Source organism: Phaethon aethereus (genome assembly GCF_964289735.1).
Source record: "Phaethon aethereus genome assembly, chromosome: 1".
Lineage (NCBI taxonomy): Eukaryota > Metazoa > Chordata > Aves > Phaethontiformes > Phaethontidae > Phaethon > Phaethon aethereus.
The window spans coordinates 207905416-207966363 of NC_138575.1; the positions used below are offsets into that span (position 1 = coordinate 207905416).

General features: G+C 39.5%; 1 protein-coding gene across 1 annotated transcript; it reads left to right on the top strand.

Moving 5' to 3' along the window:
• Window positions 1-18742: 18742 nt before the first annotated feature.
• Window positions 18743-59135, top strand: PGR (progesterone receptor; the record flags this gene model as incomplete). The annotated part of the gene is made up of 8 exons (XM_082014225.1): window positions 18743-19932; window positions 21202-21353; window positions 34822-34938; window positions 45783-46085; window positions 47459-47603; window positions 50924-51054; window positions 56335-56492; window positions 58980-59135. 8 exons carry the CDS (start codon window positions 18743-18745, stop codon window positions 59133-59135), a joined length of 2352 nt encoding a protein of 783 aa, XP_081870351.1.
• Window positions 59136-60948: the final 1813 nt, after the last annotated feature.

The following is a 60948-nucleotide window of genomic DNA, read 5'->3' on the forward strand; positions in this document are numbered from 1 at the left end:
AAGATGTATACAATATTTCTTCAATTTGGGAAGTAACTTATAAATAACAAATGAAAGATGCAATAATCATTAACAATGTCAGAGAACCTATTTCTGCAGAAGTTTTATTATTTAGCAGTACTGTTATATCCTTTGCCCAATATTCTATTTCTCAATCTAATCTCTCAATCAAATATTTAAGAGACCTTTTTAATGGTTCGCTCTTGGAATTGTCTTTAAATTTACTTGTCTGTAAACTTACTTTTTAAAAAGGAAAACAATAATGAAATATTAATATGAGGAAGAACACCCAGTATGATTTATAGTCATAAATAATTCTGCAAACGCCAAGGTTCATCAATCACTATTGTTGTTATTTAATTTGGTGTCTCAGTTCTTCCCAGGACCTTAATTACTGAATTTTAATTTCTTATTTTCCCAGTGCTTTTCCATTCTGGAAAAGGGAAGAGGTATGAACTTTTCTCCCAGTCCATATCAAAGGTTGCTGAGCCTTTTATTATTCAACAAGACAGTAGAAAACAGCTCCGCTAATATTATCATTTGGCCTAATTCTCCCAGAACAAGCATCTTCAACATCTGGGTGGCTCACAGATTCTGAACAATACAGAGTGAAACCAGACCATTTGGTTTCACCTGAATAACCAGATACAGCCAGCAGAACTTAACTAAGCACCATTCATTTTGATGTCAGAAAGAATGGGATCTTTCTGGTTATACATTGATAGATCTCTTTCCTTTTGACATCTTGAGTTCTAACTTCCCTCTCCTTTGTGTTCCTCTGTTAGATATACCTCTACGCTTACATTTTGTTTCTGGACAGAAAATAGAATATTGCATTTTCTAGCAAAACATATACAACATGTATTGTTGAAAATGGATTTCTAATTCCATTTTTTACTTGGAGATGTTTTTAAAATCAAGAGAAGCACTTGGTATTTCTTACTTTTTCAGGGATGAGAGAATGAAAGGAGCTGGCTCTTATGGCCACTGGCTAGCTTCAGAGACACAAAAGCAAATAATAATTTAGCACCTACAAATGTATCTAAATGCTGTGGCACATTTTGGAGAGATAATTAGGTGAGAATCATTGAGTATAGATTCAATGAAGGATGCACTAGGATAATTCAGGACAGACAGAATGACAAATAATAAGGCTGGACCAGCAGATGTTAATGTGAAAATATTGGGAATAGTTTCCTATGTTAGAACTCTGCCCCATTATTAAATCTAACATAAGCACCCTAATAAAACTTCAAAGTGAAATAAAGTTTCCGGGGTTATTTTCCATCTTCTCACAATTTCCTTCAGTCCCAAAATCACCAGGAAACCCAGGCATGACTTTAGTCATGGAAGTCTGTTAATGCTGTCTTAGACCGGGCCGTTCTGCCACTTGTACCCAGGTTCCCTGCACTGTACCAAAACTGCAGGGCAGATGTGTGCCACGGTACGGCTCCCAGCCCTAGAGTCTGAATCGTACTGTGGCTCCCTCTCTGCTCACATTCCTGTTTCTTTCCAGCAGAAAAAAGGTGAGTCGTGGTACATGGTCTCATCCTGACATGAACTCAGGATGTCTCTAGGGTGCACAAAAGAAGCTGGAAGATTATTCTGGACCCCACAGGTTAGGTGTATCTTGGTTAATCAGCTGATCAACCTCTCACCAGAGCCTGATCCACCTCACTCTATCTGGTAACTGGGATGCTATGCTATCTATGCTGTGGACTTGACACAGAAATCCTTCAGGTGAAATGACAGACATATGGCGGCATTAGACTCATTTTACATAGTGAAGAGCAAGAAATTCTCCATCAGAGTGGCAATTGCTTTTGTAATGTATTGCAATTCTACCTATCCTAGAATATATATCTGTAGCCTAAATATATGTATTATATGCTCATATATATAAACTGTGTAAATATGCTATAAATATACACAGTATAATCTCTTTAAATAAACACAAGCTTTAATTTCTCTCCATTCAAGTGTTTCTAGTAGCCATTCCCACCCATTAGGTGCTAGGTCAGTCACAGAACCACAGAATCATAGAATAATTTAGGTTGGAAGGCACATCTGGAAATCACCTAATCCAAGCCCCTCAACTTTTCCAGTTGAGTTTTGAACAACTCAAGGACGGGGATCCTACAGCCTCTCAGAGCAAACTATTCCGGTATTTAAAAATTAAAAAGACTAACTGGAGTACCCACGTTCTAGTTTGTGTCTGTAGCCACTCTTTCTATTGTCATACACTTCCAAGAAGAGTGTGACTCTGTCTTCTTGATATCCTCTGATCAGGCAATTGTAGACAGCAATAAGGTTTCCCCTTTGCTTTCTCTTTTCCAGGCTGAACAATCACAGCTTGCTCAGTTTCTTCTTGTATGTTCTGTGCTCCAGCCCCCTGATAAGGTTGGTGGCCTCCACTGGACTCATTCCAGCACATCAATGTCCTACTTGTCTTGGGGAGCCCAGAATGGGACACAGCACTCCAGATGTATCCCACCAGGGCAGGGGAAAGGATGACTTCTCTATACCTGCTGGCTACACTCTCATACAGCCCAAGATGATGTTGGCCTTCTTTGCTTTAAGGGCACATTGCTGGCTCCTGTTGAATTTATTGTTCAGCAGGACCCCAGGTCCTTTTTGCAGAGCTCCTTCCCAGACAGACAGCCCCCAGGCTGACTTGTTGCATGGGGTTATTCCTCACAAGGTCAGGTCCATGTCAGGACCTGTCCCATATTTTCCCGTCGGTTAGGGGACACCTTCTTGTGCACACCTTGATCTGATTCTGGCTGGACTGCTTGTGTGTCTGTGTGAGCATATGTTCTTTTTGTTTTCTACTCATCCTGAAATTAAAGATTCATCAAAATACAAACCCTTAAGGCAGGGCATCCTTATGATGTCTCCCATGAGGACAGTGCCATTCACAATTCTTTTAATGAGGTAGCCTTGTTTTTCATTTTAATTAATCAATGCATCTTCCTGGCTTTTTATCAAATATTTATCCCAGCCCAGGTGAAATGAAATTACACACGAGTTCTGATGAGGCATTCATCTTTTCTGATGAAGAGAGCTGTATTAGGTTTTCATGGCAAGGTTTTGGTAGCCGGGGGGTGCAGGGGTGGCTTCTGAGAGAAGCTGCTAGAAGCTTCCCCTGTGTCTGACAGAGCCAATGCAGCCGGCTACAAGATGGACCCACCACTGGCCAAGGCCGAGACCATCAGGGACAGTGGCAGCACCTCTGGGGTAATGGAGTGCAGGACGGGAAAAAACCCCAGCACACAGTAACTGCAGTCAGAAGAGAGGAGTGAGAACATGCGAGAGGAGCAGCCCTGCAGCCCCCAGCCCGGAGCAGGAGGGGCAGGAGGGCTCCAAGCGCTGGAGCAGAGGTTTCCCGGCAGCCCCTGGGGAAGCCCACGGGAGGCCGGCTGTGCCCCTGCGGCCATGGAGCTCCACGGGGGAGCAGATCTGCACCCGCCCCCGGGGAGGGCCCCACGCCGGAGCAGGGGAAGCCCGAAAGAGGCCGTGACCCCGTGGGCAGCCCGCGCTGGGGCCGGCTCCTGGCAGGGCCTGTGGCCCCGTGGGGAGAGAGAGGAGCCCCGGCTGGAGCAGGTTTGCTGGCAGGACCTGGGACCCCGCAGGGGCCAGGCTGGAGCAGCCTGTTCCTGAAGGACGGCACCCGTGGGGGACCCAGGCTGGAGCAGCTTGTTCCTGAAGGACGGCACCCGTGGGGGGACCCAGGCTGGAGCAGCTCATGAAGAACTGCAGCCTGTGGGAAGGACCCACATTGGAGAAGTCTGTGGAGGACTGTCTGCCGTGGGAGGGACCCCAGGCTGGAGCAGGGCAGAGGGTGAGGAGTCCTCCCCCTGAGGAGGAAGGAGCGGCAGAGACCAGGTGTGATGAACTGACCACAACCCCCATTCCCCGTCCCCCTGCGCCGCTCGGGGGGAGGAGGGAGAGAAATGGGGAGTGAAGTTCAGCCCGGGAAGAAGGGAGGGGTGGGGGGAAGGGGTTTTAAGAGTTGGTTTTAGTTCTCACTACCCTACTCTGATTTGATTATCAGTAAATTAATTTCCCCAAGTCGAGTCTGTTTTGCCCCTGACAGTAACTGGTGACTGATCTCTCCCTGCCCTTATCTCAACCCACGAGCTTCTCATTACATTTTCTCTCCCCTGCCCAGCTGAGGAGGGCAGTGACAGAGCGGCTTTGGTGGACACCTGGCATAATAGTCAAGGTCAACCCACCACAACAGCAAAGACATTTAGAAAATTCTCCAGTTTGTTCAGGACATTGGCAAAAAAAGGAAACAAAGAGAATACACTTCTACTTATTTCAGCAAATATATCTTACTTAATGAATATTCCTGGTTCTGTGATTTGTGAAGGAGTTTCCTGGAGCTCAGTCTGCATCCTCAGCACGCAGTATGCTTTTCTAAAACATTCCAGACCTGCTACAAGTTTGGATAGATCTCCTTTTTCTTTTCTTCTCTTTTCTTTCTTTTCTTCTCTTTTCTTTCTTTTCTTCTCTTTTCTTTTTCTGATCAATAAAACTTACATACTCTTTAAGACAGTAATCCACCCAGGCAGACAATCAAAAAGGAAGAAACATCACTTACATTACAGTACATGTATTATTTGAACATGTATTGTGATCCCTGCCGCATCATCATTGCTCTATGAGTTCCATGAACAGCAGGCTGCTTTCCCACACCTCAAAGTGGGTGAGATGTAACAAAGGCTTTACACCACAAACCATTTAAAACAAAGAAGGAAAGTATGGCATCCAACAAAGGTTTGGGTGGTTGTGTTCAGATCAACCTTGAGCAATCATCTTCAATGAGAAAGTGCAGTTTCTAGTCAGATCAATTTCTCGTCTTTTTAAAATAACAAGGTCAGCCTAAGGAAAAACTCTTGTCACTTCGCAATTGCCACAAACTGTCACAAATTCAAAACACAGACCATGGTCTGAACTACCACTAGACTGAAAGGAAAACAAGGAAAAACTTCTAGTCTGCTCTCTTTGCTACATTTCCTTGCTGTTATGATAGACTAAATTACCTCTTGATTACTTGCTCCTCGTCCTCATAATTCTGCATTCTTGCTTGTACATGGCCTGACAGTGATAAATATATGAAAAAACAACTTCAAGCCTTAATTATTATTTTCAATTTTCTCCTTAAAAATTATTTTTCATTCTCCTGTCCAACTCCCTCCTGCACAGTGCACATATCTACTGAGTCATATCTTTAATATCAGTCACCATTTAAAAAAACCCAACAACTACTGCTTTTGCATGGGTCAGGACAGCAGTTCTAGTGCTGTGACCTGGTTCTTGTTTGGGTAATTGCATTCTGTACTATTTGAAAGCTTTTTAACATTCTGATGAAATGGAACATCCTTCATACCCTTTCTGGACAACTGCTAATGCTTTGGAACATTTACTAACTGAGGTTTATACCAGAGATAGAAACCTTTTCTGACGGGCAAAGCCCCGCATTAGTAACAGAGAGCACGCTAAACCTATCAGTGTGTGAGAGGCATCTTAATATATCATTTTCTGTTTTAAAACTGATTTTATATTTATGCTTTGTTTTCTCAAAAACTGCTTTTGCTTTGATTTCATAATGATGACCAAAGCACAGAGCTGTGGCTCTAATTCAGATTTCCTTTTGGATCAGACATGGAGACTTTGGTCATGTTCATTTTTTCCCTTATGCTTGTAAAAGGATGAATATAACTAGCCACATGACAAATAAAGAGTTTTGCAAACAAAATCATATATTATCCTGGAAATCCCAGTAGTTCATTTTCCAGAATATAGATGCCTTTCAGGTAACTGTCATATCGAACACATCAGCTTCTCATTATACTTTTTATTTTCCACCTGTTGTGATTGAGCACCTTCACACAAATACAGTGTTGACCACTCTTCATTGCTTAAAGATCAGGACTGATCATTGTGTTTTGAAAGACCAGAGAAAAAGGAGCGAGCTCAGAAAGTAAACATGCTAAAAAGATTGGGAAAATTAACTCATGACAGAATGGTCATGCAACGTATTTGGTCTTGGGTTAAAGACTAAAGGACAAGATGCCATTTACTCATAAGAAAAATGTACAAATATAAGAACAGATCTGAAGTAAAAAAATAAAAGCTTGGTTTATATTTTTTAACCTTAAGTGTTCCCTGTTTTGCTAGTAGATTTTAAGGTACCCAGCTGGTGTATATTGCTCATGTATTTTGAATTTGGGATTTGGGACTAGGAGGGATGTTTTCTCCTAGCTCAGAGAGGAATGATACAGTTTGGACATTATTGGGTAGAGTCAGGGTAGTAATAGCATTCCTTAAATCCAAAATAATAATTTGGGGGAGTTAATACAGTTATGTAATTTACATAAAATTACATATTATATAAGACACACCTTTATATAATTCCTAAAATAATATAAAATTTAAGGAAATTTTAATATTAAAATTATTTATCCCCCTCCACTTTTTTCTGGTGACTTCCAATAGTGCAGAACAAGTGTCCTATTCATTTATTGATTTGTATTCTCTTAGGAATTGAGCTTACATCCTATGTCAGACAGAATTAATATCTAATTTGTTTTTTCGGATTCATATACTAAAATTAGCACATATTTGGTGGACTATTTATTGGAAATGTTGCAGAAATCTAGCCGTTCTGGCTTAATGTGAGATTTATTGTGAATTAAGTGATGAAGAAGAATAGGACAAATAGACTAAGACAAAGCAAAGCCAGCCAGGCTTCTGTCTCTGCAGCAGAGCCTCCCACTGGTGCCCAGAATGTAATCATGGCATTGGTGCCACTGCCAGGCCTTCTCCTTTCTATTCATTGCCTCCTTTATCCCTCCGGCCACCCACTGCCACCAGTCCGGAGATACCTCAGGTCACCTAGCTCCTACCTCATTAATCTATTTTTCCACGACCAGCGATAAACTTTTTTAAATTTTATGGCAAAGAGCACCACAGATAGCACCTCACTAAGCAATTCTTTGTCATTACATTTCCCTGTGAGTGCACTCAAAGTGAAAATGTAGCTATTATTTTTTAGCCTAAGGCAGCAACAAGATGGCAGAAGAAGCCATGAGAAAATCACAGCCTCCAATATCCCTGTAAAGATGCTTTATGGCTGGAATTTCAAAGCCAGCATATCTGGAGATTAATTTCAGGGCAGAGTGATTAACAGCTGTAGCAGGCTTCTGGGGCTGTGATTAAATGAACATCTTCCTCATGTGTATCTACATTTCTACAACAAACTACACCATCATCTTAACATTTAACCCACATCCAACTTAGTGCCTAGCAGGCTTGTGGCTTAACTCTGGCTCATTTTTAATTGAATAGTGAGTAATAAATTAAAATCTCCTGAGGTTTAAATTGAATGTTTGCATGGCAAATCTCCACTTCTGGGTTCCTTGACCATCTTTTTGTTGCTCTCAATTCGGAGTCATGGTCCCTTTCCTAAGAATTTGGAATAACTTAGCCCTTTTTGATCAGCCAAATGTGAAACTGTTTTTTTCCAACACCTTGAGAGCAGTTTACTATTGAGACAAGTATCCAGACCCAAAGGTACAAATGTGAGAGTCTTCTGGGCTTCTTGGGAAACAATGACCTGGCATTTATTTTAAATAAATAAAATAAAAATAAATAAATAAATAAAAAATATAAAAACCTGACAGTTTTTAAGTTGAATTCCTTCACTGGATCTAATGCAGCCATGCTGACTTATGGAATCCAAGTATCTGATGCAAAATGCAGAGTCCAGTATTTCAGTTCGTTAATGCTTGGCCAATTCATGGCCACCAAAACTGCTACCATGGACTCCCAGAGGGCAGACTTTGGCCTGTTCAGGTCACTGGTTGAGAGAGTCCCTTGGGAGACAGTCCTGAAGGACAAAGGGGTCCAGGAAGGCTGGACAGTTTTCAAGAAGGAAATCTTAAAGGCGCAGGAGCAGGCGGTCCCCATGTGCCGTAAGAAGAGCTGGCGGGGAAGGCGACCGGTCTGGCTGAACAGGGAGATTTTGCTGGGACTCAGAGAAAAGAGGAGAGTTTATGACCTCTGGAAGAAAGGGCGGGCAACTCAAGAAGAGTACAAGGATATCGTTAGGTCAAGCAGGGACAAAATTAGAAAGGCAAAAGCCGAGCTAGAGCTCAATCTGGCCACGGTTGTAAGGGATAACAAAAAATGCTTCTACAAATATATTAACAACAAAAAGAGAGCCAAGGAGAACCTCCATCCCTTACTGGATATGGTGGGGAACATTGTCTCCAAGGATGACGACAAGGCTGAGGAACTTAATGCCTTCTTTGCCTCAGTCTTTAATAGCCAGTCCAGGTATCCTCAGGGTATTCAGCCCCCTGAGCTGGAAGATGGGGATGGAGAACACAATAACCTGCCCATAATCAAGGAGGAAGCAGTTAAGGACCTGTTAAGTCACCTGGACACCCACAAGTCTATGGGGCCTGATGGGATCCACCCAAGAGTACTGAGGGAGCTGGTGGAGGACCTTGCCAAGGCCCCCTCCATCAATATCTTTATTGATGATCTGGATGAGGGGATCAAGTGCTCCCTCAGTAAGTCTGCAGATGACACCAAGTTGGGTGGGAGTGTTGATCTGCTGGAGGGTAGGAGGGCTCTGCAGAGGGATCTGGACAGGCTGGATCGATGGGCAGAGGCCAACTGTATAAGGTTTAATAAGGCCAACTGCAGGGTCGTGCACTTTGGCCACAACAACCCCATGCAACGCTACACACTTGGGGAGGAGTGGCTGGAGAGCTACTCGGGAGAAAAGGACCTGGGCGTGTTGGTTGACAGCCAGCTGAACATGAGCCGGCAGTGTGCCCAGGTGGCCAAGAAGGCCAACAGCGTCCTGGCCTGTATCAGAAATAGTGTGGCCAGCAGGAGTAGGGAAGTGATTGTGCCCCTGTACTCGGCACTGGTGAGGCCGCACCTTGAATACTGCGTTCAGTTTTGGGCCCCTCACTACAAGAAGGATGTTGAGGTTCTCGAGTGTGTCCAAAGAAGGGCAACAAAACTGGTGAGGGGTCTGGAGCACAAGTCTTATGGGGAGCGGCTGAGGGAACTGGGGTTGTTTAGTCTGGAGAAGGGGAGGCTGAGGGGAGACCTTATCGCTCTCTACAACTACCTGAAAGGGGGTTGTGGCAATGAGGGTGTTGGCCTCTTCTCCCAAGTAACTAGTGATAGGACAAGAGGAAATGGCCTCAAGTTATGCCAGGGGAGGTTTAGATTGGATATCAGGAAAAAATTCTTCACCGAGAGGGTGGTCAAGCATTGGAACAGGCTGCCCAGGGAGGTGGTGGAGTCGCCATCTCTGGAAGTGTTCAAAAAACATGTGGATGTGGCGTTTCAAGGCATGGTTTAGGGAACATGGTGGCGCTGGATTAATGGTTGGACTTGAGGATCTTGAAGGTCCTTTCCAACCTTAGTGATTCTGTAATTCTGTGATTTATCAGCAGTCCTGGTTAACAGGGGAGGTCCCAGAAGACTGGAGGCTTGCCAATGTGACACCCATCTACAAGAAAGGCCGGAAGGAGGATCCTGGGAACTACAGGCCTGTCAGCCTGACCTCCGTACCGGGGAAGATTATGGAGCGGTTGGTCTTGAGAGTGCTCACAGGGCATCTGCAGGACAACCAAGTGATCAGGCCCAGCCAGCATGGGTTCATGAAAGGCAGGTCCTGCTTGACCAACCTGATCTCCTTCTATGACCAGGTGACTCGCTTAGTGGATGAGGGGAAGGCTGTGGATGTTGTCTACCTGGACTTTAGTAAAGCCTTTGACAGCGTCTCCCACAGCATTCTCCTGGAGAAACTGGCAGCTTGTGGTTTGGGTGAGGAACTGGCTGGGTGGCCGAGCCCAGAGAGTTGTGGTGAATGGCGTTAAATCTGGCTGGCGGCCAGTCACAAGTGGTGTTCCCCAGGGCTCGGTTCTGGGGCCGGTCTTGTTCAATATATTCAATATAGGGTGGTCAGGCATTGGAACAGGCTGTTCAGGGAGGTGGTGGAGTCATCATCTCTAGAAGTGTTCAAAAAATGTGTGGATGTGGCGCTTCAGGGCATGGTTTAGGGGACATGGTGGCATTGGGTTAATGGTTGGACTTGATGATCTTGAAGGTCCTTTCCAACCTTAGTGATTCTGTGATTCTGTGATTCTGTGAATTCAGAAACAACTGGCAATACTTTGATTATGTAGCAATACTAATTTTATTGTTATACACCGTCTAGATTGAACTGCACCTTTCAAAAGGTGAAGGACTTCTGCCGTGCTCTTTGCTTAATTTTAATATTGCTGGCCACCGTCCTTCGCATCTTAGCATTTCTAGGGCAGAACTGCCTAACTCACGGACACTGTCACAGCTAATCCTCATACATTGCACCCCATTCTTCACCACACAGCTAAATTTGTCACACACACATCTGTCTTATTCTCTACAAATTACGGAAAAATGCTGCCTTGCCACACCATGAGATGGTAGTTTGCTTTTAATTTAACCAAGTAACTCAGCCATTTTCAACAGTACACTTTCCAAGACCTCCTGCCTTGCTCCTTAGATTCCCCTTATATCACACTCCCAGTGACGAAGATTGAGGAGGTTTAACCATGAACAAACAAACTTAATTTCTGGAAACATTAATTGAAGACAAACATTGTTTTGCCTAAAATTCTTAAAATTAGAAAACAGGCAAACTAAATCTTCTTCTTGATAACTGTTTTCCTCAAATGGCACTGTATAAATCAAAAGTTATTACTTAAAAGAATCTTATCCAGTGAGAAAATTAAATATCCATTAAATATAAAGACAAAGAACACTGTAAGACATGATCTGCAAAGCTCAGCCAAGAATGTCAACACACAGCAGAGGGAAAGATAAGAGTTGTTTCAACACTGACAAAAAATTGAAGAACTATTTTGCTACAGCACCCTATTTTATGATGACACAAAAAGACCAAAAGGACGTTTAGATGAAAGCCTGATCACAATGTAAAGTTATATATATGGTTGAAACTAGAAAATTACTATCCACCCATAAAAGGTTCCATATTTGCACATGCAGTTTTTTATAATTGTTTAAGAAAATGGATTTTTCACAGACATACATGTTTTCAACAAGCAAATTGTTCATGCATAGATAAGATATTAACTGTTACACAATACAAATTCCTTATATTCTATCTTAACTAATTTAAGTTCTCATAGTAATGAGTATAGCACAATTTGATTTAGCTGCTGTTTGATTCCCTGTACTTTAACCAACTGAATTGGTGAATTCATCAAAGAAAATACTGTGAGAAATCAACACCTGTTTGTGAAGGAGACATGGAGAAAAACTGGGTAATTTCTGATGTTAAAGAATTGAATGATGATGAATAATTCTGTAAGATTTAAGAGTTTTTCTTTAGATTCTGGGCTCAAATTTAAGATAACAATATGTCCTAGAAAAAGCAAATAAAAGTTAAGTGGACATTAGTGTTACAACAGGAAGTTTAAATAAGCACCATATTGATATCTGATGTGTGCTAAGGAGAGCCTATATAGGCAGCAAGTATGGCAGATACAATGCAGAGTCCAGAGCCTAACTCCTGTTGTTGATGTAGCCCCATGTTCTCACAGCAGAAGTTTAATTAATGCAGCTCATTCATGTACAGAAAGTAGCTTGGTCTGACCTTTAAGTAGGCAGGACGACAAACAAAAATCCCTAATTCTTTAAACTAAGCAATTTTGATGTAGAAGCTGTTAAAGATGAGCAGACATGGAAAATATTTATGCCATTTTAAAATTTACATATTCGTGTGGAACCTTTTTCTCATTTAGGAGACTGAGCAGACTCTCATCTAATGCAACAAAACTTCACAGCTGAGGTATAATATGGTGTAACTTATCAGACGAAGAATGCCTGGAAGGAAACATTTGCACATCTCTCTTTCCCAGATTATATGACAGACTATTATTTTGTTACAAAATTGGATTTTGCAGAATGCTAGAGCAATTTTTGAGATTTATTCTATTACATTGATTGTGTAGGTTATACCATGTCAAAGGGACATATGTATTTTGGAAAAGTAAAGTTACATATTGGAAGCTTTGAATAATTTTATTGCTGAGCTCTAATCAGGAAATAAAATTATAAACGACATAATTAAAAGAAGAACCCAAGAACTTTCTTATTCAAACAAAAACAAAAGAAAGAGAAGGAAGACTTGGAACTCAGGTGACATCAGTGCAAAGCACTGCCCTTTTTTCCTGTAAGTAGTATTACGGTTATTGACTTCACATGATTTGTGTAATACAAAAGTTTAACACAGCTTTTGGTTTTGAACCCTCTTTTGTCACCTGAGTAATTTAACTGAAGTCAGTTCATCTGCAGAAATGTGAAAAAAACAACGTGCCCACACCTGGGCACCCAGACCACTTAAATTCCAGCTAAGGCTGAATCTGGCAAATGTTGGCACTCAAATCTCCGCAAGTGCTTTGACCAGCCCACTATACTATAGGAGTGTAACCTACCCCTGCCTGTGCCACTCTTTTCCGACAGAAAGTTTATTATTCCCTGCCTCCTGCTGCACAAACGCTTGTGCAAGAAGCACGCAGCTCGGTTCGGGTACATTGGGCTTCTCTGCTTTCCTAGAGTACATCTGCAGAAAGCTGCACGGTTTGTCAGGCAGACATAGACAGAGCTGGACCCAGAACAACCCAAAACTCTCTGGAAATTTGTTATGCAGCAGATGGAGTTTTAAGCAATGTTGTAGTCTTTATCTAGCAATGATGGGACACAGTGAGATAATAAACTCAGATTTTTTACATGCTTGATATGATGCTATTTAGCCATTTCAAATTAATTTCGTGATAGTTAAGTATGATGCAACTTATTAATACTGTATTCCATACACAAATGAATCTATGCCTTTAACCTGAGATTATGAAAGGAAACTGGTAATTCAGAGAAGTTTGTGAATACTCTAAGGCTGAAGAGTCAACTTTGAGACTTCATGGGACAACCAAGTCCCTGGTGGGAAATTAGACTGTGAAAAGAAACAGGAAGAAAAACTTGGGAAATATAATAAGTAGATGCAAGATTAACCCTTGCTAAGACAATTTGAATTTGCATAGGAAGGATGTCTCTTATGAAATTAAAGTTGGCAGCAAAGGCTACACAAAAGTAGAAGAAAATCATGCCTACTTCCACTTACGGTGCAGCTCAACTCCAAGGTCAGCTCTACTTCATCCAGCTTATGAACTCTTAAGTGTCATAGTTAGGTTCAACCCTTGTTTTATCTTTGTGTTGAATAGTATTTTCACATCAATTTGGATCTCCGAATTTACTTATAAATCTCCTGAGGTTATATCCAGTTTTTCTGTGATTATTTAGGACTCACAATTTAATCAGAATATTAGTTTTAATACTTCTGAAGAATTATTGACTACTACTTTCTGAATTTCAGAGATGCTAACATCTGTTTAGTACCACTGGTTGCAACTTTCTACTCTTCAGCCAGCAAACAAGACTTGTTGCAATAAATTCACTATGATGAATGTTGAACTGCTGGGAGTCATCTGATTCCACCTAGCAGCACTGGGTTCAATTGTCTGTATACAGCCACTTTACATATTTATATGAAATATGTGTTTCATATACACAGATAATTTAATACCATATTTTATACAAAGCAACCTTTATTTCTTTGTCCTGAGGCTAGACAATATGGCAACAAAGCCACCTTGAGGTAGATGGTGGGTTTGGGTAAAGGTCTCCTAGCTAGGCCTCCAGGGACGCATAGCGTATGCCCTTTGACACCTCGAGGTGATGCATTCACTGAAAGCCACAGGACAAAATGTTCAAGAAAGTCTTTGAGGATGTCATTCAGCAAGCAATGACATTCTCTGTAGAGCATAAAACCAGAAAGCATCTCTCTTCTCCTCTTTTTTTCTCACTTCTTATGCTCCTGCTTATTTTCTCAGCTCCAAGCATATTCTGTTCTGCAGTTCAGTAAGCATTACCAAAGTATAAACAGACAAAGAACAATAAAGAAAATATACGACTTCTGACCCAGGAGCCGCTATCACTTTCATGAATATAACTCCATACCCTTCTATTTCCCCGCTTTGGACAATTTATAAAAATAAAAGTGTCTCAGAGCCCACTTCACCTCCTGTATCAATATTATCCCTGTTGCAACTTTAGCACCTGAGAGCAAGAAATAATGTAATGTGCACTGTGATTAGTTTCCTTTCCCTCATCTCCTTTTATAACTCTATTGCTTACTTTCTTTGTCACATACCTTGCTGTTTGCAGATCTCTTTTGCATTTACATTTGTTTCAAGACACCCTTGTATTTAGTAAGCCAACAATTTTGACAGCTTTTTTTTTAATCTGATGGTTTAACTCAAGTTAACAAAACATCTGATAACAGAGCACAGAGATTAACTATGCTGTGGCATACTCTTGCTTATGGAAAAAGAAAGTGTGCTTGCAGTGCAGTTTCCAAAACTATGATTCTAAGAATATTTTAATCATTGTTGTAGAGTACATTGAAACTGCATTTTAAAGATTTAGGACCCTATTCAGACCTCTACTTTAGGCATTGATCTTAGACATTGCACTGCCAAAAAAATCATGGCTTTTTAATCAGAGTGCTTCAGATCACAGAACCCCTTTGTATCTCTAATAAGACGACATTAAGTGTCTGAAGAGCTCCAGAAGGCGAATTGAACCATCTCCACAGATATCTATGACTCTTAACCTGACTATAGAAGCCTAATCACCTGGCTCAGATGTGAACATTTATGAACAGACCACGTCCCTAGTGTTCAGCCTTTTCATGACTTAGCTTTGACTCACTTTAAAGTGATGATGTCTGAGAAATGCAAATTTAATGTCTGCTGGCATCCTAATTTAAATGAAATTTAGCATATTAACTAGAAGTCTAAATATTTATGGAATAGGGATGCAACCACAGAAGTACATATGAAGAAAGGCTGGGATAGTTGGGGTTCTTCAGCCTGGAGCAGAGAAGCCTCCAGGGAAACCTTATTGCAGCCTTCCAGTACTTAAAGGGGGCTTTTAAGAAAGATGGGGACAGGTTTTTAGCAGGGCCTGTAGCGATAGCACAAGGGGTAATGGTTTTAAACTAAAAGAGGGTAGATTCAGGCTAGATAAAAGGAAGAAATTTTTCCCAATGAGGGTGGCGAAAGACTGTCACAGGTTGCCCAGAGAGGTGGTAGATGCCCCATCCCTGGCAACATCCAAGGTCAGGTTGGACTGGGCTCTGAGCAACCTGACCTAGTTGAAGATGCTCATTGCAGGGGGGTTGGACTACCTGACCTTCAAAAGTCCCTTCCAACCCAAACTGTTCTATGATTCTATATTTCTTATATTTCTATTATATCTTAAAATAATTTTGAAGCATGGCTTTAAGAAAAGGTGGTTAGAGAAAAGGTTTGTGATTTTAATATTTGTAATGTTTGAGGAGGCTCAACTTGTCTTGCTTCTCATACAGTATTTTTTCTTTTTATTTAAATCAATAACATTAGAAATATTTTGAAGGGTCTACCAAAAATTTTTACTGCTTAGAGGTGTACAGCTGAATCTTTGAATGGTCAAACAAATGTTCAGGAACTGCTTAAAAAATTAGATGTAAAACTTCAGTATACAATGAGAGTTCTCAATACAATTCTATTACTATTCCTCTTGACATTTTATACAGGACTTGTGCTGCAAAGAAAGACAGATGAGAAGTTGTGTTAAGCTTTTATTCATCCACAGTTTTTGAATAGAGCAAGGAAATGGACACAAAAATATTCTGAGCTCTCAAATAAAATTTGCAAGTTCTGGTTGAATTTCAAAAAATGCAATAGTGACACTCCAGTACTCCAATATTTTACTGCTTCATTCAAAATAGGTCTATTCTGAAGTACAAATCTATTTATACTGATTGCTTTTTGAAATTTTTATATTTGGTAAAAGCTTACTGAATGTCATTTTTAAATCTGAGTTGAAAATGTCACTTCCAATTTTAATGGCTTGTAAATTAAATTTAGCTGGGGAAATACCCTAAGAAAACCTGTTTTTCTGTAATAGTGATTACCACAACAACAAAAGGAATAAATGACAACAACACTCGAATGTCAATAAATTTGATAGGGCATACTTTGAAGTGTTCTTATTGAAAAAACTTGTGATACCATAGCAGTATCAGGGAAAGCATCCAAATGATGTGAGAAAATCCAACAGCAAAAGCAAACGAATGGATCACAGAATTGTAGAATAGTTTGGGTTGGAAAAGACCTTTAAAGATCACCTAGTCCAACCCCCCCTGCTGTGGGTAGGGACATCTTACACCAGATTAGGTTGCTCAAAGCCCCATCCAACCTGTCCTTGAACACTTCTAGGGATGGAGCATGAAGGTTATGGACAGAATAACATGAAGAAAATAATAAAAGTTTCCAGTGAAAGTTCATAGAAATTATGTGAAGCCAATGTAAGTCAAAGTCCAGTAAATGTCCTAAAGAAGCCAAAATGTTTTCCTTAAACAATGACAATTCAGCATAATTATCGTTGCCATTAAAGAACTGAGTATATTTGGAAGGTCATAAAAATAAAATTAGGAAGGGCAATAGAAAACCTGGACAATATTTAACTGCTAACATTTAGACAAATAATGCAAGTAGTGAATATTTATATTTCTGGTGAATTTTCAGGTATTTACAGTCACATGGCCTCACCAGTGTAGAATTTTAGCAGACAAGTCATTTGCAGCAGAGAGTTGGTCTTGTGGAAAGTACTTGGTACTGCTCTCCTTTCAGGAGCCCCTTATTCCTGCCATCTGTGGCTCTTGACCTCTCCTAGTCCTGATGCAGTAGTAAGGAGGAGAGTCACTGTAAGGGAACAAGTCTTTGGAGCACATTTCTGTAAAGATGCAGGCCATAAATGTTGCGTGCATTTGGGGAAGTGGAAATGAGAAAGCAAGACAGTGGCAAGAAACAGGCATGACAAGTAGCTGACTAAGCATGAAAACATCAGGGGAAAACCAGAACGAGCATGGAGATGAACGGTGCTGGAGATGAACTTCTGTCTCTTCTGAGAAAAGGAAGACTTGGAAAAAGAGAGAAATACTGTAGCGTGAAAAACAGAAACTTGGTAGCCAGCGAAGCACTTCAAATTACTTGTTTTAATGTCATGTCATAGGAGAACTGTATAGCACCTTTTGAAAGCATTCTTTTAACACTGATAGGTTTTGCGAAAACATCTTCTGTTCTTGCCACTTGCTGTTCAAACAGTTCTTTCTCCCGCAATATTAACAGTCTGAGACACTGCTGTTCAAGAAATATTCCTATACGTAACAAGTCTACGTTGGTGTGTATCATTCTGTTGAACCTCCTGAAGGTATACAGAGGTGCCTACGTGACATGTAAGTTTTAAAAAGTTAGCTATTGTCACAACACCATAATTCTGTTTTTAAAAAATGAAAAAATAAAGATGTTCTCCTATTTCTTGAAGGAATAAAAGGCTGACTCCCAAAGCAGTCTATAATCCAGTAGTATTTTGCCAAGAATAGCATAGAAAGTACACAACACATCGAATAAGGTTTATGTGAAGCCACTGCTTCTATAAACTTGCCCTGTATGATATCTGATGTTAGCTTTCAGTACACTGAAATAATTGAAAAAAAGTTATGTTTTTCTCCCTGAGAAGCTGTCTTTTTCAGTCTAAAATCTTTTGAAAGTAAAATAACAAAAGCAACTATTTCATGGTAACCAGAGTTTTTTCAAAAAGTTGTGTTTTCTGAAAAGTGCCTTATACTTACAGAGCATAAACAAGCATGTAACAGAGCATATTTCTTTATGAATCAAAAATACACCGATTCTACTCAAAGTCATGAAGACTACTCCTACGCTAATTTATTCTTTGTATCTTTCAACACAAGTTTCTTTTCTGAGACTGTTGTATAATTGCCAATTATATTAAGGGCTGGTTTTTTCCCCCCCAATTATGTGTATCTAGTCACTGCGAAGAAGCAAAGCTTGGCTTGCTCTCTGCGCTCCAGAACAGCGACCTACCCAACCTGCTCGTAGCCTCTGCCCAGTCCAGAGCTGCACTTCTCGGACGGTGACGTGTGAGGCCGGGGCACCCGCACCGGAGCGGGAGAAAGGGATGAGAGGGCAGCAGAGCCGGGCGGCGGGGGTGGGCGGGCGGGCGGCGCCGACCGGAGGCACGGGGAGGCGGGGGCCGAGGGAGAGGGATGCGGACACGGCGAGCGATGGGAGGGCCGGGCCGGGCGGAGCGGAGGAGGAGCCGGTGGAAAAGCTGCCGGGGGAGCCGCGGAGCCCAGGACCGGCTGCCCCGCGGAGGCAGAGCGGAGCGGCGGCAGGCGGAGAGCGGGGGGGGGAGCCAGGAGGCGCGAGCTCGTGCCCCGCAGCGGCAGCGCAGCCCCTCGGTAAGGGCACGGAGCGGCGGGCGAGGGGGCGTGGAGCCGGCGGCCCGCGAGCCCGGGCCGAGCGGGGACGGCGGGAAGCAGCCGAGGGAAGAGCGGAGCCGGGGGGGCAGCGAGCTCAGCCGCCCTCGCGAAGGCAGCGCCATGTGAGCGGGACCCGCGCCGCCGCCTCAGCGGGCACGTCCAGGATGTGAAGAGCCGCCCGGCCGCCTGCGCCCCGCCGCTGCCCGGCCGCCCCCCGTCCCGGAGACTCACCGGCGTCCAGCCCTGCCCCGGGCCAGCATGACCGAGGTGAAGGCCAAGGAGCCCCGAGCGCCTCCGCCTGCCAGAGACGGGGCGGTCCTGCTGCAGGGCCAGCCCGGCCGAGAGCCTTTCGGCAGGGAAGCGGAGGCCATCGACATCTCCCTGGACGGGCTGCTCTACCCCAAGAGCAGCGACGAGGAGGAGGACGAGGAGGAGGAGGAGGAAGAGCCGCAGCAGCAGCCGGGGGAGGAGGACCGGGACTCCGTCTCCTGCCGGCCGGGGAGCGACTCCCTCTCGGACAAGGACTCCCTGGACACCGTCCTGGACACCCTCCTGGCGCCCACGGCTCATGCCAGCTTCGCCGTGGCCGCGGCGCCCTGGTCCTTCTTCGGGGCGGAAGCGGCGGAGGCGCCCGCCGCCCCGATGAGCCGCTGTCCCCCGCAGAAGGCGGGCGAAGCCGCCCCGGGGGCGCCCGGCCCCTCGCAGCCCCCGCCGCGGCCGGGCCCGCTCTGGCCGGCCGGCGACGCCCTGACCGCCGCCGCTAAACCGCGGCCGGCGGGCTCGGGGGGCGGCGCGGAGGGTCCGGCCGCGGGCCCCAAGGGCGAGGCCCCCGGGCCGGCGGCGCTGCCCGGCGGGGAGCGCGGCTTGGCCGGCGGCGGGGGCCGGCCGGGGGCGGGGGTGGCGGGGCAGGAGTGCCTGCACGTGCCCCTGCTGCCGCTCAACTCTGCCTACCTGGCCTCGCGCACGCGGCAGCTGCTGGACGTGGCGGAGTACGAGGGCGGCGGCGGCGCGGGGCCGCGCCCCTCGCCCCCCACCCCGGACCTGGCGGGCTACGTGTACCCGCCGGCGGAGGCCAAGGAGGGGCACTTCGCCTACGGCGACTTCCAGCCCGCTCTGAAGATCAAGGAGGAGGGTCTCGGCCTCCCCACCCCTTTCCCAGGCGGCAGGGCCACCCCCGCGGCGGGCTGCGCCGACTACCCGCAGCCCCCGCGGGCCGGGCAGGAGCCCCCGCTGGAGTGCGTCCTTTACAAGACGGAGCCCACCCTCCTGGCCGGGGCCTACGGCCCGCCGGCGGCGGCGGCGCCCGACAGCCTGCCCTCCACCTCGGCCGCGCCGCCGGGCCTCTACCCGCCCCTGGGTCTCAACGGGCACCAGCCCCTGGGCTTCCCGGCGGCCGTGCTGAAGGAGGGCTTGCCCCAGCTGTGCCCGCCCTACCTCGGCTACGTTCGGTAAGGGAGGGCGGTGGGAGGCGGCGGGCCCGTTGCCACGGGTGCCCGCGCTGAGGGGACGGGCCGAGGGGTCGCGCTGCTCGACGGAGAGCTCCGCGCCGTCTCCTGTGCCGCGGGGTGGGGGGCTGGCACCCCACGGGGCTCTGGGGAGGTGCCGGGGGAAAGGCGGGCCAGGTTCACTCGGCGAAGCCCCGTTTGAGTGCTCAGACAGTAACCGCAGCCGCGTTTCCAGTTTTCTGTGTGGTCTGTGCACGCCGGTGTGTCCCGGCTGCCGGCGGGACCAGCACAGCGCTACCTCTGCGGCTGGCGCCCCGCGGATCTGCCTGGCACGGTAACGCCCGGGGGGGAGTGAACGTTCTGGCCGCTACGGTGGGTCAGTGCCGTCTGAGGTCTGAGCAAGTGGCCGGCTCCGGAGCGGGGAAGCGGGTGTTCTCCAGCCCGGCCTCACTTGACAGCGAGCCAACATCCATAAATACCTACGTATTCTCCAAAGCGTTATCCCCGATTTGGAGAAAAAAACGAGTTAATTTCACACAAAAAAGCAAAACTGAAACACTTGTGTATCGATTTGTTAGAGTGGAATGGCTTACTATGATGCCAAGATGTTGTGTATTACCTAGAAATGTATGCAAAAATACGTACATACGATGTTACAGTTTCAACGGAAATCCTTGGGTTTTGCAAACATAATGATTAAGCAGCTTAGCCTGCTTTGTTTATTGGAGAGAAGTTGGGAAGTACTTTCCTCAGTGTGCCCATCATAGTTAGTTATTGATGAGAATGCCGCAGCTGAATGGGAGGAGACATACATTAAACACTTCTAGCTGAGATGAAACTTTGTTATTTCCCGTGTGAAAGGGACTTTTGAAGTTCAGTTGGTTTCTATTTGATTCTGTCTCCGTACCAGAAAAAAGGGTATGTATGGGAAAAAAGGGCATCCATTAGGGTGACCTTACTCGCAAGAGTTGCTGATCTGAGGAAGAGTTCCTAGATTGTACCTTTTTTAGCTAAAACGCATTAAAATACTACTTTTTGCCCCCACTTTTCTCTTTAATGACTAGGCAGATGTTACAAATGTGCCTTTTGCCCTAGTATAGAAAACCCCCTGAGCAGAAAGGCAGTCATTCCTTATTTTTTTCTTGCCCTTCTGTAGCTTGATTACAAATGTAAAAAGAAAGTTTATAGCATAAACCCAATTAATACAGGTAAGTAGTTAATTGTGGCAAAACCTGGGTATTTCATTTGTCTTAATCCTGTTTTCTTTTGAAGGCCAGATACAGAAACCAGCCAAAGTTCTCAGTATGGTTTTGAATCGCTACCCCAGAAGATTTGTCTCATCTGCGGTGATGAGGCTTCTGGTTGCCACTATGGAGTACTTACCTGTGGAAGTTGTAAAGTCTTCTTTAAAAGAGCAATGGAAGGTACTATATGATGCCATTGTTCTTAGTTAACTGAGATACATCTTTTTAGGAACTGCTAAGGACATACCTTTTATTTATTGCTGATGTTTAAAAATGTTATGACTGTCATAATGTTTTTTTGTTTTGGCAACTTCATTTAAATATTCCAGCGAATACTAACTAAATTCTTTCTTAATTGATTTTGCTAGTATTGTTTGTGTTACTTTCATTATTTGCTATTTATTATTTACTGTTTATCAGTTAGTCTTTCCGAGTAGGTAGAGCTTCATAAGTATCTTGTGTATTACAGAATTTGTTTTAAAAAGTATAAATGCAATGCAAAGTAAGATTTTGTGGGTATGAACTAATGATAGGAAGATAAGAATTTATTTTGGCTTAATTTTGTTTTTGAAGTCATGGAATTTTTCTTGCTTGCAAGATGCAGATTTTGGCTTCCTGAGATTTATGGAAGTATTTCAAGTTTCACTGAACTATTTCAAATCATAATAATAATAAATGGATTTGACTTTTGTTCCAAATAGCCACTAAATTACAAAGTCAAGCTGCAGGCTTAATAAATCAGTAGCAATGCCAACATTTATTTTTTCCTTTTGGATTATATTATATGCTTTGTCCATAAATACCCACTGAGATTTTAAATATGAATACAAGAGCAGATTGCTTTATATAGTTCAACTGATGAAGACGTAAAACAAATTGTTCTACATTTTACATTTTGTCTCCTTTTCTGATTTTTATCTGAGCCTGTCAGAACTGGGATATTCAAATTTCTACTCCATATACTTTAAAAAATTATTTTTTGATATATAGGATTCCTTAAAATAAAAAAAAAATTGCATCATGTATTTTCTTGTGATACATAGTTTATTCAACTTTATAGAGTTTATTGCTCTTCAGATGAAAAGGGAAATATTGGAAAATTAAAAGCTTAGCAAAATAATGTAGTTAGATTTTTTGTTTCAGTGTGCTGTTACTTTCTACTTTAAGTGTATGCTCTTGCTCTTCCTTTAACATACTAGGTACTTGCAAAGTGATAACACTAGACTAGGTGGGCTAGATGAACTCTGGAGCTAGTGCCTCATTTTCTCTCATACATTTAATGGCATTCATGAGGAAGCCATTAGAAACGTATGTGTTACATTGCAAGGAAAACACTTAGAGGAATACATTTAAGTTTCACCGATTGTGTTAACTGGTCTCTTGGTTTGGCTTCACATTTTTTGCTTTGGTTGTTTTGGTAAATTAGCCATATAATTTTAAAAAAGACAGGGAGCTGAATTTTTAAGAAGGAATGTAGTGTATTTATAAGTGTTATTATTCACATTTCACCTATTCAGTAGTATTGTAATTTTTTATTTGAAATTGATTCCATCACATTTGAATTTAATCTCTTTTCTAAACTAGTATACAGTTGTGTTTGTGCAGTAGGTGAACCTGCTCAGAAACATCTTATTACTGTTCAGCATAAATATTTTAATGGTAAATGTTAAGAAGGCGTATACATTGGTAGTAGGAATATCTTAAGGTTGTTTTTACTGGCTATTTAATCAATTTCTGTATTTGCAGAATCTTATCAGGTTAAGAATATAGATGTACAGATAAAGAAGAGGTCAACACAGTTACATAGACAAAATGCTTATGTTTTACATTGCAACTTCATATTTTCAATTTTTGATGTGTCAGTCCCCAAAGACTGAGAGTATGGTGCGGAAGTGTGTTTAGGTTTTTTAGCAAGAGTGTTCAAAGACTGGACAGCTACCTCAGACTACCTGTCTGTAATAAGAAAAAATAGAGGTTATTGAGTCTTATGGGGAAGAACGACAGCCATGAGCAGTGTGGGCATGAGCAAGATGAACAAATACAGCTACCTGCTTTTGTGTAGGAAGTGCAAGTCTCCAGAGAGTTCCCTAAAGAGATGGACTTCTTATTTTAATGGAGGCGTAGGATATAATTAAAAGCATTGAAATAATCCCATTTATGGGTAGATAATTGATTTCATTTAGGCTTGAAATACTTTTTTGTTTATTCTTATCAGAAATAAAGGTGACAAATTACTGTAAGAAGAAATAGAATATTTTTGTTGTAAATGCAGTAGAAAATAGTGTTTAAAAATTCACAGTGGCAACTGTATAAATTTGAGACATTTTTCTTATGTAAAATGTCCCCCTGCCCATGATTTCTTGTAAGTAGGAATGCATTATTTACCTTTTTAAATTTTTAGTACTACTACAGATGTGGGTTTTTAAAAAATAATAATTCATGCAGTTAAGATCTTAAACTTTGTGAGTGCGAATTCACAATCAAAACTCTAGTTTTCTTATACTTTCTGTAAAGTACTGATCAATATGAGAAATTAAGACATGATTGGAAATAGATGGCTTTTGCTACTTCTTGGATTTTCTGTATTTTGAGATCTTTTTTGTATGTTATGAGATTTTCAAGCATGTAGATAACAAGGTACATAATATAGTGGTATTAAATCTGTTGGAAAATGTCAGTTTTCTATTTTAATTATTTCTGTAGTCTCAGATATGTTGACTGTTTCAAATGTAATAGCCTATGCAATTTTTTTCACAGAAATTGTCCTATTCATACACCATTTATTTCACTCTCCCCTATTGCATAGAAAATACTGTATTAGTTAAATGCTTCATTTGGGATAAAATGGACCATTATGTTATCCAGAAAACTCAGTTTTTCATCTCTAATATTTTTAAAATAAAACCAGAGCTTATTTAAAATACTCAAGCCAAACAATCATTTAAAACTGTATAGGTAAACCTAGAAATGTTTCTATACTAAGTATGTTTTAATCACACATTTGAATATAACTAGCAGATACAGAACAGCTTAACAGAACCGTATGAGGATCACTAAGATGAAAGTGTAGATTTAGAATTAAATTATTTTAGAGTGTATGGTGGCAATGAATTCTTAAATATATATGATTTGGTAGGTATTTTGTGTCTTTTGGGTTTCTTGGCTCCCCATGTGTGCCGATATATGTAAAGAAATTGATGGTGTTAATACAATGTTTTACTTCTGGTTAACCAAAAATGCAAGTATTTTTTGGGGGGATCTATAGTATAGCAGATACTAAAAAACTTAGTGCTGGAAGTAGGGAGGAGAAAATGTAGCTAAGGGACAAAAATACTGATTTTTTTTTTTTTTTTTAGAAAGATTTATTTGCATTTAGTGGTTGTATATTTTCTGTTCGTCCCTCACAAAGAACTGATTGACTAGTCTGTTGATTCACTTACTGTACAAACAAATTACAAGGCTTTTTAAAAATGCTTTAAAGATCTCCTTTGGGTATAATGAAAATAACAAAAGTTACTGTTACTTCTATTTGGTTAAGAAAATTGGATTCAGTATATGCTCATGCGGTAGTACCGTTCCTGCAGTAAGCTCAGAGTGACGGGCAGTTTAGTGTTACCAATAAAAAACATTTCAGAAATAATATTAAAATGCTTTCAAATATGTAGAATTACTACATTTGCCAAGTAATTTGCTGTTGATGATCAAGCGGTTTTTAACTGCTACCGATATATCTAGTTGATGGTAACAAAAATTAGGTGTAATATTTCTGATGGGACTTTAGGAGAATGAAGATTAAGAAATGAACTCTTACTTTTTTTAGCACTAAATTGTCAAAATGGTCATTAATGATGTCTTATAAAGATACCATCATGTAAAACAATGCAGGACCTGTATACAGGTCCCACTTCTAATTTTTGTTCTATATTTATATAAAGCATTTATCTTCCTTTGCACTTGTTTGTATTATTGACATCTAATGAAAAGTAGTTGCCCAAACCTGAAGAGTTTTAGGCCAACATAAATACATGATATTACAGCAGATGGGTCAGAAACTAATTCTTGGTTTGTTTTAATACCTGGGACCCTATTGCAAAATTGATTTAATGATTATATAGCAGATTTGTCTAGTTTTAATATGAGCTTCAAGCTGAGAGTAACAGCGCCGTGTGGGAAGTAGCATCAGAGAACAAGCTCAACCCTATGTAGTAACTGACACTTAACTGACAAAGTGTGAACTTCTCTCTGTGACCTGAATTTGGCAAACTTGACCTGACAGAAAGTAGGGTTTCCACAAGTTAAGTGTATTTCCAAATTCAAATGTACAAAGTTACTTCATCGAGGGCCCTAAAACTAAAGTTTCCCAAAATGCCACTTTTGTGAGAACAAAGAGTTTGCATCACGGAAAGGGAATGAGGAAAGTCTGTACCGATACATAATTGTATATCTTCATCATGTTTCTGACTTCAAAAGTATTTGCTGTTCAGCCATTTGACAAACACTAATTTGATGAATTGATTTGCATGAGGCACAACAACTGAGTGAGCTAAGATTGCATTCGCTCCGGTACTTTGGCTGTTGTGCTAATGCTGGGCTTCCTACTGCTCTCATATTACTGGTTTCCTGATAGACGTGGCTTAGAACATAATCGTCTTCAGAAATGTGAATTACTAAAATTTTTGGCTTAACTTTATAAAGTATTTTAGAAACAGTATCGAATATTATGTTAAACATCTTTCAAGTGTAATAGAAGCTATTTCAGGTAGTGTAAAACTGCATGCTTTAAAGAGCACCAGCAACTGACTGCCCCATGTTGCTGGGTACTCCTCTTCTAACTTTAGATGTGCACAACGTGAGCAACCTAAGCTGCTCATGTGAAGTTCACTTTACAGTGAATGGAGAGAAACAGCAACTTCTCTGAAGTAATTCACTGACTTATTTTAGATATCTACTTGGGGTGAAAATAACAGTACTCTAACAGTAACTATTTCTCAGCACTGATTATAAAGGAGTGTCAGGTGAGGATGTACACTCCATTTGGTGGTATGAATCCCACCTATATCACCAAGGGAGCTAATACATTTCTGTAGCATATAAAATAAATATAATAAGTATGCAAAATACTTATTTCATATTATTTAAGTATTATTTAAAAATAATATATAAAAGTAATATATATATAAATAATACCTATTGTAAGTATGAAAATACTTAGAGATTATGTAACATAAGTATATGCAATTTAAGTATTTATAGTCAAAGTGTAATCTGCTAAAAATAGATATATAAAATCATAGAATAGTTTGGGTTGGAAGGGACCTTTAAAGGTCATCTAGTCCAACCCCCCTGCAGTGAGCAGGGACACCTTCAGCTAGACCAGGTTGATTTGATGGTGTCAATCTCCTTAAGCTGTGTATCTGTTCCACAGAAGTGATGGTGTACTAGTAAGAGGTGGTTCTTCAGGAACTGCTGAATGGAAAGACTTAACAAACAGTCATTTGTATGTTACAGTCTGCCATTATGTGTAGTGTTATATCTCTGCACTGCAGAGTTTTTCTGATTAATACCTAGTCACAACTCCTGCATTTTCACAAGTGGCTGTTGCTTAATATCAGTCAACATCTGAGCGCATTTTAACAACCTGGAGTCTTTTGTACTTACAACGTAGGAAGAGTTACATGCAGGCATTGAGATCCAGGAGAATATTACCCTATTCTTGTCCAATTGTTATCTTTCCTTATCCTCAAAGACAATATTTTATGTGTCACTTGTTGCACCACGCTGTAGGCATTTACAATGTGGACATCCATATTTCGGCCAATTACTTTAGATGTGCAGTAGGCTATTAAAGAACCAAAATGCAGACGTCTACTCAAGATAAATTACATCCTAAAGTGCCTGGTTTTCTCTCATGCCTAAGAAGGGAGTTACGTTACTTAGTTTGCTGGATGTCCACACTTTAGAATCGAGTTGGTGAAATGAATCCCTTCTTTATGTTTTTTTAGCAGTTTGTTGTCCATTGGGTGTTTTGATCAACAGGCAGCCCATTGCCTTTTTCTGCTACTAATATTTCTGTTTTTTCTACTCTTTATTACTCTTAGAGTGAATGAGGGACCCTTTCCCACCAGTTCAGTTGTAGGACAAGTGAAAGAATAAGAACAAAATATATATGAAAAGACTTACCATAGCAATGTGACATAACAGTTTCACTAAAATCAGAATGGTGGGATGACTGAACTACAAATATAATGCTGCTTATGTTGGTAGAAGAATACAGCACTCGGGGATAAGGAAAAGAATAAATGGTACTTTAATTACGTATACCTGTGAAATATTTGGAGTGCTTAACAGCAAGTTTTGTGTTCAAATCCCATCTTCTATAAGAAATAGACTCCCTACTGACAAAAAAGCTGACAGTTCCACCATTTTACATATTTATACCACTGATGTAGTTAATTACTTTAAAGTGGTGACCAAGGAGCAACTGTGACACAGTGCCATAAAAAGAACTGGAAATGCTGAGTTCTGGAAGCCAGCATCTCCTTCTGGAAGGTACTAGCTGTGGAAATTTTTTACTGCTGTCAGTTCCCTTATTTAGACTCAAAGACTTTATGCCTTTCAAGATGTTGCAGAGGTAAATAATCTAAGCAAACCAACTGAAAATCAATATGAAATAGTAATCCCAATTTTGCAGTTCATGATAGTTTCTGTAAAATAGGACTTAATTTTTCTTCATTTTGTTTTTCTGTTTGTTTGGTCTTTTTCTCATTGGAAATGATGGAACAGATAGGGAAATTAAAAGTTACACGATTGTAACTTTTAGCTCTGTCCAGAAATGAATGAAGAAAGAATAGCTACATTTGATTGTTCTGTTTTGTAGATATCATAAAAACAATGTGCTCAGGTTGCTGGCTGGGGAAGTGATTTTGGAAGGAAAAAGACAATGGTGTTGCAGGATTCACAGTAAAAAGGCAGGAAGATTTTGAGATCAGGATACAAGAGAAGGAAGCAGTTGAGTCGAGGATGTTGCAAACATTGGAAGTGGTTTGTTGAAGAGAAGGAAAGCAGTGCAAGATATATAGAATCATAGAATCATTAAGGCTGGGAAAGACCTTTAAGATCATCAAGTTCAACCACTAGCCCAACACCATCATGCTCACTAAACCGTGGTTTGAAAATGCTGCTTCCCTTCTAGAGAAACCAATTTTCTTTGGTACACTTGACAGAGGACTGTAAGATTGCATGCTTACAACTAGCAGACAATGGAGTGAAGGAATACCAAAAGTTTGTTGTAAGTAGAATTATGTCAAAAATTACTTGTAAATCTGTTGACCAAAGCAAAATGCACTATAAAAAAATATTAGTTTTGACTTAGGAATGGACATTTTATGGATTTATATTCTTTTTAAACAAAACATTTTTACTGAACCCTTTTTTTTTATCACATGTAATTAAGGCAAAGGAATGAAAGACTAGCTTCACAAAGATGAAGGAATTACTAGTACCTGTTGTAAGCACAAACCCCATCAGTGAGTACATAGACAAGGTAAGGCAATCACCCAGGATACGAGAGCTATGCTCATGATCTCCAATGTGTGAAGGGAGTCAAACACACCTTTCCCTCCTCGCAGCCATGATCACCAGGATGTTGGATGATTTGGGATTCAGTCATTCTTTGTTGTTTTCACTTTGAACTATATTACTATGAAGAAAGGAATTCCACGTTATTTCAGCTAGAAGAAGATTCCAGGATGGAACATATTCGCAGGTTACTCTGCTATCCACTATTTGTCCTCTTTGGTCCATTGAATCTTAAATTTTTTGCTGTGAGTCAAATTTGCAGCAGTAGCAGGTCTTTATACCAGTATAGACTACAGAGTAGTAGTCAGGACACCTTCTTAAGAGTTGGGAAATGAGAATTTTATTTCAATGGGAAAAGAGGGAAAATGAAAGCGAGTCCTCCACTAGCTACTAGGCTTCTTATAAAAAGATTATATATGGTAAGATCAGTGGGGGATGTGTTTTTTTGCTGAGTGGTTAGAGTCTTAAATCTCACTTCATGGACTTTTTTATTTTTAGAGAAAATGTTAGCACAGAAATGAAATCGGTATTAAATAATTAAAAAACATTTGAGTTGTGTGGAATCTCGGAGATTGTAATGGCCTGTAATGGCAAACAGGGCCACGAAGGGCGTGTTTTCAGTATTACAAACTGTGTGCTACAGTTTCCTAGTTCTCCAAGACTGAAGCTCATAAAGCCACATAACGAGAATATTAAAATTCATAAATGTGCTGTTTGGCACATTGAAACAGTGTAAACAGAAGAGTGGTTGATTTAGATCAAAGCAAAAGTCAAGTTAGCTGTGTTTCCCATTTCTGATGATGAACTAGGCTAGACTGTTTTCCTAGTTATGGAAAACCCGTCAGAGCAAGTACGGAGTAATCCTTACCCTAGTATATTGTCGTAGCTTTCAGAACTCAGAGTTTTACTCAAAAGCTACATCTGCACCATTACGTTTAGTATAGGCATACAGGTGAACCTATTTTCCATTTTGTTTCTTTTGAAACCATGTTTATTACCACCTCCCACAAGAACCCCTGACAAGGAGTTCCAAATGTAGTTATGCTAAAAGAGTAATTCCTTTTGTTTTTTAAATGTATTGTTTTAACTGGTGCTTTTGAAAAATATTAGAAGAGGTAAAGCATATTGGTAGTAAATTACTGAGCAAAACTTGGAGGCTAGCTCTCAGGCAGCAAAACGTTGACATTGTGAGACATTTGGTAATAAAATAATTTACAAAGAGATGCAATAGATATCTGCAGTTTTTAGACAGAAATCTAAAACTAGACTAAATAAAACAGTGTGATGTGTTTTGCAAGTAACAATCCTCCAGTGGTGGGCAGAGAATGATTTTACAAGAAATCATTGCCAGTTAAGAGTGATACAGGGAGGCAGAATCACGTATAGGAGAGAGAAAAAAGATTGGAAAAAATACTTTTATTTGCAGACAGGAGGAACTGGGAGTTTGCAAACAACTGCTTTGCTTTTGCGCAGTGTGGCAGTAGTTCAGCGCAGATGCACTTACACAAATAATGGATCGCTGGCATCTGATACCCCTGGTGCAGATAAAACCTTATGTTTTCCATATTTTGCACATCTGCAAAATCTCTGCAACTCATTAGTTTACTCGAGTGATTTTAGGTGACTTACAGCATGTCAGTGAGTTAATAGTGCAGTTTTTAAAGACATCGTGCATGCTACTTCCAGAAGTATTTAGATTAAAATTTCTGAGTGCTGGAGTATGACCTGTGCAGCTTTACTGATAGCAAAACCTGTGATCGTATTTGTGTGTGTGCCGTTGGCATTTTGATCACTTTCTGATATAAACCTGCCACTATAGCAATAGTCATTACAGTACTTAAAATTGTAGTTGCCTGTTTGCATTAGGACTGCCACCTTTGCTAACACAAATGGACTTTGATGGAGGTTGAGAAAAATACTATCCTATGAGAATCTGGAACATATGAGTAAGAGATGAAATAATCTCTGTATTTTCTCCATATTCTCAACCAAATCTAGGTCACAAGCTGATATGTTGATATGTTAAGAGAGAGTTACAATGTGCACTTTCACAAAGGAGTGAAAAGTAAACATATATAGGGAACTTAACATTGGGTGAAGACTTCCGAGAAAGTGGCGGTTGCCAGAAAGTTGCCAGATTCATATTTTTGTAAGAAACACAAATATCAATCTTTACTCTCTGTTCTAGTGGTTAGACGACTATCCATTTTTTCTGTTTTGTTTTGGTTTTTTTTTTGGTGGTTATAGTGACAGTAGTCATATAAAAGATACTGAATGACAAGCTACCAACTAAACAGGAATTTTATTTTGACAGTGTTCTTTGATTACTTCATTACTACATGCATTTAACATAACTGCAATGCTCACATACTGAAGGCAACCAGTGAAAATATAGATGATCCTAAAGACTCAGGTACAATAAATGTATTTTCAAATAAATGTTTTAGCATTGCATGAAAACATTCCAAGCAGCTTCATCTAACTAAATATTGTCCTGTAATTCTGAAATTTACCAAATATCTGGCATGTTGTCCATTTGTGACACAACCTGTCCATCACATGGTTGCTGCTACTTATATATTAATGTCAAGCAAGTAGCAGTGTCTCAGAACCCAGCTCTGCACAACGATAGGAATGATTTCGGATGAGAACATTGACTCATATTTATCTATAGATCTGAGATCCAGTCAGATTATTGAGATGATAAAAAAAATTCCTGACAGATGAGACTATGAAAAATACTATATAATTGAACCTTATGTGTTTTCCAAATAAGTTGCAGCTGAATCAGAATGAATGGAATATACTTTGGGACGGGAGGTGTTGAGGAGAGATTGGATAGAGGTGAGCGGAGTGAAAAACTCACATGAAGGTGCAATTCAAGCTCAGGATATGACTGTGGCTTTTTTGTGATCTTGAAAACAAGGAAGTGGTTGACAGTTAGACTCAAGAAGTGCCTGAGATTTTATCACCATAATCTCATGGGAGGGTTGGGTTGGCAGGGTTTTGGCTTTTTCTTCCTTTTTTTTTATGCTAGTATTGTGGAGGCTTTATGGAAGAAATAAACTAGGCGAAGATATAATAAAGATTAGGTCATCGGTCATTATTTGAATTTTAAATAGAATTTATGAAATAAATAGGAATTAAATAATATTCACTTTTTGAAGATGAAAGCAAATTCTTACTGTGCCTAGATTCCAATAACAGACTTAATTTCTTTCATGGTGTGCACTGGACAGAGACATTATTTAATCCTGTCTAATCTTAAACTCTAGAACATGTGAACATTGAAGAGTAGTTTTCATAATTGTGATTAATTTACAGTTTGTTTTGCAAATGTGAAAAATTTTGTTCAATCTTGGATTTATAATCAGTTTGTGAGTTTTTATGTAATTGAAGTGGAAGTTGGATCTTCTGATAACTGCTAAGTTATGAAGAGGTTTTTAAGAGCTGTAGCTAAACTTAAATGTGTTAACTGTAAATTTAAAATTTTACAGTGTGTTGCACCCTTGATTTGTAATGCTTAATCTTAGATGCATGATATATAAGCAGTTTTATAGAAATAATACAGGCTAATTAAATGTTTATCAGTAAAAATCAAGTGATTAACTTCAGTTTTTCCAGATAATTTCCTGTTCAGCAGGAACAGTGTTGCCATTGCTGCTTGTACCCAAACTCCTTAGCCTCCTTTAGCAGTTAGAGCACTCACTTGGGTGTTGAGTATTCAAATCACATATTGATATCAAGAGCAAATGCTAAATACTGACATCATTCAGTGTTCTCTGGGTGCTTGAAGGCTAATATTTCACAATATGGCATTGGCTTTAGTAGATCAGCATTTTTTTGTCATTATAGGGGAAAAGTACAAATTGAATGCCTATAGCAATGTGAGCTGCTTGTGAGCATTTACTGCCATACTGGAAATATATAGCCTGTTTTTTGGTCTTGCAATGGATGTGGATTATATGGACTCAGACCATGTTTCGTAGACTCAGAGGATCCCCTAGAAAAGAGGTCCAGAAGAGATGCCTTTTAGGGGACCAAAAAACCTCAAAACCGAGACACCTACAAATAAAACTTAACCTATGCTTAAGCCTTCCCTTGTAAATTAACTACACGTTAAAGTATCAGAATGCCACGGTGCAGAGAGAATCTGGTGCTTCGTAGATTTTATTTAAACTAACAGTTTTAAAACTGTTGTTGCTTATCAAAAGACTGAATGCATTTGTAGCTAATAAAGGCAAAGCAAGACGAGGAAAAACTGCAAGCTATCCCAAAGAAGATGTGTTAAAAATAAGTGTTTTTCTTCCTGGTCTGCTGCCAAAAGCAAGGAAGATTTTTACTCATTCAGCTACTTTTGGTAACGTTTCCTGTAAGAAGGAATCCAGGGTTAGAATTAAGAAAAATAAAATTAGAAAGTAAATGTGACTTTCTTCTGAGGTACTGCATTACTAAATACTTACAAAATGCCAGGCAATATGTGAGACAACTGTTTTTATTTACCTGTTGTTTTCTTAAAAAAAGCAACTGTTATAAAAATGAATTTCAGACAATCAGGTTTCTTTCACTAAAAGCAAACAAGTTGTTCTTAAAAGTATGGGTAAGAAGTAAGTTAATTATCTAAAAAAATGTTACCATAAATGCGTTGTTTCACACGGTCTAGCCCTAGCTCTTTTCTTTTGGTAGAATAGAATGTTCTTCTTTCTCCTGCATTTTTGTCTGAGGATTCGTTTTCTGTTTGCCTGTCTTCTGTGGAGAAAAGTTATTTGTGAACAGTTGCTCATTTTACCATGTGCAGAGAAAGGACAGAATAGTGTTATAAAGAAAGCTGAATAACAGCATCTGAGTAGAATAATCATCTCAGCTTTGTTTGCTGCTGGTGACATCAGATGGCTAACAGAGTAATACTGATCTAGAAATCAGTGAAAACTTTAAAATTTAAAAATATAAAATGTCTCTTATGTTTGGAGGTCCACATCCACAATATTCCATGAAGGAAGTATCCATGATATCGGTACTTCTGTAGTTTGTCCATACTTTTTTGATCCGTTTTGTTGCTCTCGAAAATTTTTTTTGTTTTGTTTTCATGCTTTCATGCTAGGTATTGGTAAGAAACTGAAAATACAGAAATCAATGGAAGATGATGTGCAGAAACAGTCAGGATTTTAAAGTTAAACCTTATAGTGTAAAGCTGGGTTTAAATTGAAAGGATATGTGAAAATTAGCTTTCATTTCTTCTTACTTATGTACTTACTTAGCTGTATTTATTCAGAATTAAAATAAATCACAGAAATTATCACTATTATACTAAAGCATAGAAGTATAATTTTTTCATTCTGTTCAAGTGAAATTTGGAAATATCACTGAAGTTTGTGTTCAAAAGAATGTCAGGATATCAACTGAATTTAATTTTTTGCGCTGCTGGAAGAAAATTTCATTAAAAACATTCTATTTTAATGCAGTAATGAGGCTTTTCCTAACTGACTCCTTCAGAATTAAACAATAAGACGTAACCTAAACCAAAAAGTTACAGCTGCCTTCTGTTAGTCCTTTTTGTCTGTGTTGGCTGCGTCTGTTCATCTGGTCTAGTACAAAACTGCTTCTCCATCAGAGGTAATTTACTCTGCTTGTAGGACTCTTTTTTGCACTGACCCAACTACTTCATTCAGTTTTCTGTTGGAAACTCCACATCAATCCAAGCAAATTTACTTAGGTTGTTTAAAATCAGCAACAATAACTTAAAAAGAAGTTTGAAAGAAACAAATCAGTCTGTCCTCATGCTTGGTTTACTTAAGAAATGTTGATAGCACAATGATTTAAGCAGTTCATACTGTCTGCTAATTATTTTGGAATTTTGTAGATGGGGAGTTTCACTCTTAAACAGGCCAAATAAACTATTATATTTATATAGTAAAATGATTATTTGAAAGTTAGCATAAAATGAAGGAGTCCTTTAATGGTTCAAATGTACTTTTTTGAATCCTCTGTTGATTTGGGAACATTTATACACAGAAATAATTTTTTCATGTTAGAAAACATGGTATTAATCCCATTTTTCTCTTGTCTACAGGGCAGCACAACTATTTATGTGCTGGAAGAAATGACTGCATAGTCGATAAAATTCGTAGGAAGAACTGTCCAGCCTGTCGCTTGAGGAAGTGTTGTCAAGCCGGTATGGTCCTTGGAGGTGAGCTGCTTTTCAAATCTGATTCAGAAAAATAGGCAGTCAAGAACACTATGTTCTATTTGTCGAGTTTAAGCAACATTACTTTGATACTGTAAAGGAAAGAACCACATTAAAATGTTCTTTTTGGAAAAATTACCTGATGTTTTAAAATGCCTTCTAATTTTTTTTTAATGAGTCTGGAAATCCTGAAACAAAAATTTTCTGTAGGAATCTCTCTTTCCTACTGTGTATCCTTACACTCATTTTCTTATAAGGGCAGGAATTGTGTCTTTGGTGTGTAGTTATTAATAATTTGGGATCAGAAAATTTGATTTAGGTAAGAAGAAAATGCAGATTGACACTAAAATCAGGAATTAGTATTATCCCCTTCTCTTTTCTGTTGTGCTCTCCATCATCACTTTGAGTACGTCAACAAAATTATATCCTTCTGTTCCACCGAAGAGGGCCAGGCAGTGGTTGCATCAACACTACAGAATTCGCATACTAGATGCTGGGAGTATTCCCATCTTTCTATTAGTACTTGCTGTAACAGATTTGATTTTTTTTTATGTAACATTAATAAAAATTGAGAACTATGCCTTTGAAAACCTACAGGGAGACAATGGTGTAGGATCAGGTAGTCACATGGCAAGTTTTGCTATGCTAACGTGAAGGAATGATGCATATTTTTCCTGTAATTTTTTCATATTTTTCATGAGAACTTTAGCTCTACAAAATTTTGGATCAGCACAAAGCTTGAAAATACATGGGTAAGACTATAAGAAAATGGCTATATAAAGATGAAAAAAAGAATATATTCTCAAAGGGAATTAAAAAAAAGGAAGGACAAAATCCTGATTTCTTTCTAATATAATTTATTTTAGTGCATCAAACATCCTCTCCCTGCATTTTATGTATTGCTTTTTATCCCTGAAGGAAGAACTGGCATTATATACTGTGCGTAGTTTCGTTAGCTTGCTAATCTGTGTTCAATCATAAGTTAAAATGTGTGTATGTAGTTTTCAGACTGACATTTTGATTGCACATCTGTATGCTTGCAGCTCCTGCAATGCTGTATGGAGTTGGAGTATTCTGCACACCTGGCCATTGTGTCATTCATACATTTTATGCTTGTATCGGTGATATAAACCAGCAGTTCCCAGCCGGTGAGGAGCTGTTGGTGGCTCTCGGCACTTCATCTTGCATGAGCAGCAGCGCTGCAGCCCCAGGGAACAGCCAGCGGGGTGAGAGGAGGGAGAGGCGATGCTGCCGTGTGGGCTGTGCGCTGCGTTGTACCCCTCAGCCTCCATAGACCTTCAGCGCCACCTCTCCCTTGAGTCGTCTTCTCCGAACTGCATCTCCCTCACCCCACAGCACTGGAGGTAGAGTAACGAGGGCCATCAGTCTGGCTGGCGTTACTGTCCCTCCCTCCCGCACCTTGGCCAGTCAGCGCTGCCTCTCGTAAAAAATGGAGCTGACAAGCATGTTGGTGGCAGTGGACTGGGTAAGAAGGACGAAATGAAGAGAACGTGTACTTTGGACCCTTCTCAGAGAGAAGCAGTGTTTTGGAGCAGGGGTAGGAACGCATTAGAGAAATAATATTACTACAGAGACACGCTTTGAACCTGAAGGATTGTTTGCCCAGGTGACAGAAGAGTCCCCCAGGTTTGGAAGGGGAGAAAGCCAAGGAGGCAGGGGTCCCGAGTGGTCTGTGGAAAATGTGTGGTAAGAATGGAGACTCGGGAAAGGAGGAGGTGGCAGATACAATGTCTCTCTTGTAAAGTTTGGGACAACTTGTAAGGTTGTCTTGTGAGGTTTGAGCAACTTGATGTATGAAAGATGCCCTTGCCCATGGCAGTGGGGTTGGACTAGGTGAATTTTAAAGCTCCCTTCCAACTGAAACCATTCTATGATTCTAACTGGTGTAAATTAATATGTTAAAAATTCATTCCTGGCTATGAGTTTTGCACAGCCAAGAGTTTGATGATGATCTAACCTGACTTTTCATGTATGACAGCCTGGATAACACCAATAACTAAACCCCAGGTATTTTAACAGCACAAGCAGCACTGTTTAAACAAGCAGAAGAGTGTGTGATGACTCACTAGCATCATCTAGCCCTTTTGCTTCAGCATTGCTCTGCATAGTAACTCTACATAGGAAAAGCAGCCACAACACTTGACTACGTTCTACATTTTGCATACATTTATGAATGCTAGTTTTCCTAGTGTCCCTTAATATATACATTTTGCTCTGGGTGTAGGTACCTAAAACGGAAAAAGTTGGATGCTTTTGCTAGCAGCATTTATGAGACGGTATGTCCTCATTATAGTATGTCCTCGTATGAGGATGTTATGTCCTCATACTTGAAACCAAAACCTGAGTTTAAAGCTGTCGACTCTTAGTTCTTTACCTTCATGTATGAAGACAGTAAAAACCTTCTCTGGATCATCTTTTTTCTCAGCTAGAACGAAGCAAGTGTGAATAGTTTCTTTGTATTTAGACTGTTCTGGTCTGGCTCCTCTACCTCTCACAGGGGCATGGGATTTCATCAGATCTCTGCCCTGATACATACCTCATCTTCTGGAAAGAAGTGATCTGGCAGGAAATAGGAAGAAGAAGAAAACATTGAGGCAATGGAAAAAAGGAAGTGGCATCACTCATTTTTTCTTAGCTGCATCAGGTTGAGTGTAGTATTGCAGGTGCTCTTAGTGATGTCAACAGTTCTAGGAGGGGGTATTAGGAAGCTAATTATTCTTTGCAGATTGAAATGGAGTGCTTAATACTGAAATGGGAAGAAAAGACAAATGTAGGCAAAAAGAAGAGGAAAACTTGAGATTGTATTATTTGTAAATAGGGATTTAAAATTCAAAACAACAAAAAGACTCAAGATAGACTGTTTAATCACAATGCTTTCTGCTGTTATTGTCATCTTTCTTACTTTTGCTCTTCTGCCTTTTCTTATACTTCCTTTATTGCATCACATGAGCAACATTTCCTACCCATGACTTGCCGCGCTGATAACACAGTATGATTCATATATGGGGTGCTACCGAGCTTAGATAATTCTCCCCAGGACTTAAGTGTCCGTAAGCAAATTTCCAAATTGAGAAACAAATTGCATACTTGGATACATCCTTGAATATTTTTAACAAATGAGAATTGTCAATGCGCTAAATCTTTTCCTATGTATTTTAAGACTTTTTGTGCATTTTCTGGTTTCTGACATTCAGAACTTATATAGACATACTTTTGTTCTTTTATTCCTGCTACTTAGTTCCTTAATGCTAGCCTTCAGTTACTAAACTCAGACCTCCAATATTGCTTAATCAAGGTGAGAAAGATTAAGATTTTAAGGATATTAACTATAAATTATACAGACTCTTATTGCAGAAATTAAATTAAGCTTAACTGCTGGGAGAAGTACAGTTATCTTCCACTGAATGTTACGAAGTGGCAACCATATAGACAGAGAATAATATTACATTACATATACAACAGTTCCATTTTCTGACCCTAATTTCAAAGCAATTAAATGAACCTGAATTGTTTTAAAATAAATTGTAGTCAGTGGTAAGTAAATTATAGGATAGCAACAAATAGCTTTAGTAACTGATTTTACTATATGGATTGTTTCTTCTTTCTTAATATATACAAAGAAAGTATCAATGAAGACATATATTTCATAATTCCTTAATTATCATTCTCTGTGGAAGTGTTAAATGTCTTTGAGTTTTATCATCTCATAACTGGACACATTAATTCTAATCTTCTAGTTAATAGGATAGCAGGTAGCTGTGTCACATCCTGGAATAAACACATACCTAGTTTTTTTATTTCCCATCAGTGAATCTAATTTTCCCAGGCTGATTATCACAGGTTCCTTATTCTGCTGTATTGGTAAATTATCACTTTCTTCGTTGTTTCAGTCAGCTTTCAGTCCATATTGCAATGATTATATGGAGACAAATTTGAATTAATTTTCCAGGTAATATTTTTCTGAGGTAGCATCAAAGGGTTTATTAAATCAAGATGTATGCTTTGCTGCTTTGTTCCTTTATTTTGTATATGCGCTCCTAAGTTGTACATAGCTTGTTCTCCTACACAAACATAAGAGCATAGTGACCTTAAAGTCGGAGCCATAGTGCTCTGTCAAAAACAGTAAATCATTGACATTTTTCATCTGATTACAGGGTATGGAGAAGGATAGTGAAATGTTAGACTTTTAGTAGAAACCCAGCCATTTTAATATGAAATGCCTACCATCAGTAATGTCTGATTTGCAGTATTATGAGACTAAATAGATTTAATTTTAAAAATTTCTGTATATTTTCTGGGTATGGGTAGTACACAAACACTATACACATGCTATTTATAGTAATAGAGGGTAAGGAAGGGAACTGTGAGTACTAAGAAACTGCTTGAGTGCTTGGCTATCCTAAAACAAATTAATGAAAATGTTACGAAGTAAAAGGTGTGCTGTCTACGTATGCACAGATGGGTTTTAATATTAAGGTGAATAGTTACCAGAGCGGATCAGTATTCTTTACACATCATAGGACTATGTGGAGACATGTGTTTATCTTACAGCAGGAAATTATCTGGATATTTCTGTAAGCAGAAATTGAAAAACTAAGCTATTGTCACATCTCTCTTGTTTTCCATGTCTTTAAGAGTTTTCAGTAATTCCACATGGTGTCTTTGTGGTAGATGGGAAAGTTTACCGTGAGATAGTAGCAGTCGCCTCTCCAGTAGATGGGTAACAGGTGGAGTTGCTTTACTGGTGGCTGTTAAGCAACATAATTAGAAATAAACACATGAGCAATTCTGCAAGCCAGTGTGACATTAATTCTGATACATTTAATCACTTGGAAACATGGGTACTTATTAACTACTAACATTTCCATGTGATAAACATTCTGTTTGGTTTCTTTCTTTACTTGTTCTCTGAACTGTGAAAGTATCTGAAGCCATTATTTCAGAAAATACCTGAAATCATTATTTATGAACTATCAAATGCATTGTTCCTTCTTTTCCTTCAAGCCTAAACAATAGTCAGCGGGAAATTCCCAGCATGTTTAGGACTATGTATAGCTTTGTTGTGATAGAAATTGGCCCTAGTTTTCTTGTCATAATATATCGTCTATTCTTTTGGGGGTTTTTTTTGTTCACCTTCAGTAGGTGTAAGTTTGTGTTTCGTTCTTTACTAAGGAGTCGCTAATCAGAAATATTTGTATTCTTACAACAAGTGATAAAATGAGCATAAGATTGTTGGGGCACTTAAGTTACTGGGAGTATGACCCCTGACCTCACTGGATGATGAGTGTTACTGAAGAGCCCATCACTCATATTTATACTATCAATAAAGTGTGTTTCTTGAAATTTTGTTTTTAGTATATTCCCATTGGATTTTAAATACTTTTTAATTTTAATTTGAAGTTTTGCAGTTTTGTGTACAACTTACTTTTTTGTCTGTGAAATGCGTAAACATGCATATTTAAGATGGGATAACAATTTTTTTTTTTCAAAAGCAGATTTTGGCTTTTTAGGTTGTGTTCATCTGCTCAATCCTGTCTGGTTCACAAACAGTATTGATTCTGCCTCCAGTTATGCCAGTGTACATCAAGAATAATTAATTTAAGTAACAGAATATATTTTGTATAAAATACTTAGAAATAACATAAGAAATCTTTCCATGTTTGATATATTAATCTCGCTAGAAGTTCTACTACCCATATACTAATTGAGGTTTTGAAAAGGGCAATTTAATTCTCTGAAGTGTACATCCTAGGTCTCCCAAAATGGAGACACTGGATTTTCATAAAATTTGCTATCCTCTATGATAAAGGAGCACTTGAAGAAAATGGAATAGGCATGTTCCTAAGTAAAGCCATTTTTGTCAAACCTTTCTGTTTTAGTGTGTAATTTGGAAGACAGGGACTTTCCGAGGAAGAAAGTAATAGATGAGTCTATGCTAGCATCTCTCGATTCCTTCCATTAATAGTTGAGAAAGGATTCAGAGCATGTGCTGCAATTTAGGTGTGCCTCTTTGGTGCACTGGTTGCAGTCTGACAGCACGGCACTACTTTTATCTTGAATAAAAAGAAGGCACTAAAAGACAAAGAAGTCTTTGTCTCCTTCCTTTGGGATGTCATAAGTTCCCTTGTCTAACCTTTCACTTGTAAATAAAAGTACCGTTTTTCAAAAGACAATTTGATATGCATGTTATAAACTGTATTTTAATTCAGTGAAATAGATGCGTAATGTTATGCTTCTATTGCCTTTCACCTCCTGTACTTGCAGAGTGGTTTTTGCATGTTGCAGTTTGTAATTCTGTGTCTCAGTGGTTCAGCAATCTGATAAGCATGGTTTTTTTTTTCATCCAGTGACATTTGGTGCATCTCTTTTTCTGTTATGGTTAAAGTGTGCAACTCCTCAACAACTAAAAATATTTATGTGATTTCTGTGGTTTTTTTGGAGTAGAACCTTCTTACTGTTTCCTTTAGGGTTGAAACATGTAAACTTTTTATATTTATTTGCTGGCAGAATGATTTGCCCTTTGTTTGCAGTCACACTGCATCTCTCTTACTGTCCCACTGTCATCTAAATCAGACCATAAATACCAATATCTGTATTGTATTTTTTATTTGTTATGACACCTTTTTTTCGCTGAGCAAAACTTGTTTGGCAGAACTGAGGAACTTGAAGATCCAACAAGGTTTTCATCACCTTTGAGGGTCTATTTATAGTGCATGTGTTCCATGCAGCCACCTCTACATGGATTTGCCTTTTTATTGAAGTGTGTAATATGGTCAGATGTTACTTGAGGGTTATTGTCTTTCAGCCTCTGAAGGTTTGATTTTCTGTGTCTATATGGTGCACCTCCAGACTGTTTCTATGAGAGAAATTTGAAGACTTGCTACCCAGAGCTCTGTATGCTTACATGGCCATACCAGATGTAGTATCTGTGCTTATTTTGGGAAGGCAGTTCAGCTAATTTTTTTTTTTTTAATGTTCTTCAAACCACTGCAGTAGGGAAATAAGAACTGCAAATACTGAGAAAGAGAAATTATTCTCTAGAAAGTGAAGAGTTTTGTAACTGTTGACATGTGGTTTTACAGTATTTATTGGCTTTTCATTCATGAATTTTGTTTTCTTTCTGGTAAACAGAAGGAAAATATTACATTACAGATCATCAAAATAGAATTTAGCCATGAGACTGAAATGCCTTTGTGGAACTGGAGGAAAAGAATTTCTGTGTGTAGTAATTAATTACTAGCATTTTTGTTTCTATTCTATAACTTGAATATTAAGGCAAAAAAGAAACAGTATCCTTAATTAACATTGAATAGAAACTGGATTGAACAGCCAGCTGGCTTAGCTGACGGCATATGATAGAACAGTGGGAACTGAACCAGAAAACACTTTATGAGGTTGCTGTAACCTAGAATTCATAGCAATAATTTTAATGGGTGGGTGCCATTCATCTTTTGGTGAAGGGAGGAGGATATGGAGGAAGAAGTATTAATACATGGTTCCGTGGCTGGTGTTACCACCACAGTTTTGGGTTTTTCGATAATGGGGTGGCCTTCCCAGCACCTGGCTTGCTGGTGTCAGGTGGGCTTCACCTTTCTTAAAGGGAGAGGAGGGTCTTTTCTCACAAGCTAGTGGGGCTTATTCACAGGGCTTTAAACTAGACTTGAAGGGGGAGGGTGATAATACAAGGCTTGCTCATAACAACCTGTGGGATGACACATCAAGGTTAGAGGGACGCGGTGCTAGCAAGGGCGCTCAGCCTGTTGCTCTGAGACGTGCTGGCACACAAGTCTTACAGAGATGAGCCAGGGGCTCCTGAGGTAATAGGAGCCAACAGGGAAACACCAGTGAAATACCCCAAAGGAATTAAAGAATGTTTCTCTAAGAAGGTGACACGGCCAACAGCCCAGCTGAAGTGCCTCTACACCAATGCACACAGCATGGGCAACAAACAGGAGGAGTTGGAAGCCACTGTGCTGCTAGAAAACTATGACCTAGTTGCCACTACTGAAATTTGGTGGGATGAATCCCATGGCTGGAGTGCAGCTATCAATGGCTACACGGTGTTCAGAAGGGACAGGTGGGGAAGGAAGGGCAGAGATACTGTCCTCTACATCAAGGAATGGATAGAGTGTGAAGAGCTGTCTCTGAAGAACAGCCACCAGCAGGTCAAAAGCTTATGGGTAAGAATCAAAGACGGAGGCAACAGAGGGAAACTTGTGATTGGTGTCTACTACAGGCCGCCTTATCAAGGGGAGCCTATTGATGAAGCCCTCTTACTCCAGCTACAGGAGGCATCGTGCTTGCAGGCATCTTGTCCTGCCGGGGGACTTCAGCCACCCTGACATCTGCTGGAAAAGTAGCACAGCGAGCTGTAGGCAATCCAGAAGACTCCTAGAGTGCATGGAGGATAACTTCCTATGCCAGGTGATAGACAGCCCTACCAGAGGGGATGTGATACTGGACTGTGATACTGTTGGTGACCAACGCATGTGAGCTACTTTGTGATGTCAAGATTGGAGGCAGCCTGGGCTGCAGTGACCATGCACTGGTGGTGTTTGCGGTCCTGAGGGTATGGGGCAGGCAAAGAGTAAAGTCAGGACCCTGAATTTTAGGAAAGCAAACTTCGAGCTCTTCAAGGAATTAGCCAGTAAGACTCCCTGGGAAACTGCCCTCGGGGACAAGGGAGCAGAACAGAGCTGGCAGATCTTTAAGGACGTTTTCCATAGACCACAAGAACTCTTGATCCCCAAGTGTAAGAAATCAGGAAAGGAAGACAAGAGGCCAGCATGGCTGAGTCAAAACCTGATGGTCAAACTAAAGGGCAAGAAGGAAATGCACAGGCAGTGGAAGCAGGGACAGGTATCCTGGGAAGAGTACAGGGACATTGCTTGGTTGTGTAGGGATGGGGTCAGGAGGGCCAAGGCATGGCTGGAGGTGAACTTGGCAAGGGATGCAAAGAATAATAAGGGCTTCTATAGGTACATCAGCCAGAAAACGAAGGTCAAAGCCCATCAACCACTCCTTGATGAGCAAGACTGGCAGACTGGTAACAATGGATGAGGAGAAGACTGAGATACTCAACAACTTCTTTGCCTCAGTCTTCACTGGCACACACCTCTCGAAGGGACGGACTGCAAGACAGGGACTGGAAGAGCAAAGTTCCTCCCACTGCAAGAGAAGATCAGGTTCGAGACTACCTGAGGAAGCTGAACATGCACGAGTCTATGGGACCTGACGAGATGCATCCCAGAGTCCTGAGGGAACTGGATGATGTAGTTGCCAAGCCACTCTCCGTGATATTTGAAAAGTCCTGGCAGTCAGGTGAAGTCCCTGGAGACTGGAAAAAGAGAAACATTGCACCCATTTTTAAAAGGGTAGCAAGGAGGACCCTGGGAACTACTGACCTATCAGCATTACCTCTGTGCCGGGGAAGATCATGGAACAGATCCTCCCAGAAGCTATGCTAAGGTACATGGAGGACAGGGAGGTGATTTGAGACAGCCATCATGGCTTCACCAAAGGCAACTCCTGCCTGACCAGCCTAGCGGCCTTCTGTGATGAAGTGACCACATCAGTGGACAAGGGAAGAGCTAGGGATGTCATCTATCTGGACTTCTGTAGGGCCTTTGACAAGGTCCCCCACAACATCCTTCTCTCTAAATTGGAGAGATAGGGATTTGATGGGGAGACTGCTGGGTGGATGAGCAACTGGTTGGATGGTGGCCTCCAGAGGGTAGTGGTCAAGGGCTCAATGTCCAGATGGAGATCAGTGATGAGTGGTGTCCCTCAGGGGTCCATACTGGGACCAGTACTCTTTAATGTCTTCATCAATGACATAGTGGGATTGAGTGCACCCTCAGCAAGTTTCCAGATGACACCAAGCTGAGTGGTGGGCTTGACACACCAGACGGATGGGATGCCATCCAGAGGGACCTGGACAAACTCAAGGAATGGGCCTCTGTGAACCTCATGAGGTTCAACAAGGCCAAGTGCAGGGTCCTGCACCTGGCTTAGGGCAACCTCTGGTATCAGTACAGGCTGAGGGATGAAGGGATTGAGAGGTACTGAGGACCAGCAGGTCGAGGGAGGTGATTCTGCCCCTTTACTCAGCTCTGGTGAGATCCCACCTGGAGCCATGCGTCCAGCTCTGGAGCCCTCAGCACAGGCAAGACACGGACCTGCTGGAGTATGTCTAGAGGAGGGCCACCAAAATGATGAGAGGGCTGGAGCACCTCTCCTGTGAGGACAGGCTGAGAGAGTTGGAGTTGTTCAGTCTGGAGAAGAGAAGGCTCCAGGGACACCTTACTGTGTCCTTCCAGTACTTAAAGGGGGCTTTTAAGAAAGATGGGGATAGGCTTTTTGGGAGGGCCTGTAGCAACAGAACAGGGGGTAATGGTTTTAACTGAAAGAGGGTAGATTTAGACTAGATCTAGGGAAGAAATTTTTGCCAATGAGGGTGGTGAACCACTGGCCCAGGTTGCCCAGAGAGGTGGTAGATGCCCTATCCCTGGAAACATTCCAGGTCAGGTTGGACGGGGCTCTGAGAAACTTGATTTAGTTGATGATGTCCCTGCTCATGGAAGGGGATTTGGACTAGATGACCTTTAAAGGTCCCTTCCAACCCAAACTATTCTATGATTCTATGAGAAACTGCTAAGAATTTTCTGTTATAGTTTCTTAATTATATAAATGGTCAAAAATAGAAAACTTACTCTGAAGGCAGTTCTAATTTCCTTTTATAGATTAAACATTTAATCCTGCAGTACTGGAAAGTATTAATGTTTCTGGTTAATTCTTTTTAACAGTTTAACAATTTTCTTTTTCAGGTCGAAAGTTAAAAAAACTGAACAAAATTAAGGTTGTGAGAACATTAGATGTCGCACTCCAGCAGCCAGCAAGCCTTCAAGATGAAAGCCAATCTCTAACCCAAAGGCTGTCCTTTTCTCCAAATCAAGAAATACAGTTTGTTCCCCCAATGATAAGTGTTCTACGAGGCATTGAGCCAGAAGTTGTCTATGCTGGTTATGACAATACAAAACCTGAAACACCAAGTTCCTTGCTGACCAGTCTAAATCATCTTTGTGAGAGGCAACTTCTTTGTGTAGTCAAGTGGTCAAAATTGTTACCAGGTAATAGCACTTCTTATATGTAGTGAATTCTAGGCTAGCAATTATGTCATGGGATGAGCAGTCAAAAGAGAATATTCTTGTCTGCCTGTTAATTAATTCTTAACAAATTCTAAAATTATTAGCCTTCCACTTCATGCACCAATCAAGTACATTTTAATAGGCGGACGCTCTTAAAGGAATGCGTCTAAATACTTAGACTCACTCCAAAAAACAACAGAAGCCCAGAGAGTTCATTATAGCAGCCTTTCCACCCTAACCTCTCCTACTCTATTATTCATTCTTTTGCTATGAAAAACCGTTTCTATTTCTGTGTATCCCTTTATTCTTATTAAAAAGAATTTTTGAAAGGAACAGAGAAAAATTGTAATAAATATTACCAGTTAGGACTAAGCAGCTCACAAATAGACTGGTAATGAGAAGTAACTGAATTTATGAAGATCTGAGACAGGGTTAAAAAAAAAAATCCATGTTATGTATGTACATGTGCTGTATGGTCATAGGAGCCCAATCCTGGGATATATAAAAATCAATATATAGACCAGAAATCCTGGAAATACAGTTTCATGAGAGCTCAATTTGACATTTCACTGCTGCAGGAAAGGGTAGTCCCTGTCACTGCTCTTTCCCATTGCTGCTTGCACTTGTCAGACCTCTTGGTTGAACAGATTCATCTCATTAAGTGAGAAGGAAACAACCCTTTGGTTTTTTACCCTCTGTAGTTTTCTGTTGGCTTCATGAGGTGAACCAGTTCACTGAGGGGTGGCATGAATCCCAGAGCTTGCCTGAAGGAGGTAACAGGACCATGTAATGAATAACAGGACCACTGCTTTCAGTGACAGGAAGCTGTTAGATTGACTCAAATACTTCCTAGCAAACTTCAAAGTTATCAAAGAGCAAAAGTTATCGAAGGCAAACACACCACTGAATACACTCCTCGTTAGTAAAATGCAAGAAAGTTACTCATATGTGGATGTTTATTGTATTGCAAATGTATCTCTTGTTAAGACTAAAGTCCAAGCTAGCTATGTTAAATAAGAGGTGGTTACAGTGATCATGTTACAAACTGTCATATTTTTACCAAAGGAAAATGAGATGCATTCCTATTTCCTGGAATAGTCACTTCTGACTGCTAAAGTTAACTTTGGTTTGATTGTTTCAAAATATTGGATCAGAACAAAAAGACAAGAGGTTAACTGTCAAAGTGAGATAGCCAGTTATTATGCAAACTTCACAAAGAGAGCTACATCCCCAAAAGCACTTGTCTTTCTAGGTGTTCTCAGTTTCATAGCTCACAGTCGTAATCTCAGAACACCGACTGAGCTGTTGTCTAAATGAGAATTATAAAGTATTTTAACTTTTAATTTCATTTCCAGGATTTCGGAATTTACATATTGATGATCAGATAACCCTCATCCAGTATTCCTGGATGAGTCTAATGGTTTTTGCAATGGGATGGAGATCATACAAACATGTCAGTGGTCAGATGTTATATTTTGCACCAGATCTGATTCTAAATGAGTAAGTAGACTGCTGTTGCATAATATGAATGACATTTTGAATTTATTTGTGTCAATGAAAAAGTTACTTCATTGAGGCCAAAATTTCATTCATTATTTGTTCTGTTTCAAAATTAACAGCATATGAAAGTCCTCTGCTCATATTAAAGATCGCTAACTTTGGGAAGGGTTTAGTGGGAATCCCAAATATTCTGTTGACATGGCCAAACAAAAGGAGTTCAAATAATATTTTAATTATCTAAGAGAAAAATAAAGGAAAAGAATGATGCTGTCAGAAGATTTGCCTGAATTCATCTGAGTAAGACATGAGTTAATGCTTAATAAATGGAACTAAGTAGGATTTTCTTTGATCATTGTTGTTTGGGTGGTTTTTGCAAACAGTTTATCTCTATTAGTATATAGTTTTGACACTTTCTGATAAAACTCTGCTTTTCTAAAGTACATTTATTGTTAGAAAATTGTAATAATTTAGCAAGAAGGAATTTTAATATCAAGGATAAAATATGAGAGACTGCTATTTTCTGGTTGGGGGGAGGATTGTTGACTTAGATTTTCCTTCACTATGCTGATGAATTCAGATAATCTTCATTTCAGTCTTTGTCAGTTTTTCAGCTCTGCAAATTAATATTATCAAAGTGATAATTTTAGATACTTTGGTAATAATACATAAGTGGCTTCCAAGGAACAGTAAAACATAATTTAATCTCCCTATTTATTTTTCCTTAACACATTTTTCTTAGTTATTTTTGCTCAAAATCCTAAAAGAACTACTATGAAGTGAGATGAAAGTTAAACAGGTTATCTTGTAAGACGTATCTATTTAAGGATTAAGAGGTGGATTTGCAGAAGATCTAGGCACCTGAATTTAAAATCTATAGACATGCAGGTTCTTGCCAGTGAAGTTCTCTACAGAAGATATTCTGTGGAGCTGGCCTTGTATCTCCTGACCTTTTCTCTTCCAGATGACTGTAAATCACTGTGAGATCATAGAGTAATGAATTCTTTCCTCTCCCATGTGTATTAATTATGCTGTACAAATTTAAATACTTTGCAGGGATGAGTTTGAGACAACTTCTGACTGTATTCTTTCCCACCATAGTCTGTGATATATCTTATGGTTACATTCAGAAGAAACAGAGTGAGATGGCTTTAGGCAGTAATGTCATGTCTTGGGGTTTACCATGTATGTGGACCACTGCTGCCACCTTCTGAAGAGGACTTTCTTCAAGAATAGGGTTGAGATTTATGAATCCTGATTATAATCAGGAGAGACAGCTTCTTGTTTGTAGCGTAAGACCTTCTACATTGAGAAAGAGGTAGACTGACAACATACCCTTCTCTTGGTTGTAGAAGATCTCAGGGTCATGTTAGAAACTTTATAAACAAAGAGTTAGACATGAAAATTTATTGGCACACTAAATCATCTGCAACTATTTATTGGGAAATAAGTCAGCTTTTAGATGAGTAAAATGTCTACAATGACGTCTAAGATTGTACTTTCATGATCACTTTAAGCAAAGATAAGTGCTGAACAGAGACAAAAAAGTCAACTCCAGCTGCCCCCCTGCCCTGGCCATGCATCCCCAGGCTTTCACTTAAACTGGATCAAACGCTATCTGGCTGCACTGTCAAATGGATAAGGAAATTATATGCTTGAGAAATACCCCAGCAAAAGGCATTAATTAGCAGATGGAGGTGATCCCTGATGTGACTCACCATGTGGACATGCAGGCACCGATGCCAGAACAGCAGGAGTGCACGCCTAGGGGTGGAAAAAGATAATGGAAATTCCTTCTACAGGGGCAACACACACTTGAGTTGTTTCAAAATGACCATGAAACCACAATCAAAAGATTGTTTAACAGCTAACCTGTCATCTAGTGAACTGAGTTGTAGTGCTCCTTGGGAATGACTTGTTGGTAGCATCAATTTCAGACCAATAAAACCAGAAGTGTTAATTTGACAATGATTTCATGAATTACAATTAAAACCCTACAAAGACTTACTGTTATACTTTGCAGTGTCTGAAAACATGACTAAGAAAAATATTTAAGCGTACCCTGAAAGCTGCTGTCACCCTTCATAGTTACCACATAGGAACAGAGACTAACAGAAAGGAACAGGCAGGGAGACTTAAAGTGGCTATAGGAAGTAACCAGTTCTTTCATATCTAACACATTAAGTTTCTATGTTTAAGTCACTTAAGAGCTGGTGTGAGATACCAGATGTTGAACAAAGCTGAAATAATTCTCATTTAAAATAACAGTAACACTTTAAATAACAGAAGAAAAAAACCTCAGTGCATTGAGAAAAGTCCTTTGTTCACAAAAAATATCTTCTGTTTTCATTGTTGATGGTACTATTTGCAGTCAGATTGGAACACTGATCTGAACGTTGTAAAGGGTATGGGCACAATTTAATCTTCTTGTTGTTGTACCTAATTCATCTGGATCTGGATGCAGCTTTGTAAAATAAGTCCATGATGCTGGATCTGCACATTAATGTACAATGAATTCAGTTTAGTTTACAATCTTTGAAATGCTATTGTTGCAGTAATTTCAGTTGAAAATTGCCTTCCCAATAAATACATGCAATAAAATATACTCAGTATACCAAAGTCTCAAAGGGAAAAGTAAGATTGAAGTGCTCCAAAAAACCACACAGTTTTATATATTTCCTTGTGTGATTTGACCTATTTACTTCTGCAGGAGTTTACATAAGGCTGTATTAATGTCTATGTTTGCTTAAATACTTTTTGTATATATTTATATTTAACATTTTTGACTGTTTCTTTAATGGCATAAAATGCAACAAAATAGTATCTTGGCTGCTAGCTGTACAGCATTAGACTTGCAACAAGGTATTGTGATGCAGACCTTTTTGGCAAACCTAAGAACAAGCTTTCTAAACTTCCAAGTTCATCTTCAATTTTATGCCTTGAAATCTGTTCAGAGAATGTAAAAAACTATCAACCTCTAAAAGAAAAAGAAAGTACTTCACATTAATTATTAGGGTGTTTATGGTTAATAAAAAAACTTTTTTTTCTGTGGTTAGCATTCAGCTTTGATAGTCTCCAGGTCTTTCTTCTGGGCAGCAGTAACAGATTCAACATCCAAAATAATAGCACACTCATTACGATTAAAAAACTAGTGTATGTACAAAAAATTCAGAAAATTGTTTATGTGTATAACCTCTTTCTTTGATTTCTGTAATGTGGTAGTTAAACTGCTAACAAGGCTGTTCCTTCAAGCAAGTAGTACTGGATCTCTTCTTTATTTTCATGTCTTTTTATTTTTTTTTTTTACCTTTTCTGGGTGTAAGACAGAGGATGAAAGAATCATCATTCTATTCCCTGTGTCTATCCATGTGGCAACTCCCACAGGAATTTGTCAGACTTCAAGTTAGCCAAGAAGAGTTCCTATGCATGAAAGCACTGTTACTTCTCAACACAAGTAGGTTCTTTTATTTCTTTGTAACATATCACTAGTAAAAGGGTTTTGAGCCATGTTGTTTAACTTGACAATTGCTAAGCTGTCTGGCTTAACAAATGGAAACTTCTTTAGGAGGAATGTTAGTATTCCAAGACCTAAAAATATTTTTTCTAGTGTTTATAAGGAACAAACACTTTGTGATTCATGGTTGGTTTTATTCTGTAAAAAGGCACTGGGGAAATGTTGGATCCCTTTTGATATATAGCTATACTGTATTACACATCTTCAAATCAAGTGTGCAGTATTTCTGCCTGGAAGCTCTTCAGCTTAAATGACTCTACACAGATGAAAAAAGATGTACAAGCATTAGAATTATATTTTAAAATATTTAATAAATTGTCAGGACTGAGGGCTTTATCTTGGCCAAGAACTTAAAGCATGCTTACTCAAAAGAATTAGGGAGGTGGACATGGCAAACAATACTAACATTTATTCAACTTTTTATAGTTATAGTATGGATATAAACAAATGGAAGTGTTTTTCTTTGGTTTGTTTTTCTAGAACAAAATTCGTGGTCACTTTTAGTCATATGCATCTTTTAAAGAATCCAGCATACAGCTGCATTCCACTTTAAATGGGAAGTGTGGTAGTTGATGAAGTTATCTTCCAAAAACTTTTCTAAAATACTAAAACGTACATCTGTTGAGGCCATAATTGTTAGTTATGAATCCACAAATAGAAAGTTTTTAAATGGTACAGGTGCTATTAGAAATGAGAATAAGCATCTCCGAGAAATGTAATTGGAAGAATGTTGAAGTTTGATTCTCTGCACACTTACAGAGTCAGAGGAGAGATGTGCAAATCCTGTATAACCCGCTTGTTGGTTGTACAAACTTTCAGTAAAAGACAAGGAACTAAAATTTATTCCCTCTTAAGCTGTACTTGGCTGGTATTTGCATAAGTTCATGCTTAAAAAAAACTTGGTCTCAGCAAAGCATAAGCAGTAAAGACTGAATTTAGCTCATATCAACATAAAAATTGCTAACCTGATAGCAAAATGCCATACAATCTGCTAAAGCAATGAAAATAATGTGGACTAAAATCCCTCTCTGATACGACTCTGGTTGTTTTGTTGGAATTTGAATGCGATTGAATTCATCAAATGAATGTCGATTTTAAATGTTTTCCACCTCATTTTAATCACAAAATGAACTCCCTTGTATATCTGAACCTTAGAGGGAAGTTTTACATTTCAGTGAAATTTAGATACATCTGTGATATTGCAGCTCTCCATAGATGTCCCATGAAGTTCAAATCAAATTCAAACAAACATTGCAATGGTCCAATCCCTCTCATTTACGAGTGCATCAGTTTAACAGTATTCATCAGGCTACCATTCTTTATCAACTGCATTGCCCTCAGAAACCCATTTTTAAGATGGCATGTTTATATATATGCAAAAAATTAGTTTAAAAAAAAAAGTAAGTATTTCTACCTGTGATGATGAGTTTTGCTTTTTGTTCTCTCCTACACTTATTGTCTTATAGGAAAAAACAATTTGTCAGATCTTTGGGAAAAGGAACACACCTAACCGTTGTTGCTGAGACATTTAGTAAATGTTTGGTACTGTATAAATATAATTCCACAAAACTATTTTCAAAAAACCATATAACCTTATTGTAGCTATAAAGTATTTTTTAAGACTACTTTTATTTTAGTCATGATATCATCTTAATCCTCTTCAAATGTGAAAGTATGGCCATTTGAAACTTTCATGTACTAACAGTAAATCAAGTCTGAGTTCAGTCTTTCAGGTTAGTCTCTCATTCTGTCTTCTGTTTGACCTATTATTTAGACGAACGGTTTTTTACTTTCAATATCATTTCAAAGAAACAGTAATTTGCATTAAACATGTCAGTCTCAATACATTTCTAATTCTGAATGGAAACCCCAGCCTAAGTTTTAACGTCATTTTTGATTTTATAGTTTTTCCATTGAGTTTGCTGTCACTTAGATGTTTTCTTTATATTGTACTTGTGACAGTTTTAAAGCTGTCTTGAAAGCAGAATGAGTTTTTGCAAAAAGTGGACCAACATTTTTATTTTCTGCAATTATTTCCATTTTACAGGTCCTTATTTACGATATGTTGTGTTGTAGTAATGCCTCAGAAGTTCAAAATAGGTCTTCATCTTGCAGAGGCTGCATATATGTAGGAAGTAATACTATGAATAGTTCAGAAAGACTATGATTTAAGAAATTATACCTATGTCAAAAAAGAGAGAAATAAGCATACAGCAAGTTCAGTTCTAGCTCTAACACTTTCCAGACTTTTGATTTAGAGCAATTGCAAAATCTTGTTGCATAAGATTTTGGCTGGGTTCTTGTGACTGAATAAAAGCATCCGCATTCTTTACATACGTTCAGGGGAAGGAACATTTGAGCTACCTGTGTTTAAATTGTATTTGTGCATGTAAGACATTGCAATTCTTCACTCAAATAAATAGCTTAGTGGAACTTTTTGTGATTAGACGGGAACGTGACTGCTTTTGCAGAATTCTGAGAAACAGGCCATGCATTGCTGGAAGAGATCTTTTTACTTAATTCCCAAGAGAAATGTAAGGACTTAACTGCTGTTTTAGAGACGTAAGTCAAAGAAAGCACCCACCTAACCCTAAGTTCCATCAGAATGTCACTTTATATGAAAAAGATTTCACAGGTGGCTGTAATTCTGCTGTTAGACATACCAAGAACCATCCCGTCTGAAAATTTAGCAATTCTTTTTCCATGACATAACTTCTCCCCACTGTATTACTCCTAAGCACATTGCATTCTGCACAAAAAACCAGAATCATTAAGGTTGGAAAAGACCTTTAAGATCATCAAGTCCAACCATCAACCCAACACCACCATGCCCACTAAACCATGTCCTGAAGTGCCACGTCCACACGTTTTTTGAACGCTTCCAGTGATGGTGACTCCACCACCTCCCTGGGCAGCCTGTTCCGATGTTTGACCACTCTCTCAGTAAAGAAATTTTCCCTCATATCTAGTCTAAACAGAACTCTTCTGTTCCATTCAGACCCTTGACGAGATGTGACAGGCACACGTTTAGATATCTGCTTTGTCTGGACTTGAGAGGCTGTATTGAGTCAAACCAGAAGTCCACCTCATCCAGCATTTTATCTCCATCAGCTGCCAAAGAAATCTAACATGGCATCCCTAAAAGCTGGACTATTATTAAATATGGTGTTACAAACGTACTTTCTGTGGAAGTGAATTCTGGTTTAGTTAAGAGTCAGACCCTGACTTCTATAGCCATCTCAGTGCTTAGACACTTGTCTTTAAAGTTAACTTGCTGTTTTCTGTATGTGAGTTTCCCTCCTTCCCCCAGACATTCAGTTGTCTGAGGAGACAGAGACCACACACACGTCCTTGGCAAACTGGATCCTTTCCTCTCTTGGACAGTCTCCTATGAAATAGGAGACTTCTGCTTAGCTCAAGTAGAGCAGAGATTTGAACTTCTGCTTTGTTATCTCTCTGTGGGCTGGAGGTGAGGGACATTTAATCTGTTTACCTGCAGTGTCTCCTTCCCCCTTACCTTATTCTAAAGAACCAGGCATTGCTTAGGCTTAGACTTCAGAACAGGGTTTATGATTTCCAAGTGGAGAGCAGTGCTTCTCTCAGTGCAGGCTTTGATACCTAATTCTCTTTTAGGGCATGGGTTTAGGTCCAACCCCTGTGCAGCCATCTGCTTTTTAGCTGGCTTCTATTTTAAGAATTCCATTCTTAGGTATCTAGCAATACAGTGCATTGTACAGAGAGACAGCACATGCATATATTTATGTTTTAATTCCAGAAAGTGACAAATCACTTGGAAGTTAGGTGTTAGAGTGTCTAATAAGTTAATGTCATTATGAACCAAGATTGATTTTTTTTTTTTTTTATAAAGAAATGCAAATGAAATCTGTTGTGGCCTGATACTAGTTGTGGTCTGATACCAGACTGAAGATGTACTAGATGATACCTAGATAACTAGCATGCTACTTATTTAACTATGTGAGCTAGTCCCCATGACATTCTTTTAGAGTCCGTGGAGACAAATAAACATCTCTGCAGCGTAATTTATCTCTTTCTAAAGCTACTTCTAAAATGGTGAACATGCCTTGTGCCCAAGACTTGCCTGATTTTTCCCACTAAAACTACAGCAAGCTGTGGTAACTTGCCCAGATGGAGATGCCTATACTGTAACATGTCTAAAGTTTGGTGAGGTGAATCCTTCCTCTCATGCTTGCTGTCAGAATACGAAATGTTGAATGTGATGTTTCAGTGTGAAATGTCATTGGCAAGAGAGAAAGGAAAGGGGAAGAAATTTAACAGCTCTTTCAAAAACAGTATGTTTGAAACAAGACCACGTCTTAATGTATGATTATTATAGCGACAGAAGGATTTAGATTTGATTGCCAGATGGGAATAGTTTTTCAAGTTTCATTTCTTCAAGTTTTTAATTTCTTAGTTGTCTTTGGCAACATAAATTGTAAGACACTTGTATTACGCTCTGCCACATCAAGGAAAGGAGAGTCTAGAGCTTACACCTGTTTCCTTGTAATGCTACCAACATTTATCATCAGTGATCAAACGTGGTCTTATCACCAGCAGTCATCAACAGGTTCATTTCTCAGTGTTCTCTCTGTGTCCTCATTTTGGTCCTCACAGATGACCATTAAGAGAAGAGTAAGTAAGTAAGTTCAACAATTTCCTGCTCTCTGCTAATTTCTCTAAAAGCTGTTCACATTTAAGACTTTGATAGTGCATCTATTCTGTTAAGTGAAAGAGGTCCAAACAGGAGGCTTGAGCCCTGGACACTTTGTTGTCTATGCTACTTAGGAGCTGCTAGTTCATTCCTTGACTCCATTTTGAAGCACTCCAGCTAGATTTCTCTAACATAAATCTACTGTGAAGCAGGCTGACCCTTAGCAGTGTAAACATGAGCCAGTCCGTAACATCTTTCCTCAAGGACAGGAGTGGTTCTTTTGTCCATCTTCTTTTCAGCAGACAGGTGTAGCTGAAGCTTAAGACTATTTCTAGGCACCAGCAATTAGCACAATTGACTGATTGTTGCTGGTATATCCTTTAGCTAATTGTATCGCTTTTTCAAGAGTAACTGTTGAACGGGAAGAAGTACCTGGCGTATAATAATGAATCGCACTGCACAGCGTGAAATACTGTAAATTGTTCCTGTACTTTAAATTTCTCTCATTTCCTCTAGAATAAATTGCAACACCAATGTTACTTTCTTTTTAGTACCCTTGGAAGGTCTAAGAAGTCAAAGCCAATTTGATGAGATGAGAACGAGTTACATTAGAGAACTAGTGAAGGCAATTGGTTTGCGCCAGAAAGGCGTTGTGGCCAACTCGCAACGTTTCTATCAACTTACGAAACTGATGGATTCCATGCATGATGTAAGTTTACTCGTTAATGTGTTTTGCTTTTTATGTAAGAAGGGACTAGTATTTCTTCAAACTAATTTTATGGAAAGTGGCTAGTCAGCATGTCTAAGCAACAAAAGAAAAACCCCTACATTTGTCCTTTAGTGTGCATATTTGTGTGAATAGATAGCTATATATTCAGCATCAATATATATTATGTGTTATGCAAGATTTAAGTATTTGGGAAACATGCATTTGATTGCTACCATTTTGTTTCATTATTTCTGTAACATAACTAGTTCATTTACGGTTTTTGGTAGGGGTGGCGTGTCTGTGTCTGCGCGTGTATACATCTTCAGGAAAATATTTAAATAATGCAAAGAACAGGCAATTGAAGTTGCAAAGTCAGTCTACTAAGAATTAGAGAAAGACAACTGAGACTGGTTTTGCAACCTTAATTCAACTACTTTTATGTGTGTATTCTATGCCATTTTTTCCATATCTGTCTATATTTGGGAACTGAGGAATCTTAGAGAACTCTACTGGTGATATCATAGAGATTCATAAGTGTCTTAAAAGATGCAGCTGAATCCTTTCTACACCTCTGACAATCCAGCCTGTATCCTGTTGGCTTATCATCCATTAAAACTGAGGAATGACATTTCATATACACCTTTGCCCATGTGAATATTGTTTTGTAATGGCTTGTGTATCTCTGCAAGAGAGGCAAAAAGCAGAGGTACAGGGCCATACCTGTCGCTTATAGCAAGGGCTGGGGAAGTGGCACTAAGATAGTTTAGGAAAAGTGCTTTTGAGTTCTTAGAATCATAGAATAGTTTGGGTTGGAAGGGACTGTTAAAGGTCATCTCTAGTCCAACCCCCTGCAGTGAGCAGGGACATCTTCAACTAGATCAGGTTGCTCAGGGCCCCGTCCAACCTGACTTTGCAACAGCTGAACCAGCAGTTCAGTGCTGGTTGTGAGGAGCTCACAGGGAGTTCAGGGAAGGATGGGGTCTTTGCATGTTTGTATTCTTCTGCACTCAGCAAATCTGCATTTTATTTTAATTATTCTTGAATAAATGCATTTATTCGTCTAAAAACTTTCATTGTCACTAATTCACCCTTCTGAAGGGGAAAAAAACAACCTTTGAGGGTCCCATTTATGGGAGTTAAGAGAGGTAACAATATTGATAATTATGTGGTTCACCAGGTGGTCTGGAGTCTTTTGATCCACTGCACAAACCTCACCATCAGCTTATGCTAATCTACAGAACTCACATTCATCATTTAGCTATTACATCATCTCAGATACCAGCAAAAGAAGAACAAGACAAGTACGAAAAGCATCCTTGCAGGTGAAGGTAGACAATAGAAAATTCTGAAAGGAGAATATAGAGCTTAAAGTATTTACTGGTAGGGAGACTGCAGTCGTCACTTGGGACTGTCGGTGCTAAACCCTTCCCTGGAGTTCAGTCAGCCACCTTTTACTTGCAAAAACAAGTCTGGGCCAGTATACTGCTCACGGCTGCCCTGTGCTCAAGGAACCTGTTTGGATCAGTCTTGCTTGGGATAAAAGGTCTTCTTGCCTTACCTGTAGTAATAATTTGCAATCTGAGTGTCACAACATCCAGAAGAAAACTCTTTTGAGTACTGGTCAGTAGAGTCAATCTCTTAATTTCAAATACTTAAAGTAAAATAGCCACAGTGGAAGTGAGTGAGTGAGGCTTGCTGCAAAATACCCAGCGAAGTGATGGTTAGGGTTGTGTTTCATCTGTAGAGTATCTTCGTTCAAGTCCCTATTTCAGCTCAGGCCAATAAAGTCATGGGAGATAGAAGAAAAAGATAATCACACTGGAGAGACTGTGTGTTGTTAAGGCCTAAAGTAGCAGAAATAGTATGATATTTGATAACATAAAGGTCACAAGTCTCAACAAAAGCCTTCTATAAAATTGGAACTTCTCAGAGAAGATAGAAGAGGTGAAATAGTCACATATATTGAGCAGTTGCTTTCAGGGGATGAGGACCTATGGAGTTTAATGTTTGCGGCATACTCAGATATGATCCTAATCAGACCCATGGAAGGTTCTGATTATGGAAATAGTAAGGAAATATACCAGGAAATAGTAAATGCTGATCCTCGGAGCAGTGTTTGAATAGCATATAGTAAACAAGGCATTCAGACGTGTGTTGAATGTGAGGATAAAGTGAAAGATTGGATACTCGTTTAGTAATTGCCGTTGTTCATGGTGCATGCCGTGAGTGAGGATGATAACACTTTATAATATTAGTGAGGCACTGGTTTTATATGACATACCATTTAGTGATATTTATGGCTTTTTGCTGTGGGAGGATATTTGAATACAGAATGACAAGTACCCATATTATTGATTCAAGGGATGACAGAGGAAGGTATATAATGATGCCAGCTGAGGGATGTGTGAGATAAGTGATTGACAGCATGTTTATCTGGCTGTATGACTGTTAGCCTGATTTATCATGTTTGTATTTTATTAAATCCAGCTAGTGAAACAGCTTCATCTCTTCTGTCTGAACACATTTCTCCAGTCCCGTGCGCTGAGTGTTGAATTCCCCGAGATGATGTCAGAGGTGATTGCTGCCCAGCTACCCAAGATTCTGGCAGGGATGGTGAAACCTCTTCTCTTTCACAAAAAGTGAAGTGTCTTTTCTCTTATCATAGAGATGATTTCTGGGTCATTTTTTGTTTGTTTATTTTGGTCAAGATTTTGCAATGTCAGGACTTCAGTATATTTGTCATACTTACCCTGCCTACTGCTTTATACTTGTAACATACACAAGCCATTTAAGCTTGATGTACATAGTGTGAGTTCCTGATTCCTTAACTGCAAAAATCACAACAGTCATAAGAAATGGTTTTGTAAACTTGGCTAGGTTGCTTTTTAGATACGCATAAGAATGACAATGAGTAGAGTTTTCAGATTTCTAAGAGCAGTTATCTTATACATTTTTCTTATATTCATATTACATGCTCTCAAATTTCTGATATGACATGGTGTAAACTTTTTACTTTAGTACATTGTGTGCATGGGTACATGTGGGCATGTGCGTAAAACAAGATTTTGGAGGAATTAGAATAAACATTGCCCACATTTTTCTCATAGATATTTCACTTTTTATTAATTAATCTGCCTCACAGAAACATCCTTTCAAAGTCGGCTGTCCAGGATTAAGTAGACATCACTGCAATACCTTCATGAGTAAATAAAGCGCTAGGCACAAAATACACATTCATATTCTTGTCTGTGCTTGTACTGCATTGAAGCTCTGAGTTCAGGGTACTGAACTGTACTGCACCACTCAGTGCAGCTTTCCTTCGAAAACTGGAAAGCTTAGGAAAATTTCACTGTATATTACACCAGAAGTAATGTGTGTGTAAACCCACTCAGCTTTGATTTGTGTTATTTTCCTTAAAAGTTCAGCACTTAGTAAAGCTAAATCACTCAGCTATAATCTTAAATTCATTGACTTTAACATTCTGTATTTCAGAAGCTTTAAATGGAGATGTTTTGACTGGCTACAACTCTTAATGTTTTGAATTGCAATGCTTGAATAATCGAACAGCCATTAACATCAAATTATGGCGAGATTAAATGCAAAAAGAAATGGAAAATATGACTACAAACATTTTGATACACATCATTTCACTACTATTTAGTGGAGCTACATATTTTATATTTTAAAGGCATGCCATTATAATTGGGGTAACTAAAAGAGGAATTGGACTAAATTAGCTTTATATGTTCAAGAAGAATGTCGTGTTTTATCATGGAAATGAAATATTTGACTGAAAAATTCTAATGTGGTGGTGTTTGTTCCTTTGATGTGAATATGAAGCTACTCATGCATTTAAGGCAGTAAATTGTTGATATATTCAAACAACAGCGAAATGGATAAAGACCAAGGAAAATTTATGAGTCTATTAAGATATGACAAAGTTTGCCAGTCACCAAAAATGATACTCAGATTCTCTAACAATGTAGGAAGTGGTGAATCTTACTTGGGTACTTGCTGGCCATAAGCTTTTGCTCTTCCCCATTACATCACGTGATAACATACTGCTGATGGTGTAACTTCATCTGTATCCTTGTCATGTGAACAAAGGCTCGCTGGACATAAGTTCAGTACCCCTGGTTAAATTAGGTTGCCCCTCATTAAAAGTATAACTGATGTTACTTGTTCATAACAATTGCATCCTGATTCTTGAAACATATGTGGACAACTAAAGACAGGTCTAAATTTCCTGTAGACATAGATAAAAAAGAAATCTAGAATTTCCTAAAGCCAATCAGGAAGAAGCTACGTTACGATTGGGGATAAAAACATTTTTGAGATTCCCACATAGCAGTACAAAACCCACTAGAGTTAGTGCAAAGATGCACACTTCTGTGTTAGTTGACTAGATTCATCATTTCTAACTGCCCAGAGACAAGTAATTTCTTTCACATTCAAT